A 72089-nucleotide genomic window follows, 5' to 3' on the forward strand; every position below is an offset into this window, starting at 1 on the left:
TGCAAGCAATACTAATTAAAAAAAATTCTCAAATGCCCCTTCCTATCAGCAATATACACATTAATTATGTACATGTAATAAAATATGTTTGAGCAGTACACGCACAAACCCCCCACAAACCCCTCACAACCCCCCCCCCCCCGTCACCCCAGATCATACCGTTGTTCACTGAACACAGAAACTAATAACCAACATAATTTAAATCTTCAACATAATATCTTATTGACAATAAAAAATTCCTCTTTAGTATAAGAAACATAGATTATGCCAACATGACAAATAATATTTAGAAAAAAGAACATAAGATTGAACTTAGTATTATGACTAACTAAAAATCATTTATATAATTATGTACGCCGTCATCCATGGGACCTTTACACATGATATAGTCACGGACTCGCATATTACATATTCTCATATGTACAAAAATTGATACATAATATTACATGACTTACGAAAATTTATATTCGCAGGAATTACATCAGTGTCATACATGCCCATTAACTTACATAAGATTATAAAAAATACCGAATCAATTTATTAAGCCTCGTCGCATCCCCATGCGACGAATGTAATTCATTCTCCCCCCCCCCCAACCATTACAACACTAAACCGCACAACCCTCTCACAGTCATACCTCTATACGATGCCGGAAAATCTATAGCCCATCTACCTCCATACACTACCTCATTTATACACTTTGTTTTATAGAAATGTCCTGCTAATGCCCTTGTTCGTTCCTCCCCTCCCACCTCCCTCATCACCCACGATATGTAGATATAATCTGCCACTAAATACATGACGGCCCTCCTCACACTATCTCCCACTCCCTCTATATCAAAACTCAGTGCCCTTAATACCACTAACCCACTCCCACCCACCATATCCAAGACTCTGCGAAACCATAGACGTGCCCTCTCGATATGCTCACAGAAATACATCACATGATAGGCTGTTTCCTCCCCCCACACAAAACACAACATTGAGACTGCAAAATTCCCATCTGATACAGTCGTACTTTAGTTGGCAAAATCCCATGTAAAAACCTATACATAGTTTCCCTCACCCTTGACTTCACCCGTAACTTACTGAATACTCCCCAGATTCGTGTCCAATTATATAATGGAAAAACAGTCTCCCCTTCCAACACCTCTTGACACCTTTCCAACCTCCCCAAAACACACACCGTTACATTTCCCGGATTTCTTACTAGTAATGAGTATCTCAACATACTCATACACTCCTCTAAGTACCTACCCCCCCCCCCCCACCACCGCCTCACATCTTCCATCACATCCCTCGCTCTGACACCACGTTCCCCACCCAATCTCAGAAAACAATGCTTCACATACATGCTCTTCAGTCTGCTACCCAAAGGAATTAAACCTAAACCCCCCTTTGCCAGCGGTGTCATTACAACCGTCTGCCTCAGCCAATGACAGCCATATTCCCATATAAAATTCAGTACTTTCCTTTGCACTTGCCGCACGTCTTTCGCCATCAAGGGGTACACCACAGCCACGTGCCACAATTTAGAATAAATGAGCGTGTTAACTACAATGACTCTCTGTTGTATAGTCAAACCACTCGTTCTTATTCCCCCTAACCTAAGCAAGACCCTTTCCACTACCCTCTTAGAATTTGCCTCTCTAGCCCCCTGCGCTTCCCCTCTGTACAATACTCCACAAATTTTTATCTGCTCTACTACCTGCCATCCATACTTATTTCTCAGTTCCCCTCCCACCCATGACCCAACCTCCAGTAATTTCGACTTTTCACTATTAACACTCAGACCTGTTGCTCCACTAAATATTTCAACAATTCTGCTTACATTCTTTAACCCATCCTTTCCCCCCACTAAGACCGTCGTGTCATCCACATAACCAACTATACCCGTAGCATTCCTAAGTCTTACCCCCTCCTCACTTACTCCTACATTTATCAACCTATATAATGGGTCTTGCAGACATGCAAATAGGATCTGAGACATGGGGCATCCCTGCCTCAGCCCCCTACCCATACTAACCATCTTCCCCACCCTTCCATTTATTTGCACTCGTATTTCTGCACCTCTATATAAAGTTTCCGCCCACTGCACAATTTCCTCACCGAAACCCATCCTCCTCATAATCATCCATAATGTCTCTCTCTCTACACAATCATAAGCCGCCTTCCAATCCAAAGCAAGAACACCTCTGCCGTCCATCCTACGCTCCTCTATATAACCCTTTATCCTCCCGTGCCCACTAAACATTGTTCGCCCTGGCACACCCATCTGTCCCATATCTATAACCATCCCAATTAATTTACGCAACCTATTACCTAAAACCTTGGCAAACAATTTATAATCCCCGCACATTAATGATAAACCTCAATAATCTAGGATGTTATTCTGTACTCCCCCCTTTCGAACCATAACTACTACACCTGTCCTTTTGTGTTAGACTCATGCTTCCTTTATCCTTCATCACATTCACCAGCTGCACCAAGAATTCCTTCATGACATCCCAGTTGCTGAAATAAAATTCATTTGGGATTCCATCTATCCCAGGTGCTTTCCTGACGCTCATTCTTTTTAAAGCCGTCCACACTTCCTCTTCATCTATAGGCCCCTCTATCATCTCTCTATCTGCTGGCTCTAGGTTTCTCCGTATCCCCCTCTAAAATCTTCAGATCTCCTATCTTCCTGTTTCCCCCTCTCATATATATATCAAACCACTTATCAGCATAACTACTCATACTTTTCGTAGTTACTAACCTCTGTCCCATCGTATACCCTCCCACATCCGTATGTACGTCCAACTTCATCATAGTCGTTATCCTGTGTCGTGTTTTTAATCGCCGCAACACACAGGCGGATGGCTTATCTCCCCATAAAACATCTTCCAATCCACCTCTCGATCTCTCACCATCAAATCTTGCATTCTGCATTTTCATCAGTTGCACTTTGATGCCCTCAATCTCTTGTACTGGATAAACCCCACTAAAACCTTCATAGCACTGTTTCAACTGCCCTTCCAAATATCTCTGTAAGCCATATTTCCATTGACTTACCTCCTTTCCTTTCCACATATAAAAATTTTTGATACCTGGTTTAGCATATTCCTCCCACCATCGTAGTACATCACCTCCTTTTCTCCCCTTGGTCCACTCATTTGTCCACCACTCAACAAAACTAACACGTCCTTCAGCTCATCTAACAATCTCACATTAAGTTTCCAATAACTCATGTAAGGCTTTGGTAAACCTCCCCATCCCACATCCACGACCACTCCTCTATAATCTGAAAACACAACGTTTATAGTTTCTGTATTAGCAACCTGTAACCCGGGAGAAGCATAAATACGATCTAGTCGTGCCGGATATCCTCTCCTCACATAAGTATGGTCCACGTTGCACCCCTTCCCCCTCACTACATCCGCTAAGCCTGCTCCCCCTAAAACATCCCGTAGGACCCCCAAAACACAGCCTGCACCCCTCGGCTCCACATCTTTTCTACGTATCACACTATTCCAATCCCCTCCAAATAATGAATAAACTGGTAACCCCCGCATATGATAAATTAGTGTCCCGTACAAAATCCTCTTTAACACTTCTATTACTGTCCGCCGGCATGTATACACTCGCAAAACACACACGTACCCCACCCCATGTCCCTGAGGATCTCAACATCTCCATACAAAGCAGGTGAAATCGCAGATCTAGAGAGTGTACAGAGATCCTTTACTGCACGTATAAGTTCTGTCAAGCACCTTAACTACTGGGAACGCTTGGAAGCACTTGACTTGTACTCGTTGGAACGCAGGAGGGAGAGATATATCATAATCTACACTTGGAAAATCTTGGAAGGAATGGTCCCAAATCTGCACACAGAAATTACTCCCACCGAAAGTAAAAGACTGGGCAGGCGATGCAAAATGCCGCCAATAAAAAGTAGGGGCGCCATTGGTACACTAAGAGAAAACACCATAAGTGTCCGGGGCCCAAAACTGTTCAACAGCCTCCCATCAAGCATTAGGGGAATTGCCAATAAACCCCTGGCTGCCTTCAAGAGAGAGCTGGACAAATACCTAAAGTCAGTGCCGGATCAGCCGGGCTGTGGCTCGTACGTCGGACTGCGTGCGGCCAGCAGTAACAGCCTAGTTGATCAGGCCCTGATCCATCGGGATCCACCCTCGCTACTCTCCCATCTCCCCCTTCTTCCCAATGTAACAATTGGAAAGGACTGGTCTCAGCTATTAAAACAGCAGCACCTCCCTTAAGTTTCCCAGTATACCCAGCATAAACTTTATATCCATCTACCAACAAATCCCTTCCATACCTAAAATTATGCTCTTGTAAAAATGTTACTTGTATTCCAAGTCTCTTTAAAAAATCACTGAAGATCTTACGCTTTACATCAGCCCTTAGGCCATTAACATTTAATGTTAGACTCTTAAAAATGCTATCGGGGGCTTACCAATCGACCGATATCCTTGCGTTTCCTTACGTTTTTGGACAACATAAGTTTCACAATGTCCTTTCTTTGCCTCACCTTTCCTCTGCCCCCCCCCCCCCCGTTACTTTTTTTGGCACATCCACTGAGTGTCTTACCAGATCGTTGCGCTGGTGTGAGGACATCATCACTATCAGAAGCACCTGCCTCTCTCTTGCATGATGCCTCTACTATGTGCATTCCCTCATCTTCACATTCCACATTGTGGACTTCAACCACAATCTCACTAATCCTCTGTGATTGCATATCCCCATCACCCACATTACCCACCTCTTGAATTCCACCCTCACCTATAAGTTTCCCATCCGACACCATGCTTAGTGTCCCGTCCTCATTCTGATCATCCAAGAATTCTTGTATAAGTGTCTATTGTAGCCATAACTTGACTACCCAATTCCACTCATCTCACCTCATCCTCCATACGCATATTCTCAATAACCTGAGAGACCTCTGGTAATGTTGCACATTCTTCTGGATTGTCCTTCACGATTTCACTCCATGTTCTATGATCTTGAAGATGCTCCCCTGTAAACTGGGTCATCACCTCTCTCTCCTTCCCCACTCCTTTCCCCTCTCCATGTTTCTCAGGTGTCGATCGACGAGGACACATTACTGCCATATGATCAAAAGCTCCACACAGTCTACAGGTTCGTCTCTGCCCCGCATATGTTACATATACCTGAGTTCTAAAGTCACTCAGTGTCACATATGATGGTAAAGATTTGCGCAAAGACATTTTGAGGGTAAAGGACCCCTCATGCAGTCCAGCATACATACCATCAGACCACCTTCCAACTGATGCCTGATGTATAACACCATACTCATTGAATGTTGCCTTTATATCTTCATCCGCTTCAAATGGGACATTCCGTAACTTTACCCAAGTATAATACTTGGATACGTCCCTCAGTCGTACTTCTAAACCAGGATTAACCTTCATACACACGTCTTGGTATTTTTCCACCATCTTGTCATATGTCGCAGCCATCACGAATTTCACAAAGATCCTTGTAGCTCCGTTTAAGGCAATACCATACAGATCGTCGTTGTTGATGCAGTAGGTATCTCGTAGTATGGCAGGCAGCGTAATAGAAGCATTGGTTTGATAAACCGTTCCTTTAAACACCTCAATACACAGTGTTGATTCTCCGCCTGATAGCCTGCGCCATTTTGTGAAAATCACTCGGTGCTACCAACAGGTGCTAGCTCAACCGCCAATGTCCGTCCTCCACCAAGGTTGAGTGACGAATGCAGGAGCAAGGCGTAGCACAACCTCACGGCCCTAGAGCGATGAGGTCAATGTAGCTTGTTATTAGCTTGTTATTAAGACGATCGTTTCCCTTGATACATTTCGGAACTTTCATGTAAATGTATTACTGTATAAGATTCATGTCATTGAGAATAAATATTGTACAGAAACATTTACAAGTAAGTCGTATGTCGACTGTTTTCCGTATTAAGTGTATCTTTATGTATTACACTGCAAGAGAGAGAAGAACTATGTATCATACACTAAGATTTTATATGAATTCTTTTGTATTAAGGATCATAAATTTTATTTAGTCGGATCAGTCTCCTAATTATAATTCCCAAATTAAAATGGCATCTCTGTCCAAGGACAACAAGACGAGAGCTTGATTCGACATCTTGTTACAGAAAAAGGCCAAAACAGGCTTAGAGACATGGCCCCTGACGTAACACAAGGTTTATGGAGACAATGTATGATTAACTGCTTAACATTTTAATACAAAGTACAGCGTCAATCTCGCTTATTCTATTACTGATACAAGTAATACCGAACTCCTTCCTCATATTAAGAACCTTGGTAGTTCATGACAGCCAAGAGTAATTCTGAGGGCTTCGTTTAGCATTCTCCAAGGGCTGGAGAACCTTGTTCCATATTGTTAATACAAATAGTTTTGTGATCTGGGTTTGAAGTAAGTTTTTTCCTTTCGTATTTAGCACTCGAGTGCTATGAATGTGACTAAGATCGACGGTTGTAAGTCTTGCAAAGTGATCAGATAGAAGATAAACTATCACAGTCATGCATCGTATTTGATACACTGAATCCTATACACAGATTTAATATGACGCAGATGTGACGCCTTAGATTATATTAAGGCAAGAGTGAAATTGATTATGTGATGACAACTGATGTAGGTTGATTAGCCACTGCATAAATATTGAAAATATTAATGGAGAAGTTGTTTAAATTTACTTAACACAGTGGTACTACATGTTTGTTCAGGGCTATGAGTGTATGCGTCAGGTTCTTTCTAACATTATATGAATCATACAACACTGTTGATTATTAGTAAGTAAATAATTACGTTTATTCAGGTATAAACAAATACGGTTACACAGATTATCATACATAACAGCATATGTGTAGAGGACCTGGGATAACCCAAAAAAGTCAGTGACTTATTTCCAATGGTGTCCTTGATCTTCAGTTATACGCTGTATATCCTGGTAACTTAGAGGAAGGTTCTCCACCTCGTAGTCATTCTTACAAATAAATGATATCGATATTTTTAGATGAATTAATGTGATTTACAATAAATTGAGCAGCCACATCCTAATGGAGGAAATGAACAAAAAAGTTAATCTATCTCTAATATTCCTTTATTTCAGTCTTTTGTTTATTAGATGGTAAAACTGTTATTTTGATTCGGCTGTGTGCAGACACTTATGAGCGGTCTGAGTCTGTACCTTCTTTACTTCATCAGTATGTCATAATAATCTCTCAGCACTGTCACAGCACTCCCCCAGCACTGTCCTAGCACTGTCCCAGCACAGGTCTAGGCAATGCTCCTTCCTTAAGTGGAAGTGACCTGACTAGGTGGTCATTGTTCTAGGCCGAGGGGGGTATGGACCTGCTTCGCATGGATCAGTAGGCCTGTTGCAGTGTTCCGTCTTTCTTATGTTCTTATGTTCAGTGTCAACAGATAATGTTTCACTTGCGCATTCATCGTTTTTTGGTCACAGTCTGACTACCTGGCAGTACATTTGTCACCATCTGCTCAAGATGGTCAATTTCGTATGTGTTACGACTTTGATATCGTAACTTGAAAGTTAAGACACATGTGCAACATCTGGATATCTTTATTGTAGACGTTTCGCCATCCAGTGGCTTTATCAATACAGATTCTAGGACATAATAGGAAGACAGTAGAACTATATACAAAAGATGAGGTAATCAGTCCCTCGGCCTTGGAGTTAGTGTTCACAGCATCGTGGTGGAGGAGAATCTGGAGCAAAGGCAAGAAGACTGGCGGTTATATAGGCGTCAGTGGATAGGGACGGGCAGCAGACGAGGGCAGTCACTGGTAGGCGGGATTCCCCAGTGGAAGTAGGTCCTTCCCAAAGAGATGGGTTAGTTGCAGCAGCCGTGAAGAAGGTCTTGTAGATGTCCTCTGAACCAACCAACCTAACTCCAAGGCCGAGGGACTGATTACCTCATCTTTTGTATATAGTTCTACTGTCTTCCTATTATGTCCTAGAATCTATATTGATAAAGCCACTGGATGGCGAAACGTCTACAATAAAGATATCCAGATGTTGCACATGTGTCTTAACTTTCATATTGTCGGTATTTTATACCTTTCTTGCACAACTTGTCAGACACTGCAACATCATGGAATCTTGGTTCAGAGGACATCTACAAGACCTTCCTCACGGCTGTTGCAACTTACCCATCTCTTTGGGAAGGACCTACTTCCACTGGGGAATCCCGCCTACCAGTGACTTTGCCCTCGTCTGCTGCCCGTCCCTATCCACTGACGCTTATATAACCGCCAGTCTTCTTGCCTTTGCTCCAGATTCTCCTCCACCACGATGCTGTCTTCCTATTATGTCCTAGAATCTGTATTGATAAAGCCACTGGATGGCGAAACGTCTACAATAAAGATATCCTGATGTTGCACATGTATCTTAACTTTCATATTGTCGGTATTTTATACCTTTCTTGTACATATCGTAACTTAAATAAAATGTTCCTGGCACCTGAAGGCTACTTGCACTGCTGTCTAGGGGCTATAAAATTACTCTGAAAACAGCAAAACTTGGGCCAGCATGTATACTCAAACAAATTAAGCAGGAGTGCAAATAATTAACGTTGTATAAGGACACAAAAACTCACCTATACAAAAATATATATAATAATAATAACTTACAACTTACAATCTACTCCAAAAAAAAAAAACACCACACTCCAGTTCACATTAACTCACTAGCACACTGATACTAATAAATTAAACAAAAATAAACATGAACAGGGAGGCTCCATGACACCCCCCTCCTCTTCACTTCTGCCTGGTAGATTAATTACCAGAAGTCAAAACACCATACAGTACTCACGCATAAACAGGCCTCTGCATACTAGGGCCTTACAAATAAACATGAGAGCACTAAAAAATACACAAAATAGAATACACTAAAAAAAATTACCAAAATTGCCTGCTCAAACTACAGCCAAAACATGATGACTTCACCCCGTGACCACCCGTCTGGTACTGAACTAAACACACCCTTCATCTGCTCCTGTCCTGGCCACTGCCTGACAGGAATAAAACGTGTTCACTTACAGGGAATAGTACACGTCCAGTATACTACACGAAAAATGACATGGTATATGGAGCTTTATTTTATATAAATGTTTTTTTTACAGTACTCCGTAATAGTATGCAAGCTTTTTGTAAGGTTTGGATGGCCAAGTGTCTCTCTCTCTCTCTCTCTCTCTCTCTCTCTCTCTCTCTCTCTCTCTCTCTCTCTCTCTCTCTCTCTCTCTCTCTCTCTCTCTGGTATTTCACCCGAGGAAGTATTAAGAAGAACTGGTAATCATATAATATCAATATACTCACGGGGAAGTATAACCCTTGCGGTTTAGCGCTTCTTTTGACTATAATAATCTGCTTAACTCCTGGGCCCCCACCCGCTGCAGCGTGTACCTTAGAAACTGCCGTAGCTGATGTACTCTTGATGGAATGCTTGATAATATCCTCATGGCCCTCCTGAAGTCTGTGAGCCATCATATGGCTAAGACCCGCATCAGGAAACACTTGTAATGTTTCCTGCCAAACCTTACCTAACCTGAAGTCTCCCAGCTCACACTGACACATTTCAACATCGTGTATAAGACCCATCCTGCGTGGTGGAACATGACACGGTCAGAGAGCTAGCTTGTGTTCCTTCTATGTAGTTATATAGCACAGTAGCAGCACACTGCTGATTTATTCAACTTTGTTAAATAAAATAAAATGCACCGTGTTCCATCACTCCTCCTCCGTGGGAATCAAGCCAATATTTTTATCCTCGAGAAAGTTTAAGTAGCGGAATGCAGCGGTGGACTGTGAGTCCAAACCTGGTACTGTTTCCAAACTCTGTGACTCGAGTGGCCTGGAAGTTCAAGACTTGACAAGTGAATTCCAGCACTTGAAAGTGGGGGCTGAGTCATCCCGACACCCGCACCGCAGACCTGACACAAGAATTCCAGACCTCCTGGAAAAAAAAACCATCATGGCGGAATGGTTATAGTGACGACCAAAGCCTCTTCTTAGTGGTTTTCCAGCCTCTCGTGTCATTTGCTGGATCCTGACGCAAACTTCCTGCCCAGGACGCAATTAAAGTCAAAATTTTCATGAGTTTTGTAAGAGTTACAGTTCTGACTTCAGCAGTAGTGGTAGGAATAGTCACCCCACCAGTGACTGTCCTGGGGTGAGTCACCCACACCAGTGTGACTGTCCTGGGATGAGTCACCCAACCAATGTTACTGTCTTCGGGTGAGTCATCCCACCACAGTGTGACTGTCCTGGGGTGAGTCACCCCACCAGTGTGACTGTCCTGGGGTGAGTCACCCCACCACAGTGTGACTGTCCTGGGGTGAGTCACCCCACCACAGTGTGACTGTCCTGGGGTGAGTCACCCCACCACAGTGTGACTTGTCCTGGAGTGAGTCACCCCACCACTGTGACTGTCCTGGGGTGAGTCAAGCCACCACAGTGTGACTGTCCTGGGGTGAGTCACCCCACCACAGTGTGACTGTCCTGGGGTGAGTCACCCCACCACAGTGTGACTGTCCTGGGTGAGTCACCCCACCACAGCGTGACTGTCTTGGGGTGAGTCACCCCACCACAGTGTGACTGTCCTGGGGTGAGTCACCCCCACCAGTGTGACTGTCCTGGGATGAGTCACCGTACCAATGTGACTGTCTTGGGGTTGAGTCACCCCACCACAGTGTGACTGTCTTGGGGTGAGTCAACCCACCATAGTGTGAGTGTCCTGGGGTGAGTCACCACACCACAGTGTTACTGTCCTGGGGTGAGTCACCCCACCACAGTGTGACTGTCTTGGGGTGAGTCATCCCACCACAGTGACTGTCCTGGGGTGAGTCACCCCACCACAGTGTGACTGTCCTGGGGTGAGTCAAGCCACCACAGTGTGACTGTTCTGGGGTGAGTCACCCCACCACAGTGTGACTGTCCTGGGGTGAGTCACCCCACCACAGTGTGACTGTCCTGGGTGAGTCACCCCACCACAGCGTGACTGTCTTGGGGTGAGTCACCCCACCACAGTGTGACTGTCCTGGGGTGAGTCACCCCCACCAGTGTGACTGTCCTGGGATGAGTCACCGAACCAATGTGACTGTCTTGGGGTGAGTCATCCCACCACAGTGACTGTCCTGGGGTGAGTCACCCCACCACAGTGTGACTGTCCTGGGGTGAGTCACCCCACCACAGTGTGACTGTCCTGGGGTGAGTCACCAAACCAGTGTGACTGTCCTGGGGTGAGTCACCATACAACAGTGTGACTGTCTTGGGGTGAGTCACCCCACCACAGTGTGACTGTCCTGGGTTGAGTCACCCCACCACAGTGTGACTGTCTTGGGGTGAGTCAACCCACCATAGTGTGAGTGTCCTGGGGTGAGTCACCACACCACAGTGTTACTGTCCTGGGGTGAGTCACCCCACCACAATGTGACTGTCCTGGGGTGAGTCACCACACCACAGTGTGACTGTCCTGGGGTGAGTCACCACACCACAGTGTGACTGTCTTGGGGTGAGTCACCCCACCAGTGTGACTGTCCTAGGGTGAGTCACCACACCACAGTGTGACTGTCCTGGGGTGAGTCACCACACCACAGTGTGACTGTCCTGGGGTGAGTCACCCCACCACAGTGTCACTGTCCTGGGGTGAGTCACCACACCACAGTGTGACTGTCCTGAGGTGAGTCACCCCACCACAGTGTGACTGTCCTGGGGTGAGTCACCACACCAGTGTGACTGTCCTGGGGTGAGTCACCAAACCAGTGTGACTGTCCTGGGGTGAGTCACCATACAACAGTGTGACTGTCTTGGGGTGAGTCACCCCATCACAGTGTGACTGTATTGGGTTGAGTCACCACACCACAGTGTGACTGTCCTGGGGTGAGTCACCCCACCACAATGTGACTGTCCTGGGGTGAGTCACCACACCACAGTGACTGTCCTGGGGTGAGTCACGCCAGTGTGACTGTCTTGGGGTGAGTCACCCCACCAGTGTGACTGTCCTAGGGTGAGTCACCACACCACAGTGTGACTGTCCTGGGGTGAGTCACCACACCACAGTGTGACTGTCCTGGGGTGAGTCACCACACCACAGTGTGACAGTCCTGGGGTGAGTCACCCCACCAGTGTGACTGGTGTGGGGTGAGTCACCCCACCACAGTGTGACTGTCTTGGGGTGAGTCACCCCACCACAGTGACTGTCTTGGGGTGAGTCACCCCACCAGTGTGACTGTCCTGGGGTGAGTCACTCCACCACAGTGTGGCTGTCTTGGGGTGAGTCACCCCACCACAGTGTGACTGTCTTGTGGTGAGTCACCCCACCACAGTGTGACTGTCCTGGGGTGAGTCACCCCACCACAGTGTGACTGTCCTGGGGTGAGCCACCCCACCACAGTGTGACTGTCCTGGGGTGAGTCACCCCATTCCTCCTATTCCAAAACTTGACCCGAAAAATTCCTTCCCTCCCCCACCCCTTACCCATCCCCACCACCCTCTTGTTTCTCCCTCACATTCCTCACCCTCCCACATCCTCCCTCTTGCCTTCCTCCCTCACCCTCCCCAGCATCCCTAACACTGCCACTTACTCAAGGAGTCATCAGGTCTTTGTTCTCATCTGATACATATAGTTTACCTGTAGTCGCTGCCCCCGCGGCTCGGTCCCAGACCTGGCCTCCTGGTTGCTGGACTGATCGATTAGGCTGTTAGTGCCCGCCGCCTGCTGTCCAAGGTAAGAATCACAGCCAGGCGTGATTTGAGGAATTTGTCGAGTTCATTCTTGAAGACAGCTGGGGAACGGACGGTGGAGTCTGCCTTGTGGTGGCAGAATGGGTTGCATATGTAGTCCCCGTGGTAACAGAATGGGTTGTATGGGCATCCCTCGTAGTTGCAGAATGGGTTGCATGAGTATCCTCCGTGGTTGAGAATGGGGTGAATCATGGGACTATGTACATCCTCCGTACTAACCCATGATCACCTTCACTAATAACACAACCCTGACAAACTCACAACCATTACCCCTTCTTACTTCCCTTATCCCCTCTTTTTTCCATTATCCCCTTCTTTCTTCCTTTATCCTCTTCTTTCTTTCCCTCTCCCATTCTTTCCTCCCTTAGTTCCTTACTCTTTCCCTTTCTAACCCATTCTGCTCTGTGACTAATTCTGAAGATCTTTTCTTCCACTCCCTTCACTCCTTCCATATTTTAACCCTTCCATTCCACTCCACCCACTCTCGTAATCCCATCTCACCCCTTTCACTATCAGCAGGAATATTCAGAGTAACCAGGAAGCAGTTTTCACCAACAAAATTAGACAAATGAAAGAGAGAATAACTGAGGAGGAGCCACACTTCATAGATCTCAGGGAGACAAAGCATGCAGGGGTAATAACAAATGCACTTTTCCGGGTGTGGTACCTCATAGTACGTAAATGAAAGCAAAACGGAAAATCCAAAAAAAAAAAAAGGAATAGCAATAACGATGAATAATCAATGTTGTTTAAATGAACTAAAAAAAAATCTAAATGAGAGGGAATTCAAAGAATATTGAGTGACACTAATGATGAAGCTACGGCAGCCATGACACACATTCCTTGTTAAACAACAGGAGGACAAGGAAGTAGTGGGAAATGATCGATGCGCAAAGGAGAAAATTACTGGAAACGAAACTGTAGAAATGGAAATTATAATGGAAAGAGAAACTTCCCAAGGAATGAACTGGGAAAGACAATGAGAAATAAATATATACAATTAAGGATGAGTCGTCTTAATACGGCTATCAATTAGGCGATAGGAATAATTATACCGAACATGAGGTGGATAATTGAAAAAGAAAAACAGGGAAAGGCCATGGGGGGTGTAGAAAGGGCAAAGTGGGGAATAAATAGACATAGAAGAAGAACAGAGATAATTGGACAGTACAAAGTTGAGAGATAAGCAGTAGAGTCAAAACTTATTATGCATAAGTAAGTGGAAGATAAGAGGCAATTTATTTTAGAATAATATAACATCAAAGGCCAAAATTGATCCGAAATTGCTCTACACTAACACGAATAATAATAATAATAATGTTTATTTCTACAAGTATATGATACAACTATTACAGACCTAGTTGACATCATTGACACACTATATAGGAAGTCCCTGGTTATGCAGAGCATTTCGTGCGTTATTATTATAATAAAAAAGAAGCGCTAAACCACAAGGGCTATACAGCAGCATTTCGTGCAACTTTGGTTAATCTTGTTCCTCAGGATGCGACCCACACCAGTCAATTCACACACGAAGATGACTGTATAGGGCTGAAGCAGAAAGGAGTGCAGGTGAAACTTTGCAGTCAGTCGTTCATCATGACTTTAAATCAGGTTCACAAACTCATATATGACCTTCAAGGATAAGAGAATTAGATATATCATGTGAGCTCTGGTGGTTTGGGCAGTGGTAGTGATCATACATCGTAGTACTGTACATCTACTGGCAGCCACAGTCAGGCAGAGGAGTTAGTGAGGTGGTAAGTCAATAAAGACAGAGGAGAATTTGGCTCCAGGCAAACTTTATCAACATAACATATACAGTAAGAATGTCAACTGCTCCTTATATACGCTCTACATAGGTGAGGTCACCTGCTGGTCGTCTGGTCAGGTGATCAGTTATGTGATCTGTACTACTACACTTGTTAGATCACCTGCTGGTCGTCTAGTCAGGTGAAGAGTAGGGTCACCAGGATTATGTGACCTATACTGCTGCATAGGTGAGGTCACCTGCTGGTCGTCTGGTCAGGTGAAAACTAGTGACCAGGATTGTTACCTGTGCTTCCACATAGATGAGGTCACTTGCTAGTACTGAAGAATGAAAGGTAATCAGGTTTAATAAAGTAAAGGCAGCTCCAATTAATTTGATTAAATGCCCTTCACCAGCACCAAGTAAACTCTAGAGTTTAGGGACGAAAAGAATGCATAGCCTCCATCTTCAACGCTGTCTGCAGACCAGCAACACATTCCTCCTCTTCTTATCCTACTCCCTATCTTCCTCGCGATAATCTCATTACTTCATTATCATTTATCCCCCCTTTCTCTACCATGCAGGGAGGCTCCATCAGATGTATGTGTGTTGCATCCTGGTGGAGAGCTGGAGCCGCCGACGCTGCTCATCATAACAATAACTCCGCCATCACACACAAGCCAGAACTCGCACAGGTAATCTAATCTCTCCTATCCTTTGTTTACACAATTTCTTTCTTGCTTTCTTTTCTGGAGAACCTTTTCTTCATCCTTTTTTTTTCTTATATTTTTTTTACCACTGGGAAAACGAGGTGGGATTGGCTCACTCCCAAAGTACTCTTGAGCTTGGTGATAAAACTCGACGCCTACAAGAAATTATGCGGGTGAGATAAGGAAGCAAAAATATTGGAACGGTGAGGCTGCTGCCAGCCGTTGGAGTATTGGAGGGGAGGAAGAGGAAATTATTGGAGGATGAGTAGAGGGAAGGATAGGAAAAGGAGGAAGGGAAAGACAAGTGGGTATAAAAAAACAGTGGCAGGCGTGGCAGACTCACTCCCGCCAGCTCAACTTTATGCATTAGTCCCGAGTGGAGCAAAACATGGCGGCAGGTTTGGCCGAGTTACCCAACTAAAAAGCCATATCATGGCTGCAGCCTAGACGGTGATTAGGCGAGTCTTCCACCTTCCCCTCCCACAATCCCCACCACCCTCCCCTCCTTCCCTTACCAACTACTCACCCAGTTTCCAAGTGATAGTAACTAGTGCTGCTGGAAGGAAACCTTCGAAGCTGCCGTAGCTGATGAACCTTTAATGGAATACTTGACGAACGAAGTCTCCCAGCTCAAGCTGACAATACCGAAGTCTCCCAGCTCAAGCTGACAATACCGAAGTCTCCCAGCTCAAGCTGACAATACCGAAGTCTCCCAGCTCAAGCTGACAATACCGAACAAGCTGACAATACCGAAGTCTCCCAGCTCAAGCTGACAATACCGAAGTCTCCCAGCTCAAGCTGATAATACCGAAGTCTCCCAGCTCAAGCTGACAATACCGAAGTCTCCCAGCTCAAGCTGACAATACCGAAGTCTCCCAGCTCAAGCTGACAATACCGAAGTCTCCCAGCTCAAGCTGACAATACCGAAGTCTCCCAGCTCAAGCTGACAATACCGAAGTCTCCCAGCTCAAGCTGACAATACCGAAGTCTCCCAGCTCAAGCTGACAATACCGAAGTCTCCCAGCTCAAGCTGACAATACCGAAGTCTCCCAGCTCAAGCTGACAATACCGAAATCTCCCAGCTCAAGCTGACAATACCGGTCTCCCAGCTCAAGCTGACAATACCGAAGTCTCCCAGCTCAAGCTGACAATACCGAAGTCTCCCAGCTCAAGCTGACAATACCGAAGTCTCCCAGCTCAAGCTGACAATACCGAAGTCTCCCAGCTCAAGCTGACAATACCGAAGTCTCCCAGCTCAAGCTGACAATACCGAAGTCTCCCAGCTCAAGCTGACAATACCGAAGTCTCCCAGCTCAAGCTGACAATACCGAAGTCTCCCAGCTCAAGCTGACAATACCGAAGTCTCCCAGCTCAAGCTGACAATACCGAAATCTCCCAGCTCAAGCTGACAATACCGGTCTCCCAGCTCAAGCTGACAATACCGAAGTCTCCCAGCTCAAGCTGACAATACCGAAGTCTCCCAGCTCAAGCTGACAATACCGGTCTCCCAGCTCAAGCTGACAATACCGAAGTCTCCCAGCTCAAGCTGACAATACCGAAGTCTCCCAGCTCAAGCTGACAATACCGAAGTCTCCCAGCTCAAGCTGACAATACCGAAGTCTCCCAGCTCAAGCTGACAATACCGAAGTCTCCCAGCTCAAGCTGACAATACCGAAGTCTCCCAGCTCAAGCTGACAATACCGAAGTCTCCCAGCTCAAGCTGACAATACCGAAGTCTCCCAGCTCAAGCTGACAATACCGAAGTCTCCCAGCTCAGATTGACACTACCGAAGTCTCCCAGCTCAGATTGACACTACTGAAGCCTCCCAGCTCAGATGACACAACCGAAATCTCCCAGCTCAGATGACACAACCGAAATCTCCCAGCTCAGGCGGACACTGCCGAAGTCTACGACCTCAAGCAAACACTACCGAAGTCTCCCAGGTCAGGCTGACGCTAATGAAATCTCCCAGCTCAAGCTAACACTACCGAAGTCTCCCAACTCAGATGACACAACCGAAGTCTCCCAGCTCAGGCTGACACTACCGAAGTCTCCCAGCTCAGACTGATACTACTGAAGTCTCCCAGCTCTGACACTGTATATCGACGGTTTTTGTTTTTGTAGGGCAGTTGTCAGGGCAGTCGTTGCAGTATTGACTCAAGTGGCAGCATGACCTCATAGTGCACGATGGGGAAGTTTGATATTTGGTGGCATTTTTGGTACTTGGTACCATGGTTGGTACTTGGTAGCATGGTTGGTACTGGTAGTATATTTGGTACTTGGTATACTTGGTAGCATGGCTGGTACTTGGTAGCATGGTCGGTACTTGGTAGCATGGTTGGTACTTGTTGGTAGCATGGCTGGTACTTGGTAGCATGGTTGGTACTGGTAGTATATTTGGTATTTGGTATACTTGGTAGCATGGCTGGTACTTGGTAGCATGGTCGGTACTTGGTAGCATGGTTGGTACTTGGTAGCATGGTCGGTACTTGGTAGCATGGTTGGTACTTGCTAGTATGATTGGTACTTGGTAGCATGGTTGGTACTTGGTAGCATGGTTGGTACTTGGTAGCATGGTTGGTACTTGGTAGTATGATTGGTACTTGGTAGCATGGTTGGTACTTGGTAGTATGATTGGTACTTGGTAGCATGGTTGGTACTTGGTAGCATGGTTGGTACTTGGTAGTATGATTGGTACTTGGTAGCATGGTTGGTACTTGGTAGCATGGTTGGTACTTGGTAGCATGGTTGGTACTTGGTAGCATGGTTGGTACTTGGTAGCATGGCTGGTACTTGGTAGCATGGTTGGTACTTGGTAGCATGGTTGGTACTTGGTAGCATGGTTGGTACTTGGTAGTATGATTGGTACTTGGTAGCATGGTTGGTACTTGGTAGTATGATTGGTACTTGGTAGCATGGTTGGTACTTGGTAGTATGATTGGTACTTGGTAGCATGGTTGGTACTTGGTAGCATGGTTGGTAGAATATTAGGCTTGGATGCGAGTCTTAGGTTTACTGGGTAAATGTTACACAGCAAGATGTGGGGATGTAGCCCCACACCAGGCCTGACACATTCTCAAGATATAACGCATGATCTGTCAAGCTCTGGAGACTAAAGCTGGCAGGATACGTTAGCCACTGCATTGCATGGCCAAGCTTGGTATATACTGCAACGTCATATCCTATCAAACTGGATGTGGCCATGACCTTGGCATCAGTCGCCCATACTCATCCAGTCTAGCTCCCTCCTTGGTCTATTGGGTTGCTGGGAATTTGTGGTCTATGGTGTCACAGGGGCGGTCAGGAAAGGTCGAGTGCTCAAGGTCATGAGGAATATCTGATGTTGATGTGGCATTGGGTAGATTTTGAGGTTGCTTGCGTGGTAGGTGTTAGGATCTTGACACGGGCTTCGCTGAGGGACTCAACAACAGCAATGGACCGGTCCAGTGAAGCTTCAGCTTGGATCCCATCCTGTGGATACGTCGACTGTTTTTGATGTAGACTATGGACCCCTGTTGTTTTAGTGGCGACGATCATAATTCTCCTTCTGAGGAGACTGCACTGGCGATGTTGCTGGAGACTGCGGAACAGAGGCCTTTACGAATGGTGTGAAGTGTCTGAAGAACATCAAGCCTGGCTGAGTCTGTAAGTGCTGTTGCATCATCCTCGTCGGCAGACTTCAGGTCAATGGGCAGCTTGGCAGTGCGGCCATACATCACTTCTACATACATACATCTACATACATCTATCCGTGCTTCGTTGAATCATGGATAGATGTATGATAAGCAAACGAAATGTCTGGAATGTACTAATCCCAATCATCGGCTTGGTCGTTGATGAGCCTACTCAGTGCAGCCTTGAGTGTCCAGTTGTCACGTTCCCTTTGGCCGTTTGACTGTGGTTGGTATGCCGAGGCTATACGGTAATCTGCCTGGAAACGGTCCATAAGCATGTCAGTAACTTTGTTTACGAACTCACGACTCTGGTCACTGATAAGGCTGTCCATGCAGCCTAGTCGACATACAACAGAGTAAAGGAACTGTGCCACTGACTTCGCGATCTTGTCCGGGATAGCTACGACCTCATAATACTTGGAGAAATGGTCTGTTATGGAGACGATATACTTGTTACCACTTGTAGTTTCTCCTATAAATATCTTTCTTAATGCCTATAAGATGCTTGATCTTACCCTTCATCCATTTTGGGTTATTATTTTTAGATCTGAATTGCTTTCTTGGAAAAACACAAGGATGTATAAAGTGGACAGCAGAGATATAGTCTGGTCTAGCCCACAATATATAAATTATGATGGAAAAAATATTCTGCACATTGAAATACAGACTTATTTATGAAAAACACAAGTGGGATATAATCTGGACTGGGGAGGTATATTCAGGGATAGCCTGTTTTATACTCCGGGGTACAAAACTGGACTAGCTCAGAATATAACCAGGGGTATATAACAGGGTAGTCCATTTTAACTCTGGGTATAGTTGGGAGGGGGGTTATTATGGGCTACTACACCAGTCAGGGTCCTCGACTGGAACAGTGTGGCAGGGCACCTGCGGCAGGATTGCTCATGTGGTGGCACGACCTGGTGATGTTGGCGAGCGGGGGTCATAGAGATGACGAGCGAGCGAACCAGAAGGACTACTAGGGCGAAGGTACCTTCGCTTTCAGTGATACCGGTAGATGTAGTCGTTGCCATGGAACATCACTGCGTGGGACAGTCGTAAGCTAGACGACTCAAGTGGTGTGTTGTCAGCAGAGTCGGCGAGCACATTGTCGCTCTGTACAATGGTGCTCAGTCAACTTGTGACTGACACCAAGACTGACTGTGTTGTACAAGTGGGTACCTTAGCGCGTGACCTGTAACCCTAATGGATGTGTTACACTGAACTAGGAACAGACTGCACTGCAGAACACATACAAAAATCTAGCACACCTGCAGCTAATCATGTGGAGACTTTACATGCTATATATGTGTGTGAAAACATTGAGCATTTTCTATGTACTTATCGTGGTTTCATAATGGTTTGTAGAGCAAAAAGATGTTTCTCGGTGCGATAATGGACAGTAAGGTACTTAAGAACAGTTTGACTTTTTTGGGGGTATCCTGAGTAATTTACACATGTGTTATTACGCAAGACAAATCACGGGGGATGGAAATTTTCAGGTCAAGTACTTTCACACGTCTCCATGCATCATCAGGAGCTAAGCAATGTCGCAGAAGTAGCAACAGAAGAAATGAAGGGAAGTTTTCTCAGAGTGAGGTGGAGTGGTAACACTAGCATCTAGCTGGCTTGCGAAACTACTTGAGCTGAAAATTTCCTTCCCCCGTGGCTGGTCTTGCATTGTTAAGATCGTTTGTCGGCCATTGGATTGCATTATATATTACTATGTGTGATAAATGTAATCGCCGAATTTTTTTTATTTATACTTAAGTGTACCTGTACTTATTCACTCACCTACGGTCATCCCGACCAAAGACACAAGATGGATAAAACTCCCTCGTAGGAGTACTGGACTGACATGGATGTTAGACATGAATAGTTAAAAACATACTGGCAATAAACCCAAAAAACTTCTTAATATGGGGGAAGAAAAATGAAAGGGGGTGTGGTAAAAATGGTGTGGGCCGACAGTGAGCCAGGGTGGGCAGAGCACCGGCAGTGAGCCAGGGTGGGCAGAACACCAGCAGTGAGCCAGGGTGGGCAGAACACCGGCAGTGAGCCAGGGTGGGCAGAACACCAGCAGTGAGCCAGGGTGGGCAGAACACCGGCAGTGAGCCAGGGTGGGCAGAACACCGGCAGTGAACCAGGGTGGGCAGAACACCGGCAGTGAGCCAGGGTAGGCAGAACACCGGCAGTGAGCCAGGGTGGGCAGAACACCGGCAGTGAGCCAGGGTGGGCAGAACACCGGCAGTGAGCCTGGGTGGGCAGAACAACGACAGTGAGCCAGGGTGGGCAGAACACCGGCAGTGAGCCAGGGTAGGCAGAGCACCGGCAGTGAGCCAGGGAAAGCAGAACACCGGCAGTGAGCCAGGGTGGGCAGAACACAGGGAGTGAGCCAGGGTGGGCAGAACACCGGCAGTGAGCCAGGGTGGGCAGAACACCAGCAGTGAGCCAGGGTGGGCAGAACACCGGCAGTGAGCCAGGGTGGGCAGAACACCGGCAGTGAGCCAGGGTGGGCAGAGCACCGGCAGTGAGCCAGGGTAAGCAGAACACCGGCAGTGAGCCAGGGTGGGCAGAACACAGGCAGTGAGCCAGGGTGGGCAGAACACCGGCAGTGAGCCAGGGTGGGCAGAACACCGGCAGTGAGCCAGGGTGGGCAGAACACCGGCAGTGAGCCAGGGTGGGCAGAACACCGGCAGTGAGCCAGGGTGGGCAGAACACCGGCAGTGAGCCAGGGTGGGCAGAACACCGGCAGTGAGCCAGGGTGGGCAGAGCACCGGCAGTGAGCCAGGGTGGGCAGAACACCGGCAGTGAGCCAGGGTGGGCAGAACACCGGCAGTGAGCCAGGGTGGGCAGAACACCGGCCGTGAGCCAGGGTGGGCAGAACACCGGCAGTGAGCCAGGGTGGGCAGAACACCGGCAGTGAGCCAGGGTGGGCAGAGCACCGGCAGTGAGCCAGGGTGGGCAGAGCACCGGCAGTGAACCAGGATGGGCAGAGCACCGGCAGTGAGCCAGGGTGGGCAGAGCACCGGCAGTGAGCCAGGGTGGGCAGAGCACCGGCAGTGAGCCAGGGTGGGCAGAGCACCGGCAGTGAGCCAGGGTGGGCAGAACACCGACAGTGAGCCAGGGTGGGCAGAGAACCGGCAGTGAGCCAGGGTGGGCAGAACACCGGCAGTGAGCCAGGGTGGGCAGAGCACCGGCAGTGAGCCAGGGTGGGCAGAACACCGGCAGTGAGCCAGGGTGGGCAGAACACCGGCAGTGAGCCAGGGTGGGCAGAGCACCGGCAGTGAGCCAGGGTGGGCAGAACACCGACAGTGAGCCAGGGTGGGCAGAACACCGACAGTGAGCCAGGGTAGGCAGAACACCGGCAGTGAGCCAGGGTGGGCAGAACACCGGCAGTGAGCCAGAATGGGCAGAGCACCGGCAGTGAGCCAGGGTAGGCAGAACACCGGCAGTGAGCCAGGGTGGGCAGAGCACCGGCAGTGAGCCAAGGTGGGCAGAGCACCGGCAGTGAGCCAGGGTGGGCAGAACACCGGCAGTGAGCCAGGGTGGGCAGAACACCGACAGTGAGCCAGGGTGGGCAGAGCACCGGCAGTGAGCCAGGGTGGGCAGAACACCGGCAGTGAGCCAGGGTGGGCAGAACACCGGCAGTGAGCCAGGGTGGGCAGAACACCGGCCGTGAGCCAGGGTGGGCAGAACACCGGCAGTGAGCCAGGGTGGGCAGAACACCGGCAGTGAGCCAGGGTGGGCAGAGCACCGGCAGTGAGCCAGGGTGGGCAGAGAACCGGCAGTGAGCCAGGGTGGGCAGAGCACCGGCAGTGAGCCAGGGTAGGCAGAACACCGGCAGTGAGCCAGGGTGGGCAGAGCACCGGCAGTGAGCCAGGGTGGGCAGAGCACCGGCAGTGAGCCAGGGTGGGCAGAACACCGACAGTGAGCCAGGGTGGGCAGAGAACCGGCAGTGAGCCAGGGTGGGCAGAACACCGGCAGTGAGCCAGGGTGGGCAGAGCACCGGCAGTGAGCCAGGGTGGGCAGAACACCGGCAGTGAGCCAGGGTGGGCAGAACACCGGCAGTGAGCCAGGGTGGGCAGAGCACCGGCAGTGAGCCAGGGTGGGCAGAACACCGACAGTGAGCCAGGGTGGGCAGAACACCGACAGTGAGTTAGGGTAGGCAGAACACCAGCAGTGAGCCAGGGTGGGCAGAACACCGGCAGTGAGCCAGGATGGGCAGAGCACCGGCAGTGAGCCAGGGTAGGCAGAACACCGGCAGTGAGCCAGGGTGGGCAGAGCACCGGCAGTGAGCCAAGGTGGGCAGAGCACCGGCAGTGAGCCAGGGTGGGCAGAACACCGGCAGTGAGCCAGGGTGGGCAGAACACCGGCAGTGAGCCAGGGTGGGCAGAACACCGGCAGTGAGCCAGGGTGGGCAGAACACCGGCAGTGAGCCAGGGTGGGCAGAACACCGGCAGTGAGCCAGGGTGGGCAGAGCACCGGCAGTGAGCCAGGGTGGGCAGAACACCGGCAGTGAGCCAGGGTGGGCAGAACACCGGCAGTGAGCCAGGGTGGGCAGAGCACCGGCAGTGAGCCAGGGTGGGCAGAACACCGGCATTGAGCCAGGGTGGGCAGAACACCGGCAGTGAGCCAGGGTGGGCAGAGCACCGGCAGTGAGCCAGGGTGGGCAGAGCACCGGCAGTGAGCCAGGGTGGGCAGAGCACCGGCAGTGAGCCAGGGTGGGCAGAACACCGGCAGTGAGCCAGGGAGGGCAGAACACCGGCAGTGAGCCAGGGTGGGCAGAGCACCGGCAGTGAGCCAGGGTGGGCAGAACACCGGCAGTGAGCCAGGGTAGGCAGAACACGGGCAGTGAGCCAGGGTGGGCAGAACACCGGCAGTGAGCCAGGGTGGGCAGAGCACCGGCAGTGAGCCAGGGTGGGCAGAACACCGACAGTGAGCCAGGGTGGGCAGAGCACCGGCAGTGAGCCAGGGTGGGCAGAGCCCCGGCAGTGAGCCAGGGTGGGCAGAACACCGGCAGTGAGCCAGGGTGGGCAGAACACCGGCAGTGAGCCAGGGTGGGCAGAGCACCGGCAGTGAGCCAGGGTGGGCAGAACACCGGCAGTGAGCCAGGGTAGGCAGAACACGGGCAGTGAGCCAGGGTGGGCAGAACACCGGCAGTGAGCCAGGGTGGGCAGAGCACCGGCAGTGAGCCAGGGTGGGCAGAACACCGACAGTGAGCCAGGGTGGGCAGAACACCGACAGTGAGCCAGGGTAGGCAGAACACCGGCAGTGAGCTAGGATGTGCAGAACACCGGCAGTGAGCCAGGATGGGCAGAGCACCGGCAGTGAGCCAGGGTAGGCAGAACACCGGCAGTGAGCCAGGGTGGGCAGAGCACCGGCAGTGAGCCAAGGTGGGCAGAGCACCGGCAGTGAGCCAGGGTGGGCAGAACACCGGCAGTGAGCCAGGGTGGGCAGAACACCGGCAGTGAGCCAGGGTGGGCAGAACCACGGCAGTGAGCCAGGGTGGGCAGAACACCGGCAGTGAGCCAGGGTGGGTAGAACACCGGCAGTGAGCCAGGGTGGGCAGAACACCGGCAGTGAGCCATGGTGGGCAGAGCACCGGCAGTGAGCCAGGGTGGGCAGAACACCGGCAGTGAGCCAGGGTGGGCAGAACACCGGCAGTGAGCCAGGGTGGGCAGAGCAACGGCAGTGGGCAAGGGTGGGCAGAACACCGGCAGTGAGCCAGGGTGGGCAGAACACCGGCAGTGAGCCAGGGTGGGCAGAACACCGGCAGTGAGCCAGGGTGGGCAGAACACCGGCAGTGAGCCAGGGTGGGTAGAACACCGGCAGTGAGCCAGGGTGGGCAGAGCAACGGCAGTGGGCAAGGGTGGGCAGAACACCGGCAGTGAGCCAGGGTGGGCAGAACACCGGCAGTGAGCCAGGATGGGCAGTACACCGGCAGTGAGCCAGGGTGGGCAGAACACCGGCAGTGAGCCAGGGTGGGCAGAACACCGGCAGTGAGCCAGGGTGGGCAGAGCACCGGCAGTGAGCCAGGGTGGGCAGAACACCGGCAGTGAGCCAGGGTGGGCAGAACACCGGCAGTGAGCCAGGGTGGGCAGAGCACCGGCAGTGAGCCAGGGTGGGCAGAACACCGGCATTGAGCCAGGGTGGGCAGAACACCGGCAGTGAGCCAGGGTGGGCAGAGCACCGGCAGTGAGCCAGGGTGGGCAGAGCACCGGCAGTGAGCCAGGGTGGGCAGAGCACCGGCAGTGAGCCAGGGTGGGCAGAACACCGGCAGTGAGCCAGGGTGGGCAGAACACCGGCAGTGAGCCAGGGTGGGCAGAGCACCGGCAGTGAGCCAGGGTGGGCAGAACACCGGCAGTGAGCCAGGGTAGGCAGAACACGGGCAGTGAGCCAGGGTGGGCAGAACACCGGCAGTGAGCCAGGGTAGGCAGAACACCGGCAGTGAGCCAGGGTGGGCAGAACACCGGCAGTGAGCCAGGGTGGGCAGAACACCGGCAGTGAGCCAGGGTGGGCAGAACACCGGCAGTGAGCCAGGGTGGGCAGAACACCGGCAGTGAGCCAGGGTGGGCAGAACACCGGCAGTGAGAGCCAGGCAGTGAGCCAGGGTAGGCAGAACACCGGCAGTGAGCCAGGGTGGGCAGAACACCGGCAGTGAGCCAGGGTGGGCAGAACACCGGCAGTGAGCACAGAACAGCAGTGAGCCAGGGTGGGCAGAACACCGGCAGTGAGCCAGGGTGGGCAGAACACCGGCAGTGAGCCAGGGTGGGCAGAGCACCGGACCACATAACATCCCAGCTAAGTTTAAAATTAAAATTAAAATTCTTTATTTCTCTGTTAATATTAGAATGTCGGGTTTACATATTATAAGATATTATTACATATTATAAAATACGTATTACAAAGAAAGTCACTAGTATGCCTAGGTATGCCTAGGTATGCCTAGGTATGCCTAGGTATGCCTAGGTATTTCGGGCAGACTAATATTAGTTCTTACTCTATATTGACACAGGTTATGAATCATACTGGTAATAAGGTTAGGTAATCGTAGTAATTAACTAGATTTACTAAACTGAGGTAGTTCAAAATATTTAAGAACTTAACAATTAGTTTATTTATTAATGGAAATGATCTCGTTTTGTCATGATACAGTTTCTATATTGAAGTGTCTTGGGCAAACTTATGTCTAACTTAAGAATTATGATGCAATAGCTGTATTCAGAATTTTATGTTTTACAGTCATGTGTAAATTAGGGAGAGTCACAGATATCAGTAAGTGTATTTTGCTTTGGATATGTACAAGATAAAGTAGCTTTCATATAGTTAGGTACCGGTGGTGTGTGTGAGGGAGATAAAATGTTTTTTATCAGTGCTTTTGATAATGGTGGTTGTCTGCAGTTCTAGAGTTTTCAGGTAGGGAGTTCCAGATTTTAGGTCCTTTTATGTACATTGAATTTTTGTGTAGATTTAGCTGGACACGGGGAATGTCAGAGAGATGTTTGTGTCTGGTATTATGTCACATCTATCAAGAAAGTATTTTAGTTCAGGGTTAATATTAAAATTTATGGTTCTGTAGATGTAGATTGCAGAGTAGTAAGTATGGATGTCCTGAACAGTGAGTTTAGGTCTCTGAAGAGTCGAGGGGATGAGGTGTTGCCTAGCATTGGATTGTGTGATAATTCTTACTGCGGCTTTTTGTTGGGTTATTATTGGTTTTAGGCGAGTAATTGCTGTTGATCCCCGGGCACAAATGGTATATGTGAGGTACGGATAGATGAGTGAATAGTACAATGTGATTAGGGCTGATTGTGGTACGTAGTAACGTATCTTAGAGAGGTTCCCAACAGTTTTGGATAGTTTTTTTTTTTATGTGTTGGATATGGGTGCTGAATTTCAGGTTGCTGTCGAGGTGTAGGTCCAGGAATTTGCCCTCGTTATGTTTAGCAATAAGTGTTGTCGATCTTAATATTTAATTATGCATCACCTGCTGTAACCAAACATACTATAGAAGGTTTTATCATTGTTGAGTGTAAGTTTATTGGCTGTCATCCATGTAGATATTTTTAGTAGTTCCTCGTTAACAATAGTGTTGAGCGTGGCAAAATTTGGGTGAGAGATGACATAAGTCGAGTCGTCAGCAAAGAGAATGGGTTTCAGGTGTTGTGATACATTGGGAAGATCATTGATATATAAGAGGAAGAGCAGGGGACCAAGGACACTTCCCTGTTGTACTCCAGTAAGAAGTGGTCGTATTGAAGAGGTTGTGTCTTTAATGGTGACGTACTGATACATATTAACAAGATAGGATTTGAAATATGCAGGTGCATGGCCTCTTGTACCATAATGGTCAAGTTTGTGGAGTAGGATGCCTGTGTCGAAAGCTTTCCTTACGGCAATAAAAAATCCTAATGGATATTCCTTATTTTTCAGTGCTGTATAAAGCAGGTCTATCATTCTTACAACTTCATCGTTAGTGCTTTTATTTTTTTCTGAAGCCAAATTGGCAAGGATTGAGTATACTTTGTGTTGTTATAAACGAGTATAATCTCTTGTGCACGAGTTTCTCGAAGATTTTGGTAAGTTTGATATTGGTCTATAGTTGTTTACATCTGTATGGTCACCACCTTTGTGTATTGGTGTAACTCTTGCTGTTTTGAGTAGTGTCGGGAAAGTGTTAGCTTCTAGTGATTTGTTAAAAGGTAATGAAATAACTCGCGTAAAGACATGAGCCGCTCGCTTCTATAATACTGGCGGGACTTGAGACACATTCCATGATTTATTTTTAAGTGACTTGATTATCATGGTGACTTTAGTGGGCTCAGTAGATGCAAGATAGAAGGAAATTGGGAAATTCCCATCTAACTAATCACTTGCTTGAGCGTTGGTATCTGAGATTTTACTGGTGAGATTTGATCCTATGGTTGAGAAGAAGTCATTTATCTTGTTAAATGTATCAATAAACTGTAGTAGTGTTTCGTTCGGTTTAGTTATGACAATATCCGTAATTTTTTTTTTTCAGTTTGTGGGTTCCCAGAATCTGAGAGAGTGTTCTCCAGGTCTTTTTTTTTTTTATATCTCATCTTGTTTCAGTGAATCGCTGGAGTAGTACAATTGTTAAGCTTTTTTTTATTAGTTTGGTGAGAACTGATGAATAGTGTTTAAGAATAGCTTTGTACTAAGCCCTGTCTACATTGCTTTTCATATTAATGTTTCTTGTTAATGGATCTTAGTAAGCTGTTAGTTAGCCATGGGCAACCTAGCCGTTTATTCGTAATCTTTTTCGTTTTTTTAGACAATGTTTGTTATATAGTCTAAGTAATTTATTAAGAAATATGTCTTTCCAATTATCGATACCATTGGCATTGGAAAATTCTGTAGGGCAGTCAGCCGTCTCTTGCTCTGCTGTGAAGTTAGTTATTGAGGCCTCGTCATGGAGTCTAAATTAAACTTTGTTGTATTCCAGTGGTGGTTTACTAATGTTTGTTAAGAGGAAGGTAGGGTAGTGGTCAGTGGTGCTGTCTGTGATTATCCCTGACTTAAGGGGGGCTAGTATACTGGTCCATATATGGTCAATTATGGTTGTACTTGTCTCAGTCAGCCTGGTTGGTTTAGTTATTGTTGGTATGAGAAGTGTGTTGTTCATATTGTTGATGAAATCAGTAACTGGCTGGTCATCTGGAAGGTCAAGGTTGATGTTGAAGTCTCCGGCTAAAAGAGGGTGGTGCTTGTTCATTTGGTTGTTTATTATTGTCTTTAGTTTATCGCTAAACTTTGGGATGTTTGTATGAGGCATCCGGTAAACGGCCCCGATTGTTGTAGGAGTCTTAAGGTTTTTCTACAGTAAAATTAGCAAAAATATATTCTCCATATTCATCACTATAGCAAGTGGTGTTATAACAAGATATTTCATTAGAGTAATAAACTGCAATACCACCCCCAACTTGGTATGGTCTGCAGTTGTGGATTGTTGTGTATCCTGGTAGCGAGCAGATATCTATTGTGTCCTGCTTAAGCCAGGTTTCAGTGAGAACAATACATGTGAAGGTTGTCTTTAGGGAATCAAGGAGTGCCAGGAGGTCATCGTAGTGTTTGCTTAAGGACCTGATATTATAGTTAAGAACTGTTATACTTTTAGCAGTATTTAGGACAGTGTTGGCTTGTGATGCTGCGTAACAGAGGCAATTACTTTCCAATAAATTTTGATTGAGTGTTAGATTTTATAGGTTTAGATCCGGGTCGACATGATCATCATCATTTAGGTTAAATTGTAATTCTCTATATCATGTATAGTGTGGTGAGTTCTAGTACTGATATCTGTAGTAGTGGGATGTTTGGACAAGTATATAGCTAATGAACATTGGTCAGATAGAATGTTGTAACTAATAAATATAATGAATTTCGTACTGACTATGTATTAAGCTAGAATGAAATAAAGTATAACTAGATATAAACTAATAAGATAAACTTACAAATTAAAGTAGCACCAGACTATCACTTGTAATTGCACTAAGGAATAGTTGCAAACAGGTTTATATAAAAGTATAATACAGGTTTGCACAAAAGTATAATGAAATAAAAAAGGGCAATGATTTGGTTGTAATTGATATGATAGTAAGATGGTACACAACAGATATTAAAAAAAGTAAATTGGAATATTTGTGACAGATTATAAAAAAGTACTATAGAATAAGATAGGGCAACGATATGGCAAATTACAAATATATATTAAAGTAGATAGAGATTTGTTGATATTAAAAATATTAGACTATGAGGTGGAGTTGTAGTTGAATATAAAAACTTGAATATTTGGCAATTTGTATAAAATAAAAAGGGCAATAATAAAAATTTTTAAATAAAATTGGGCAATAAAGCTTGGATACTTGGCAACAATAGGTTAAAAAAAAGTATAAAATAAAGTTGGGCAATAATAAAAGTTAAAAAAATTGGGCAATCAAGTATAAAATGAAATAGGGCAGTAACAGAGTAAAATAGGGCAATGATGTGGTAAGTTGCAAATATATGATAAAGTAGAAGTAATATTAATAAAGAGAGAGATTTTTTGTAACTATTAAATACAATTAAGACTATGAGGTAGAATGGTAGTTGAATACAAAAGTGAAATTCAAAGGTAGTATTGGGGTATTAAAATTTTAGGGAACAAACTTTTATAGGGTGATTCATAACACTATTCGTGGAGAGTGGGTGTAATCTGCACTTTATCCTCAGTCAGTTAACCCAGCATCATTCAGAAATATTTTTAATTCGTATTCCGTAGAGATGAAGTATCTCTTACCAGTGGACTGTTTCCTAACTGCGATTTTACCCTCACAAAGCACTGATGGATTATTTGAGTATTGCGTAATTAGTCGATAAAGGAGGTTTTGTCTTGTTTTGGTAAGGCAATCATTGACGTATACATCTGATTTCATAGATATGGATGTCTTTATTAGGTTATTTCTTTGTAAGCCAGTATTGAATTTTAATAGCACTGTTTTTCCCTGCTTGGTAGCCCATCAGTTTGCAATCTTTTAGTTCGTCACTACATATGTTTAAGCGAAGGTGGTCCTTGATAAGTTGTAGGGTGGCCTCCATGCATGGTTCTTGAGTGCCTGTAAGTGGGAGATGTTTGCTGCTGACTACAACAGCGCCAGATAGCTGTTGTTGGTCTTTATGGTCTTGGAAGTTGTTGATGACATCAGCAAGTTGTAGATCCACTCGTGATCTTCTATGATGTTGGTATTCAGTTGGGTGACTTGATCTTTTATTGTTGATGGTGTCCACAGACTGGGTGTGGGTGTTGCTTAGTTGTTCTAAAGTGTTTAGTTTACCTTCTAGAGTTGTGATCTTGCTGAGGTACTGTACGTAGGAGGTTTTAAGCTCCTGCATTTCCTGGGTTAGCTTGGTGATTGTTTGGTTCTGGATCATTAGGAGTTAGCTATTTCTGGGTCAGTAATCTTCTTAACATTAAATAAATGGAAGGAGTTATCTTGGACTGTGGTGGCGGCCATATTTGTTTTCGTCTATCGAGTGTTGTGGTGCAGGTGGTTGATGAGGGTTGTGCCCTGACTGGCAGTACAAGAAGTTTTCCTTGTAGTATTGCTGCTCTCACCTGTGATGTTAGGAGTCCTTGGCTGGTTACTGGATCTTCTTTTGTTGCCCTGACCCTTGACCATTAACAGTGGATTCAGATGAATTGTAGGCGACGGGTAATGGGTAAATGTTGTGGAGTATCACTTCAGTGGCAGCGGGGCAGGTGGTAGTAACACGAGTCCAATTAGTTGGTAATTTGCGTATTTATGGGTAATTTCTGTATCTGATTTGTATCATTCTGGGTATCTACATATGTTAATGTTATGTGGGTCTTGATTAGGCCATCACAGGGCTGCTGGGAACCTCAGATGGAAGTAAAAATAGAGTTCCTAAAAGATGGTGGCTCTGAATTGCCAATCCCCATTGCTCACGTAATAAATTTGCCCAACATCACTAATACCGTATCAGAGGGGTTCAAGGAGGCCAGAGTTACTCCTGTCTTCATGAAAAATAGTAGGTCTGATGTCAGCAACTATAGGCCTGTCAGTATACTCAGAGTGATATCCAAAATTCTAGAAAGGGAGGTGTACTGTCAAGTAGTTAAGTATCTTAATGACAACAACATTCTCCATAATTACCAATCAGGCTTTAGGAAATCTTACTCAACCGACACCTCCCTAAGTAATCTGATGAATAACATGAGAACTGAAATGACGATAGGGAACCTCATAGATTTGCAAAAGGCCTTCGATACTGTCAACCACAATATATTATGTAAGAAATTTCGAGCTATCGGCACAGGTTCCGAAGACTGGTTTAAATCCTACCTTACCAACAGGAAATAAATTGTCAAAATCAACGAAACAGAATCAGAACTCCTGCTGATAGCATGTGAGGTTCCCCAGGGTAGTATTCTGGGTCCCTTATTATTCTTAAGTTATGTAAAGGACATGCCCATCACTGTCAAATGCAAATTCCTGCTGTATGCAGATGACAGTTCTCTGTTAGTGTCAGGTAAAGACTCACAAGATATAATTAATGTAATAGCACTAGAACTGGAGTCCTGCAACAAATTGTTAGTAGACAACAAACTATCATTACTCCTCGGGAAAACGGAAGCCATACTCTTTGGCACGAAACAAACTGATGAGGGTAAATAATTTTAATGTCCGGTGAAATGGGGAACTCATCACTTCAGTTTCCTCAGTGAAATATCTGGGAATCCCTTTTGACCCATGCATGGGTCAAAAGGGTCATATGAACTATGCTTGCTCTTCAAGGTACTCTGCCTTGACAAAAAAAAAAGATAGACTACAAATCACCAAGAACAAAATAGTAAGATTCATTCTGGGGCTGGGACCAAGAGAACATGTAGGCCAGGATGAATTACAACAATTGGATATGCTGAATGTTGAAGACAGAGTAAAATAACTGAAGCTAAATCAAGTTTATAAAATTGCTCACAGACAGTGTCCAGAATATCTTGCTGTCAATTTTGTCAAGGCTGAGAACCAAAGCAATCATAGTACTAGGGGGAGAGAGCACAACTTTGTAGTAACCACAGTCAGTGACCAGGCTTCAAACACCTTTTATTGTCCAGAAATAAAGGAATGGAACAGACTGCCTGTACATGTTAAAGCCAGTCACAGTATGAGCCAGTTCAAGAAGAGAGCCAAAAGGTGTCTGATGAATGTAAAAACGGAAAGGGAGGAGAATGATATTTTATATTTTTAGCTAACACGTGTAAATATAAAAAACTCAATTTACCTTATTCCTAGTATACCTCCTTTATATTATAATAATATGGTAATAAAAGGCCCCCAATGGTAATAAGTCACTGACATTTTTGGGTAATCCCAGGTTCTCTACACATATGCTGTATGTATGATAGATAATCTATGTAACTGTATTTGTGTATACCTGAATAAACTTACTTGACACTAGCTGGAGGAAGTACGCCATGATAGAACTGGTCCATAGACTGTGCGACACGACGCGAGACGTGTCTGCAGCTGAGCGGCGTAGCCGGGCAGGGTCCTTGACTGGAACATTGTGGCAGGGTTGTCGTGGCTCTCTCATCTCATCCACACATTCCCACGACAATCTCACCCCAGCTACACCCCCCCACAACCCTCTCCACTCACCCCACACCACCTCCCCACTCAGTAGGGAAGTTACCACTCCCCTGTTCATGTCATTACCCAGCCCTTCCTCATGTCATTACTCAGCACTTCCTAGTGTCATTATTGGGCACTTCCTGATCATCTTACATAACAAACGTTAAAGTTTCCACCAGCTGGTTCAAGATTGTTGATTATGTACTTATGTACTCGGTATTGTATGTATACCATTATCATATTCACTATCTGGGGTATTTTTTCCCGTGTGATAACTTGAGAATGCAACTTCCGAGCGGCTTCCAAGTTAGTGCTGGTGTAATTTGTTCAAGGTTCCTTTGTTATTGGGCTGTGTAGGCCCTAATTTGCCATAATTATTAAAAAAATTGGGATGTATGTTTTTACCTATAACAAGCGAATGCTCTTTGAACTGACTTTAAACTTTCAGAGTTGGGAAATCTTCGTGGAAAGTTCGGATTGTTTTTGTGCTTTGTAGGTGCAGTTATTTTATTTTTTTATTAAAAAATTGTGAAATAACTTTTCATGTGATAAATTTTGAATGACTTCTTTGATAAGCTTCAAATCTTCAACGTTGATATTTATCTGCATTAAGAAACTTATGCCGCACTCTGTACTCTTCCTTTTGCTTACATTCAGGTGGAAAAGGCTGGGCTTATAGCATATGTGGGACACCTATCTCGGAGAGAGCAGCGACAGAAATTCATTCCTTTCTGTCTCTTTGCAGTCACTACATTCAATTAAGGTTATGTCATAATACTGTGTGAGAGAACTAGCTGCAACACAGTGTGTCGTGGTATATGCAACACCATCGTTAAAGTCAAATGATTATTAATATCACAAACATTTTCAGACAAACATTTGCTTCAACTCTAAAATTTCTTTCTCATATCTTCGAGTGCCGCTGAAGACTTATTGTGTCTCACAGCATATCTGCGTATATTTTGTTGAGTATAGTTACAGTGATGTGTGTGTGTGCACTGAGAGCAATACTGCATGTACAAGGAGAGGAGTATGTGTATCTTAGTATGTATATCTTAATATTTATACACTTCAGAATTTACTTTTGTTCCAGTACGCTCTTATTCAGGATTCAATCATTCTTGTGTGATATAAATGGTTTTGAAAACTGACAAGTTGAAGAATGAGACACTTGTGCGATATTTGGGAATCTTTACTGAGGAAACGTTTCGCCAGCCAGTGGCTTCTTCAGTCCAATACAGAGAAGAACAGTGGAAGATGTGGAGGACTTAGAGGTAATCAACATTCTTGAGTGGTGGTGAACTGGAGATATGCTGCCTTAATGACCCTCTTCTGGTCGATAGACTTGAAGCCCTTGTAACTAACCAATCATTCCATTGCTTTCCACACACCAGGAGGTATAAATCTCTCAGTATATACACACTGAAAGTTTATTTTAATCGATGTTTTATGGATTAGAAGTATTGTTGACTACTGATGAAGGAGTTACAAGCAGCCTTCATGACTCTCGTAGAGTCGATAGATCTAAAACCCAATTAATCAGCCATTCATTCTGTTGTTGTCCCCAACAGTCTCTTCCTCTTATTGTGAGTTTCTTTTTGCCTTTCTTTAGTCTCATTTATCATTAGACAAAAACACTTCAGTAAACAGCCACAATACAAACAAATACCGTGGCTGTGAAAACGGTATTGCACAGGGAAAGAAGCAGAGTACTCCTGCAGGACCATTTTATCGAAAACGAAATACAGTGCATAAAACATTGATTATTATCAAAATGAACTTCTTCATAAAATGTCTATAACGACACAATATACCGAAGCCTGAGACTATCTTTATCAAAATCGTTTACGTGAGTACTGTAGTCACTGATACTGGCGCTGCTCTGGGAGCAGACTGCAGTGGAGGGAACATAAGAATGGACGGCAGCGTTGTATGACCCTTTTGGCTTTAGCGTTTAAGTATAATTTTAATAAGAAGAAGAATGGAGGAACACTGCAACAGGCTTACTGGCCCATGTAAGGCAGGTTCTTATCAAAACCACCCATCCACATCCATGTATTTAACATAAGAACTATGACGGTAGGAAACATTCTCTTGAGACTAAACTCACTGGAGAAAAGAATGAAGGGCAAAATAGCCCAGAATATGAAGATACAAGTGAGACGTTTCGCCCGTTTCAACTGAATACAGAAGTCATTAGTACATTGAAAACAGTTGAAAAAGTGCACGGTTCGAGATGTTCAGTTCCTCAGCCTAGAAAGACACAGTTGATGAAGTGGAGATTGAGAAGTGTTGAGTCTCTCAAGAACTCATCTTGAAATGTTCAGTCTCACAGCCTCAATGGAGGATAGATTTTGCTACCGAAGTGGCTAATTTATTGTGCACCTCATATCTATCCTGTGGAGGATAACGCAAGAGCATGTGGATACACAAGAAGTCTAGGAACAAGGCCCCAAAAGGGTTAACAGGCGTACATCTGGATGTATATCTACATTTCACGTATCTGTTACAAGTAAATGTGGGAAATTTGCTTAATGTATCTAGTATTTATTTTCATTAATAAGATATCTTAACATGTCACATAAGTTATTATGCTATCTCTATATTCCTCAATGAGTGGATAGTCAAGTACATAGTGTCCAAGATAGTGATCATAGGGCTGGTCACATACTTTGCATTTGGTTTGATCATCATCTGTGTGTCTCCCAAACTGTTAGAAGTACTTATACCTAACAACCTGTCGGTATTTCATACCATTTTAATGTTTACTTATAACCAATCCTAAGCCTGGCCACTACAACATCAGTCAGTCTGTTCATATTATAAGTTGCTCCATAACGTACTTATCTATGGTCATGTTATCATAGTGGGTTGTAGATCTACTCAGGCTTCTAATTGCATTCCTACAACATTCATTTTCATTATTTATTTTTCTCCTAATACTATTCCTAATGCTAGACACAGATACACCGATGTTATATTCTACATTATCCTTTGGGTACTTTTCTTCATGATGGAATAATCCAGTGTGTGATGGGATCCATAGCAATTGCACATTAAATCCCTTTTCCCGGATTTTTGAGTATCTATACCTGGCTTCTCCAGTGAACATGTTAGAGTCATTATGTGAATCAAGAGCCTTCAGTGATGACGGAATCAGTAACGATGATAGTCAAACTCACTGTGAAAAGTTAGCTTTAGCTTCATTAGTGTGGAGAAATTTTCTCCAAGGAAGGGGGTAACGGCCTTCCTTCAGTCCCCTTCAGCCCTTTCAGCCCTGAGGGGCTCAGCCCTCTCAGAAATGGCAATGGCGTCTTACTTCTGCAACAACACTTTAATTGGAAGCATATAACTAGAGTGTGTCATGATCATGCCACGTCTTTGCAAGAGACCAGTGTTGCAACCATAGTGTGGGTTAATGAGAGAAAATTAGTCTCTTACAAATAGGAGGAATAATAAGGGAACCCTGCACCCACTCTGTGCAACGAAGATAACACACACTGACGTCTATGCCCAGATAGCGGGAATCAAACATTCTGCATTGCTTCATGGTGGAAGTTTGGCAAAGAAGGAAAAAAAACACTGACTTGCCCTCATATAAAGGATTCGCTGGTTTCAGCGAATCCTTTATATGAGGGCAAGTCAGGCCAGCGAGGGGCGCTGCCGGGTAGATTCCTTTTAGGCTTCGTCGAGACAACTCGTGCGTCACACTGTAATAACAAAAACTTTAGTGATCACACGTTTTGTTAATAAAAGAATTCCCAAGTATTATTCTTCGCTTGCCTAACCCTAGGGCACGACCTATTTTCACATTGGACAAATGTGACACCACCTACGACTGCTGCACCTCTCCTGCCATACAGTTTAGAAGCTGCTTCTCCGCTCATATGCCGCATTCTATTCAAGATTGATGGACTGACCACATCGACTCAAGGTTGAGGGACTGATTACCTCATTCTCCTCCTGTTCTTTAAGTTTATCCTTTGTATGGACTGATGAAGCCACTGTGTGGCGAAACGTTTCCTCAGTAAAGATACCCAAGAGTTGCACATGTGTCTAATTTAACAATGTGTCGGTTCTATGAACCATTCATCTACAATTGAACCGGCCATCCAGTGTTACACTAGAAGAAGAGTCCAATGACAAACTATCTTTTCTATACGTCCTCATTCACAAAGTAGATAACAATCTAAGATTTCAAGTTTATCGGAAACCTACCAACAAAAATAATCTCACCCACTTCTATTCCAGTCAAGATACTAAGACCAAAAAAGGCATCATCATCGGATTTTGTCCTAAGAACATACCGAATTTGTAGTCCTGAGTTTCTTGACGAGGAATATACTTACATACACCAAACCTTCAAAGATCTACATTTTCTTTCCTTTTCCATCAAAGACTGCAAGAAAGAGCTCTTCAGATCATGAATTCACATGCACCAACACCACTCCTAACATAGTTATAATCCTTCCCAACTACCAGGTTGCGTTGAACGTTACCAAGGTACTCTCACAACCTATCACTAGAGTCACCATTCAGCACTTCCATAAGGGCTCTAACCAGGATAAAATCGAACCACCACAAACCAGTCAATGCAGGAGTTTACACCATACCTTGTGGAGGCTGTGACAAGATATATGTAGGTGAAACAGTAAGGAACCTCGAAACACGCCTCAATGAACACATTAACGCATGTAGGTATGATAACTTGAACAACGCCTGTGTACAACATCGGAATTCCACCAATCACCTCATGAAATTCAACGACGCCCGACTAGTGATCAGAGAACCTAATTTCCGCAGACGTAAATGCCTTGAATCATCATTAATCGCTGTTTTTAACACAATCAAGCAAAATAAAGGCAGCTTCATCATCTCTGAAGTATTAGCAAAAATCCTCCTCGAAACAGTAAACCCTGCCATCACATAGTCTCTGCTACACAAGAACATAAGAGAGGAGGAACACTGAAAGATCTCAAATCCAACCACTAACAGAAATATTTGTCTAACCTATTTTTATGCTACCCAAGTAATAGCTTCTATAACCTTTAACTCATGTGCAAATTGATTATTCTGCCATATTGTATTACTACTACTACTACAACTAATATTTCTACTGCTACTACTACTACTACCACCACTAGTATTACACCTCACTCTAAGCCTATATATACCCTCTGTGTCCAGGTATCATTTGTAACGGTTTGATAAAGCTCCTGGAGAGCGAAACATTGCCACAACAAAATGTCACATTAGTTGCACTTGTGTCCTTTTACTTAACATTATTTTTATAGTCTTATCTATATAGGTGGCAACAAGAGCAGATGCAGCCCATCAGTATATATAACACTGGTCTGCATTTGGAATGCTTTTAATTTTTATTTTTGTTCATGGTTGCGATCTTACATATTCCTGGGCTGCTGATTGTAAATATCTAAACCATTTTGCTCTATCACGTAAGGATTTTGAATAAAATACAAATTAATAACAAAAAATGTGAATTTTTAATAAATTGTTAATTTATTAAAATTAGGCAGGTAATCATGGAAAGCACATTTTGTTAGTTTTAAGAACATATGAATTCCAAATCAACATGAATCAAATCAAATGATTTTATTAAAAAAATATGATCCTAATGGTTAGCCTACATATTGAATCAAAGGAAGGAGGACCGCTTTGATTTTCGCTTGTGCTATGCATCGAGACCATTACGTTTCAATGACCAGCAGTAATCCGCCATCATGCTGACATACCATATCCCCTTCTATCGAGTTTCCATGGTGCAAATATCCTGTTGGAACCGCTTTCCTTGTTCCTCACTGTAGTCTCCACAATTGTTGGGAGAATAGTCAAGATGTCAGTGCAAATAAATGCATCTTCACAGTCATTCTAGACCCAAGTTGTTGGAAACTTGAAATCAGGCCTTGAATCATTTTTTCATATTCGGGGGAGCGCCTGTTTCCCAGGAAGTTGTGGACAATCTGCTTAAATGAAAACCAAACATTCACCTCGACACCTGGTAATGCTTCATCAGAATTCTTGTCCTTCATCAATTCCCGAATCTGAGGGCCAACAAAAATTCCTGCCTTTAGCTTACCTTCACTTATACGAGGAAACTTTGACTCCAGGTACTTGAAAACAATTCCTATCTTGTTCAAGGCCTTCACAAAATTTTTCACAAACCTTAATTTGGTGTGGAGTGGTGGCAGCAGAATTTTCTTGGGGTCAACTAGTGGCACAGTTTTCACATTGTGATTTCCGGATAAGAAGCTGGTTATTGGTGGCCAGTCTTTTGTTCATAGTACTGGCTGTCTGCCCTACTATCCCGAAGACACAGAAAACAGGGATACTTGGTGGACCCACCTTGAAGAACTAGTAGGAGAACAATAACTTTTAAATCACCACAAATGAGAAAATTGTGATTGTGGTACTTGATTGCAGATATTAGCGTCTTCATATTCGCGTAAGTTTCTGACATTTTGACACTATTGCCAATTGGCACAGATGCAGCTGTGTTGCCATTGTAGAGAAGTACAGCCTTTAAACTTCTTTTTAGAAGAATCAATGAAGAGTCTCCATTCATCTGCTTTGTATGACATCTCTATGTGTTCAATAAGGCCAGAAATATTTGAACAGAAAACTAAAGATTCCTCTTCGTCGAAGAACTGAGTGAATTCCGCTTCACGATGACGGTACCAAGCGAATGTTGTTCCAGGAGCTAGAAGCCTGTGTTCCTTCAGTCTAGAGACAAGTAACTGTGCACTTTCTTTTGGAAGGTTAAGGTCTCTCACCAAGTCATTGAGGTCAACTTGGTTGAAGGGTTTGTGATCGTCATTTGTTGGTGGTTCATAGTCTTCTTCCATCTCCTTAGAATCACTGGTATCAGAATCTGATGAAATTTGCCATGTCTCAGGTGGCACAGGTACAGAATGTCTTCAGTGTGTGGAATAGGCCTTTTTGCTGAAGGAATATTTGGGTATATTATGCGATCTTTAGTCTTGTTGAATCCAGCTACTTTAGTCATACGAAAACTAGCAGTAATCATGGTGGTTCATCTGCTCCCACCATACCATTGTAGCAGTCATCATGGTGGTTCATCTGCTCCCACCATACCATTGTAGCAGTCATCATGGTGGTTCATCTGCTCCAGCCATACCATTGTAGCAGTCGTCATGGTGGTTCATCTGCTTCCGCCATACCATTGTAGCAGTCATCATGGTGGTTCATCTGCTCCCACCATACCATTGTAGCAGTCATCATGGTGGTTCATCTGCTCCAGCCATACCATTGTAGCAGTCGTCATGGTGGTTCATCTGCTTCCGCCATACCATTGTAGTAGTCATCATGGTGGTTCATCTGCTCCCGCCATACCATTGTAGCTGTCATCATGGTGGTTCATCTGCTCCCGCCATACCATTGTAGTAGTCATCATGGTGGTTCACCTGCTCCCACCATACCATTGTAGCAGTCGTCATGGTGGTTCATCTGCTCCCGCCATACCATTGTAACAGTCATCATGGTGGTTCATCTGCTCCCGCCATACCATTGTAGCAGTCATCATGGTGGTTCATCTGCTCCTACCATACCATTGTAGCAGTCATCATGGTGGTTCATCTGCTCCCGCCATACCATTGTAGCAGTCATCATGGTGGTTCATCTGCTCCCGCCATACCATTGTAGCAGTCATCATGGTGGTTCATCTGCTCTCACCATACCATTGTAGCAGTCGTCATGGTGGTTCATCTGCTCCCGCCATACCATTGTAGCAGTCATCATGGTGGTTCATCTGCTCCCACCATACCATTGTAGCAGTCATCATGGTGGTTCATCTGCTCACGCCATACCATTGTAGCAGTCGTCATGGTGGTTCATCTGCTCCCACCATACCATTGTAGCAGTCATCATGGTGGTTCATCTGCTCCCGCCATACCATTGTAGCAGTCATCATGGTGGTTCATCTGCTCCCACCATACCATTGTAGCAGTCATCATGGTGGTTCATCTGCTCCCACCATACCATTGTAGCAGTCATCATGGTGGTTCATCTGCTCACGCCATACCATTGTAGCAGTCATCATGGTGGTTCATCTGCTCACGCCATACCATTGTAGCAGTCGTCATGGTGGTTCGTCTGCTCCCACCATACCATTGTAGCAGTCATCATGGTGGTTCATCTGCTCCCGCCATACCATTGTAGCAGTCATCATGGTGGTTCATCTGCTCCCACCATACCATTGTAGCAGTCATCATGGTGGTTCATCTGCTCCCACCATACCATTGTAGCAGTCATCATGGTGGTTCATCTGCTCACGCCATACCATTGTAGCAGTCGTCATGGTGGTTCATCTGCTCCCACCATACCATTGTAGCAGTCGTCATGGTGGTTCATCTGCTCCCGCCATACCATTGTAGCAGTCATCATGGTGGTTCATCTGCTCCCGCCATACCATTGTAGCAGTCATCATGGTGGTTCATCTGCTCCCGCCATACCATTGTAGCAGTCATCATGGTGGTTCATCTGCTCCCGCCATACCAGTGTAGCAGTCATCATGGTGGTTCATCTGTTCCCACCATACCATTGTAGCAGTCATCATGGTGGTTCATCTGCTCCCGCCATACCATTGTAGCAGTCATCATGGTGGTTCATCTGCTCCAGCTATACCATTGTAGCAGTCATCATGGTGGTTCATCTGCTCCAGCCATACCATTGTGGTCAGTTTTCCAACTGACCACATTTGGCACTTACTGATGCAACTCTTGCAAGCTTTGTGTGGTGCAAATAGTTTGTCCTGGTCTCCAAGTTTGCAGCCAAAATAAGCAAAGTAACAGCGCTTCAATAAAGGAGTAATGTTACTCCAGGAATCTGAAGGGTGAATCGCGCGCTGACATACCAAAATATGTCTGCTGAAATTATACAGCGTCTAGACATATTAATTATCTGAAAATAAAGAAAAATATATTTGATACTAACATTTAAGTCAATATAAGGTAAGCATTTTAATTGGTAATATACCACTTTCTCATTTACTTATGTTAAACGAAAAGAGAAAAGTAACGTTTCCGTATAACTTGACAACCTGATGTGACAGAGATGAATAAAAAACACAGTGAATCACTATTTTCCATATATATACCGAAAAAAGATACCATCGAGTCAATAAAAAAAATCGTGCAGACCAGTGTAATCTGTGACATGTTGTTACTACCAGCTAGGCGAGAAATTTCTTCTTGAACAGTTGCTTTTACAGGTAATTTAAGGAAGGATTACTAGTAATGAGCTTCTTGGGAGGGACTTGCAGGTATGTGATACTTACTGAACACATCTTCCATGGAGGGGTTAAAAGTTCTTGTTGTTTCCAGTGATACAGTTCATGCAAGTTATGAAACTTAATGTAATTGCATGTTTTCACAACCCATTTAGATCTGTGTGTATTTATTTCTAGACATTTAGTAAAATTCATAGTGACAGTGTCAGGTTTATTTCTTAACATTTTAATACCGAGAACAGTGTTAATCACAATAATACTATCACTGATACTAGAGACACCAAGCTCCTTCCTCATATTAAGAACCTTGGTAGATTTAGGACAGCCAAGATTAATTCTGAGAGGTTCATTTTGCATTAACTCCAAGGGTTGGAGAGGACTTTCCTTAGTTAACATCAGCACTGGATCATCATAATCAACTAGAAGCCTAACATAGGCTATGTACATCATTCTCACTATTCTCACATTAACACTATAGTTGGGGTTGTAGCCAACAGCATTAGCACTAGAGTTGGGGTTGTAACCAACAGCATTAGCACTAGAGTTGGGGTTGTAACCAACAGCATTAGCACTAGAGTTGGGGTTGTAGCCAACAACATTAGCACTAGAGTTGGGGTTGTAGCCAACAACATTAGCACTATAGTTGGGGTTGTAGCCAACAACATTAGCACTATAGTTGGGGTTGTAGCCAACAACATTAGCACTATAGTTGGGGTTGTAGCCAACAACATTAGCACTAGAGTTGGGGTTGTAGCCAACAACATTAGCACTATAGTTGGGGTTGTAGCCAACAACATTAGCACTATAGTTGGGGTTGTAGCCAACAACATTAGCACTATAGTTGGGGTTGTAGCCAACAACATTAGCACTATAGTTGGGGTTGTAGCCAACAACATTAGCACTATAGTTGGGGTTGTAGCCAACAACATTAGCACTATAGTTGGGGTTGTAACCAACAACATTAGCACTATAGTTGGGGTTGTAGCCAACAACATTAGCACTATAGTTGGGGTTGTAGCCAACAACATTAGCACTAGAGTTGGGGTTGTAGCCAACAACATTAGCACTATAGTTGGGGTTGTAGCCAACAACATTAGCACTATAGTTGGGGTTGTAACCAACAACATTAGCACTATAGTTGGGGTTGTAGCCAACAACATTAGCACTATAGTTGGGGTTGTAGCCAACAACATTAGCACTAGAGTTGGGGTTGTAGCCAACAACATTAGCACTATAGTTGGGGTTGTAGCCAACAACATTAGCACTATAGTTGGGGTTGTAGCCAACAACATTAGCACTATAGTTGGGGTTGTAGCCAACAACATTAGCACTATAGTTGGGGTTGTAGCCAACAACATTAGCACTATAGTTGGGGTTGTAGCCAACAACATTAGCACTATAGTTGGGGTTGTAACCAACAACATTAGCACTATAGTTGGGGTTGTAACCAACAACATTAGCACAATAGTTGGGGTTGTAACCAACAACATTAGCACAATAGTTGGGGTTGTAACCAACAACAGCTTTGAGAGCATTTAGAGTATCTTTGCATTTCTTATTGAGTTCTGGTATGGTGGATTTATAGAAGAGTTTGTCTACATCAAGTTATCTGTAAGATTTAACCTGACTGATGTTTTCACCCTGAAAACAGATGGTTGGGGGATGTCGTTTGCTTGTTAATATCTTTATTAAAGGAAGGAGCTCAGGAGAGAGTGGAAGAACCAGTCAGAGTGCGGGAGCTCAGGAGAGAGTGGAAGAACCAGTCAGAGTGCGGGAGCTCAGGAGAGAGTGGAAGAACCAGTCAGAGTGCGGGAGCTCAGGAGAGAGTGGAAGAACCAGTCAGAGTGCGGGAGCTCAGGAGAGAGTGGAAGAACCAGTCAGAGTGCGGGAGCTCAGGAGAGAGTGGAAGAACCAGTCAGAGTGCGGGAGCTCAGGAGAGAGTGGAAGAACCAGTCAGAGTGCGGGAGCTCAGGAGAGAGTGGAAGAACCAGTTAGAGTGCGGGAGTTCAGGAGAGAGTGGAAGAACCAGTTAGAGTGCAGGAGAGTGGAAGAGGGAAAACACAGAACGTAGAATAAATATAGAGAACAGAATAAAAAGAGAAGCAAGCATAAGAGGAGGGGTTTGAAGGGGTGACCAGATAAAGGGAGGGAATTGAAGGGGTGACCAGATAAAGGGAGGGGGTTGAAGGGGTGACCAGACAAAGAGAAGGAATTGAAGGGGTGACCAGACAAAATGAGGGGGTTTGAAGGGGTAACCAGACAAAGGAAGAGGGTTGAAGGGGTGACCAGATAAAAGAAGGGGGTTTGAAAGAGTGACCACACAAAGAGATGACTAGACAAAGGGATTGGGTTGAAAGGATGACCACACAAAGGGAGGGGGCTGAAAGGGGTGACCAGATAAAGGGAGGGGGTTTGAAGGGGCGACCACACAAAGGGAGGGGATTTGAAGGGATGAGCAGACAAAGAGATGGGTTGAAGGGGTGGCTAGACAAAGGGAAGGGGTTGAAGGGGTAACTAGACAAAGGAAAGGGGTTGAAGAGTGACCAGACATAGGGAGGGATCGAAGGGGTGACCAGACAAAGAGAGGAGTTAACGGGGTGACCAGACGAAGGGCGGGGATTGAAGGGGTGACCAGACAAAGGGAGGGATTGAAGGGATGACCAGACAAAGAGAGAGGTTGACGGGGTGACCAGGCAAAGGGCGGGGATTGAAAGGCTGACCAGACAAAGGGAGGGATTGAAGGGGTGACCAGACAAAGAGAGGGGTTGAAGGGGTGACCAGACAAAGGGAGGGGGTTGAAGGGGTGACCAGACAAAGAGAGGGGTTGAAGGGGTGACCAGACAATGAGAGGGGTTGAAGGGGAGACCAGACAAAGGGAGGGGGTTGAAGGGGTGACCAGACAAAAGGAGGGGTTGAAGGGGTAACGAAACAAAGGGAGGGAATTGAAGGGGTGACCAAACAAAGGGAGGGGTTGGAGGGGTGACCAAACGAAGAGAGGGGTTGAAAGGGTGACTAAACAAAGGGAGGGGGTTGAAGGGGTGACCAGACAAAGGGAGGGGGTTGAAAGGGTGACCAGACGAAGGTAGGAGTTTAAAGGGTGAACAGACAGACAAAGAGAAGGGTTGAAGGGGTGACGAGAGAAAGGGAGACCAGACAATGGGAGAGGGGTTGAAAGGGTGACTAGACAATGGGAGAGGGGTTGAAAGGGTGACCAGACAATGGGAGAGGGGTTGAAAGGGTGACCAGACTAAGGGAAGGGGGGTTGAAGGGAAAGGGAGGACAGTGACAAATAAATATCCCCCTCCTCTTTCTTCCCCACCTCTTTCCTCTCCCACTTCTGTTTTTTCTCCAACCTATCTCCCCTCCCCCCCCACCCTACCTCCCCTCCCCCACATTATCTCCCCTCACCCCCACCCAATCTCCCCTCACCCTCAACCTATCTCCCCTCACCCCCAACCTATCTCCCCTCACCCCCACCCTATCTCCCCTCACCCCCACCCAATCTCCCCTCACCCTCAACCTATCTCCACTCACCCCCACCCTATCTCCCCTCACCCCCACCCTATCTCCCCTCACCTCACCCTATCTCCCATCACCCTCACCCTATCTCCCCTAACCCCCACCCTATCTCCCCTCACCTTCAACCTATCTCCCCTCCTGGAGGTTACATGGAGGTTATTCCGGGGATCAACGCCCCCGCGGCCCGGTCCGTGACCAGGCCTCCCGATGGATCAGGGCCTGATCAACTAGGCTGTTACTGCTGGCCGCACGCAGTCCGACGTACGAGCCACAGCCCGGCTGATCCGGCACCGACTTTAGGTATCTGTCCAGCTCTCTCTTGAAGGCAGCCAGGGGTTTATTGGCAATTCCCCTAATGCTTGACGGGAGGCTGTTGAACAGTTTTGGGCCCCGGACACTTATGGTGTTTTCTCTTAGTGTACCAATGGCGCCCCTACTTTTTATTGGCGGCATTTTGCATCGCCTGCCCAGTCTTTTACTTTCGTAGGGAGTGATTTCTGTGTGCAGATTTGGGACCATTCCTTCCAAGATTTTCCAAGTGTAGATTATGATATATCTCTCCCTCCTGCGTTCCAACGAGTACAAGTCAAGTGCTTCCAAGCGTTCCCAGTAGTTAAGGTGCTTGACAGAACTTATACGTGCAGTAAAGGATCTCTGTACACTCTCTAGATCTGCAATTTCACCTGCTTTGTATGGAGATGTTAATGTACAGCAGTATTCCAGCCTAGAGAGAACAAGTGATTTGAAAAGGATCATCATGGGCTTGGCATCTCTCGTTTTGAAAGTTCTCATTATCCATCCTATCATTTTCTTTGTACGTGCGATCGTGGCACTGTTGTGATCCTTGAAAGTGAGATCCTCAGACATTACTACTCCCAGGTCCCTTACATTATTTTTCCGTTCTATTGTATGGCCGGAGTCAGTAGTATACTCTGTTTTAGTTATTATCTCCTCCAGTTTTCCATAACGGAGTAGTTGGAATTTGTCCTCATTGAACATCATATTGTTTACCGTTGCCCACTGGAAAACTTTGTTAATATCTTCTTGGAGGTTAACCGCGTCCTCAACAGATGACAGCCTCATGCAGATCCTAGTATCATCCGCAAAGGATGATACGGTGCTGTGGTGTATATCTCTGTTTATGTCTGATATGAGGATAAGGAATAAGATGGGGGCGAGTACTGTGCCTTGTGGAACAGAGCTCTTCACTATGGCAGCCTCCGATTTAACTCTGTTGACCACTACTCTCACCCCACCTTATCTCCCCTTACCCCAACCTATCTCCCCTCACCCCAACCTATCTCCCCTCACCTCCAACCTATCTCCCCTCACCCCCACCCTATCTCCCCTCACCCCCAACCTGTCTCCCCTCACCCCCACCCTATCTCCCCTCATCCCCAACCTATCTCCCCTCACCTGCAACCTATCTCTCCTCAACCCACCCTATCTCCTCTCACCCCCACCCTATCTCCCCTCACCCCAACCCATCTCCCCTCACCCCACCCTATCTCCCCTCACCCCACCCAATCTCCCCTCACCCCCAACCTATCTCCCCTCACCCCCACCCTATCTCTCCTCATCCCCACCCTATCTCACCTCCAACCTATCTCCCCTCACCGCAACCTATCTCCCCTCACCCCCACCCTATCTCCCCTCACCTCCAACCTATCTCCCCTCACCCCACCCTATCTCCCCTCACCCCCACCCCATCCCCCACTTTTTAATCACCCCACCACCACCACAATCTGTATTGCTGCTGTCCTCCGATCCTCGTCGTTTATATTCATTCATCGAGACAAATCTCCCGTCTCCTCCTCCCCTTCCCCTCCCCTCCCCTCCCCTCCCACTCCATCCCCTCCGGTCCCCTCCTCCTCCTCTCTCTCACTCCCCTCCCCGTCTCTATCCTCCTCACTCCACTTCCTTTCTTTCCCTTTCCCACCCACACGGAATTTACCCAGACTGAGGAGAGCTTGTCACCAACAACCACTCCTCCTCCTCCTCCTCCTCCTCCTCCTCCTCCTCCTCCTCCTCCTCCTCCTCCTCCTCCTCCTCCTCCTCCTCTCCCTCCTCCTCCTCCTCCTCCTCCTCCTCCTCCTCCTCCTTCTCCACCCCCTCCTCCTTCTCCTCCTCTTCCTCCTCTATCGCCACCTCCTCCTTCTCCACCTCCTCCTTCTCCACCTCCTCCTCTTCCTCCTCCTCTTCTTCCTACTCCTCTTTCTCCTCCTCCTCTTCCTCCTCCACCTCCTCCTCCTTTTCCTCCTTCTCTTCTTCCTTTTCCTTTTCCCCTTCCTCCTCCTCTTCTCTTCTTTCCCCTCCTTTTTTTCCTCTTCCTCCTCTTCCTTTTCTTCCTTCTCCTCATCTTTATCCTCCTGTTCCTCCTCCTGTTCCTCCTTCTTCTCCTCTCGCCCCTCCTCCTCCTCCTCCTCCCACCTCTCCCCTCCACTTCGAGGGGAAACTGTGGAAACATTGGCAATTGGTCAGATCGCTGCTTTGTTTGCAGATTCCAAGAGTGGAATCCCGAGGGCTGGGGTGTGAGGGCTGGGGTGTGAGGGCTGGGGTGTGAGAGATGTGGGAGGGGGTGGCGGTCTGGAGGGAGGAGGCTGAAGGACTCGAGTGCGAGGATACCAATAAGTTATTGTTAGTTGGGAGATTAATATGTGTATGTGTGTGTGTGTGTGTGTGTGTGTGTGTGTGTGTGTGTGTGTGTGTGTGTGTGTGTGTGTGTGTGTGTGTGTATGTGTGTGTGTGTGTGTGTATATATGTGTGTGTGTGTGTGTGTGTGTGTGTGTGTATGTGTGTATGTGTGTATGTGTGTATGTGTGTGTGTGTGTATATGTGTGTGCGTGTGTTGTTTATGAGCTTCTGAAGAATTCTTCGTTCAAGTGCCTGAATGCCATTCCGAGGTTTGCTGGTCTTGCATACTGTGTTGCTGTCATTCTCTGTTTATAAGTATTTCTGGTGATATGCTCGGTGTTAGGTTCACCCCAGGTTCTTCTAACTCGCTGATGTGTCCAGTTTCTCTCCACCCATGCTGTGTAAAGTTTCTCTCTACCCATGCTGTATACTGTGTAAAGTTTCTCCTTACCCATGCTGTGTCCAGCTTCTCCCTACCCATGCTGTGTCCAGTTTCTCTCCACCCATGTTGTACACCACTACTGTGTCTAGTTTCTCTTCAACTAGCTGTGAGAGTTGCCAGGTGTTCCAGGAGTTGTAAATGACGACCATCAGGAAAATTTGTGTAGTCTGCAGGATGAGTAACAGACAAAGTTACACTTGGATTGCATGCGATCTCTATGGTAAATGGTCCCATGGGTCATGCAGGAACTTTGAACTAGCAACCACTATTAATATAAAATCAGGAAAATGTCTTTGGGTCTGCCCGAGCGAGATACACCCGTGGGAAAAAATTACATCTATATTAAAAGACTAGAACACCACCAAAATTTCTTTCATAGAAAACATGACAGCCTTGTATAACAGCTGGGAAAATAAAATTGGTGGGTCAGATGGGGCTGACTTGGTGGGCAGTGCACCAGAGGGAGCTGGTGTTGTCGTGGAGGACAGTGCACGAAATGGAGACAGTGGCCCTGGTGATGAAACAGGTAAGACAATGTTACACAATTTCCAGAGGTACAAAGTAGCGATACTGCTGGAGATGGATAGAAAAGGGATGATGCCTCAGGGAATAGTGTTGACACATTACCAGTAAAAACTGGTGGAAGCACTGATGTCTGCACAGGGAAAGTAGGTAGTGGGAAAACAGAAAAAATACACCAGTAGGGAACACAGCCACAAAAAATCCTGACAAACAAAAATTCAATCTATGCCTTGGATATCTGCAGGCATGGCATATCTTGAAAAACAGGTGGGACATGCACTTTTGACCATACCAAAAAATGCCACAGCCACATGACAACAGGAGGGTGCCGCTCTTCTTCTTGTAACTTATTTCACCCCGAAATGTGTCACTTGTCAGTCCATGAAATACAGTGCTACAACATATACTCTCAGGCCCATCAACTAAAGGGGACAGAAAGATACAGATCACCCAGACCATAAGAAACAAAAGAGGGAAGCCAAAACCTCTCCAGAGAAGGTTTTTAGTGCCAGGAAGGAAAAAAGACTGGCAAGAAATGACAGAAATCCTATACTAACTGAAACTACTTCTGGAGTGGAGGGACAATCATTGGTCTCCACTCGAGAACAGCAGATATTAATGCCAACAAACAAAGCACCCCTAAATTCTATCAATATAATGACATTTATCTTTGCAAACATACAGGGTCTAAAACCACCAGCAAACAACAAAATACCTTGCATCAAGAGACTGCTCATGGAGTCAAATGCATTGTAAACTGGGAAAATATCCTAATCAACACGGATCCGGACCTTTGCCTAGAAAAAATTAACTCTGTGGCACTTGCGGTCTGCTCAAGGCATATTCCATTAAGAAAAAAAAGGAGAAGATGTAAACTAGAAAAAGACAGACCCTCCCTATATAGGCGAAGAATTACAGAGCTGCTGAAAGGGGCCAGTATATCTGAAATATGAAGGGAGGCACTGGTCAGAGAAATAGTAAATATCAAACTTAAGCTTAATGAATCTTACAGGAGACAAGATTCTCAGGAAGAACTTAAAGCCATAAATGAAATTGAAAGAAGCCCAAAATACTTCTTCTCTTATGCCAAATCTAAGGTAAAAACGACATCCAGTACTGGCCCCCCTGCATAGGCGAGATGGGACCTACACAGATGACAGCAAAGAAATGAGTGAGATACTAAAGTCCCAATATGACTCAGTGTTCAGTGAGCCGTTAACCAGACTCAGGGTCGACACTAAATTAATTTTATATGACCGAGACTCAAAATTTGGTGGACCCATGAAGGACCCTAACACCACAAGACTTCGAAAATGCAATTGATGACATGCTCATTCACTCTGCCCGAGACCCAGTTTCATGGAACTCGGTATTCATCAAGACTGCAAGAATCCCCTGTCATGGAGAGGGAGCATGGATACAGGAGTCATCCCACAGTCACTAAAAAAACAGACATGACCCCACTGCACAAAGGTGGCAGTAAAGCAATTGCAAAGAACTACAGAACGATAACGGTAACATCCCATATCATAAAAATCTTTGAAAGGGTTCTGAGATGCAAGATCATTTACACAACCCAGGGCAACACAGGTTTAGAGCAGGTCGCTCCTGCCTGTCCCAGCTACTTGACCACTATGACTAGGTTCTTGATGCTATAGAGGATAAACAAAATGTAGATGTAATATACAGAGACTTTGCAAAAGCCTTTGACAGGTTCGATCATGGTGTAATAGCGCACAAAATGCCTGACAAATGAATAACAGGAAAAGTTGGTAGATGGATCTATAACTTCCTAACAAATAGAACACAAAAAGTAAAGGTAAACAGAGTAAAGTCTGAGGTGGCTACAGTGAAAAGCTCTGTTCCACAAGGCACAGTACTCGCTCCCATCCTGTTCCTCATCTTCATATCTGACATAGACAGAGATGTAAGCCATAGCTCCGTGTCTTCCTTTGCGGATGATACCCAAATTGCCATGACAGTGTCCTCCATTGATGACACTGCAAGACTCCAAGCGGACATCAACCAAATCTTTACATGGGCCACAGAAAACAATGTGAAGTTCAATGAAGAGAAATTTCAACTACTCGGATATACTCAGATATGGAAAACATGAGGAAATTAAAACTTTATCAGGGTATAAAACAAATTCTAACCACACAATAGAGCGAAAAACTAATGTGAAGGACCTGGGAGTGATAATGTCAGAGGATCTCACCCTCAAAGACCACAACAATGTATCTACCCGGATAATGAGAACCTTCAAAACTAGGGACGCCAAGCCCACGATGATTCTCTTTAAATTACTTGCTCTCTCTAGGCTGGAATACTACTGTACACTAACTGCCCCCTTCAAGGCAGACGAAATTGCTGACCTGAAGAATGTGCAGAGAACTTTCATGTCATACATAACGATAAAGTACCTAAATTACTGGGAACGGTTGAAATCCCTTGATCTGTATTCCCTGGAACGGAGGCGAGGAAGATACACTTGGAAAATCTTAGAGGGATTAGTACCAAAACCACACACGAAAATCACTCCCAGTGAAAAGTAGAGGCGCCACGAGTATACTAAGAAACAACACAATAAGTGTCAAGAACCCAAGACTGTTCAGCTGCCTCCCAGCATACATAAGGGGGATTACCAATAGACCCCTGGCTGTCTTCAAGAAGGCGCTGATCAGTGCCTGATCAGCCGGGCTGTGGTTCGTACGTCGGTTTACGTGCGGCCAGCAGTAACAGCCTGATTGATCAGGCCGTGATCCACCACAAGGCCTGGTCTCAGACTGGGCCACGGGGGCATTGGCCCCCGAAACCCTCTCCAGGTAAAACCCATGCTGTATACTGTGTCCAGTTTCTCTCCACATACGCTATTCACTTTTTCCAATCTACACTCCTCGAACTCGCTTGACCTAGCATTCGTTCGGTTTGAATTGAAGATGTCATTTGTTTGACGACATCTCCAACTTGTTGAGGTCTTCCTGAAGTGTCTCCATTTCTTATTCTTCTCATTAGCTTTACATAATCTTAAAATGGTGTTAGATAAGACTCAGTCTTTCTGGCAGGTCGTTCCCGTGTAAAATCCACGGTATTAGACCTAACACTCTTTGCTCACTCCCATTCTGATGTCTCATCCCTTACTGTTACTCTCTGCCTTCTTCAACTCGGTACGCCATGACACAACCAATCTATCTTTGAATTCTGCCTGTTCCTCCAGGTTCAGGGTTAATCTATACTGTGGTATTGTAACAAATGCTTTCCTACACTCTACGAAGATGCAGTCCTCCCAGCCTTGTCTTTCTTGTTTTATCTTTGTGAGTCTGTAATATCATTCCAGCAAACTTGTAGGATAGGATTTTTCATCCCTACATCTATGCTGGTTTTCTGTTATGAATTTTCTCCTTTCCAGGTGTTCTGATATTCGTTTCCTTCACATATTAGTGTACACATATAAGAGATTCCGGCCTGCAGTTCAGTGCCTCTTGTCTGTCCCCCTTTTTATATATGGGGACCACATGAGTCTTTTTGTAATTTTCTAGGACTAGCTGAATACCTTCGCTGTTGGGTGTCACCATGGTTCAGTTTTCTCTCTCAGCTCCCATGGACAAGTGCTATCAGTTACCACAGTTTTTATTACATCAAGCTCACTAAGCAGTTATTATTATTATTAATATAATCATGCTGGAGCGCTAACCCGTAGGGATTATACAGCGCCTGTAGGGGTGTGGATGGAAGGTATTCAGGCTCAATTCAGGGAACTAGAGCACAGATCCAATACCCTAGATCAAGAGCCCCTCACCATCGTCAAAGGACCTCCCTTGAGGAGTCACTAAGTAGTCTTATCATTTCTTGTGTTGTACTAATGATTTGTGGAGCCTGTTCATCTGGTCTTACTACAATGTCTTCTCGTAACTTTACACGTTCTTCTATCATTCGCCGTCTGTATCCCATTCTCCTTCAGCAACATCGTCTTTTTTTCTTATGTGGATGTGGAGTAACTTTGGATGTGTTGTGGCCTTTAACACTGTATCTTTTTCAAATTTTCTTTCAGCTTCCCATCTTATTCTTGGGTATTTGTTTCCACCTCTTCTTGTTTCTAGAATTTCTGTAGTTGGATTTCCTCTATATTTCTTCCAAGTATTCTTGGCTTCCCTGTGTTCCTGAGTGAGCCATGGGATTCGTTTTTTATTTCCTTTTCTTTATGCTCGGAACAAACCTTTCTTTTTCTTCTCGGCACTTGAACTCTATTACCGCCATCCTTTCTTGTACAGTTTTGTCTTTCCCAATGACTCTCTCTCTCTCTCTCTCTCTCTCTCTCTCTCTCTCTCTCTCTCTCTCTCTCTCTCTCTCTCTACAGCTGGCACCTAATGGATGGCCATTAGTAATTTAAGTTATGTCACAATTATTTTGTATAAAACCCATGTGAAGTCTTGCTGGCTCATTTCGTCTTCTCTCTCATAGTGTTTCCTTCACGAACTGTCTCAAAACATTTCATCAATGCTGCCATAAGTTTTTCTTCTCCGCATATCTACAACTCCACAGGCGGGGAAGGGGGTCCAGTTTTTCTATTAGCAGGATTGTAACTTTGCTTCTTATTGTTTGCCACTGTTTCACGTATGTAAATAATTATTCTGATCATACTCCTCCCCTGATCTTCTAATGTTTGGCGGTGAATTATATATCACTGCCATTATAACCTTTCTCACCGGATGTTAGATACCTTCTATATAATTCCTCAAATGCCCTGTTTCCAGGTTTTCTAGCTCCTCAGATTTCCATTGGTTTCTTCCTCCTTTGTTTTCCCTTTCTTTTCTTAACATTTAGTAGCCCGTTAGCAATTTTACATTTGTTGTTGTTCCTGAGTCTCGTCTTTGTAATGGCTATAATAACAAAATTTTCCTCCTTTTTCTTTACTTATTTCACATTTGTTGGTGAATCCATCCATATTGGAGTACCACGCTCTCATTCTAGCTCTTTCTATTTTATATTGGAGTACCATGCTCTCATTCTAGCTGTTACTGTTCTCTGGACAAGATACTCTCATGCTTTACGTCTGGAGATACTGGACAAGGATTTTCCGTGGCATGTTAGTGCATTTCCTGAACTCTTCCCCTCTGTTGATCCTGCCCTTCTGAGGTAGATGGCCTGTTCCGTTTTCTCCTTTCTAGTGTCTCCCTTACTGCCTCTCTTTCCTTTTCTGTTCTGTCTTCCTTCACAAAGACAATGTTGATTTTGCGTGATCACCTCTGATTCAGTTTTCTTCTCATAACGAACTCGAAATAAAAAAAATCACATGTTTCGTTAGTGTGAGGGAAAAGTTCAATAGATAGGAGTAGCGAGGGAGTATATATTAACAATAGTTTCATTGCCGGCTACTTGTTAAGGTAGGGTAAGTCAAGCTCCCGCTATTCCCGCCTTTTTCTCCCCCTTCCCGAAAGTGATAGTTTGACTGCCGGCTGCTTGTTAAGGTAGGGTCAGTCTAGCTCACACTATCCCTTCCCCTCCTTCTCCCCCCCCCCGAAAGGTGACGTGCGGGGCTCTGGTCAAACAGTAAATCACTCGACTCACAGCTCCCAACACTACTGTAAGTACATGCCTGCCTTGTATTCTAGTGGATTTATTGGTTGAAAGCTTCACTTTTGACCAATAATAAACTTAGTCCTTTCAGTCTTGCTCTAAGTTGACTGTTGTAATAATCACCACATCTTTTAGGTATTGTACTTATCATAGAGAGTGATTTCTTAAGCAGCGGGTAACCTGTCTATCTTTTCAGCTTGGATGACAGAGAGGGTCACCTGTCAATCAACGAGAAGAACGAATGGAGATGGACTAACGTCCTTAGACGTCCCCTTTTTGGATTTAATTACCTGTGCACCTGTATGAAATTGCAGGACGTAACCCCACATCATTGCAGTGGTAAAGAATCTGCTTTCCTGTCATCGGGATAGAATACCCAAGGCTCTATCTACTGTGAAGAACTAGCCAGTTGGTCGTAACCAACACCTGCGACCCCCATCCCCCATCATCAGCAACGGCTACGATTTCAACAACACAGTGTCACGAACACCAGACACCCCTATATATATTAGCGTTGAATTAAGTTATCATTTATATTTTTCATTTTTCATTTTCTTTAATGTAGGATTAATATTTCATATTTAAGTGTTTTATATTATATATTTTCTATATAATAAAGTGTTTATGTTTGTCTGTTATTATTTCTTTTTCTATTCTTTAATTTTCCTGAGGAGGAGCCAGCCTGAGTAATACTGACTGAAGTTGTTACAGGGCTGAGTAAGCCTTCACAAGTGGCGACCTTGCCAGGATCAACTCCACTGAATCAAGATTCAACTCCATCTCGAATCTACCACTGGAACTTCAACGCTGCATACCACAGACGGTTACCACCAGCCATGAGTTATCATTCTCTATGATAGGACTATGGTACAGGTATTTAAAAGATTTGGCGATTGTTATAGTCTCAATTTATTGTAAGTCAAGTCAGGCAGGATATAATATTTAATTCTGCCACCTTTTGGAGCTTGAAACACTTTGGAGGATTAGACTCTAGGGACCCGAGATTTTCAAGTGACAATTTGTTTCACTGAGCTCTTTATTATATCAAGGGAACTGTCACAGGACACTCTTGATTTGTTGGTGAGAAGATTGGATGGCCAAGTGACCCCATTATACTTACTGTTTGCTCGGAGCCGGCATAGAACCCTTCGTTTTCATTAATACATGTTGTTTAATTGAAGCAGGGATCGAGCCCTCTGGTTTATTTACAGTTTGAGCGGAGCAGGAATTGAACCCTCCGTTTTCTTTAATACCCGTTTCATTTCCCCTGATAGTTGAAGTTATTCTTGCAAGCATGAAGGAATACCAGTTTTGGATGAATGCTGGAAGTAAGTTAGGAATAACAGGGAAAAATTTAGAATCTTTCATTAGTGCTAAGATCCAGGAAAGACTTGAAAGAGAGAGAATTGAGAGAGAAGAGAGACAGAAAGGGAAAGAGAAGAAGTAAAGGAGAGAGAGAGAATCGAAAGAGAAGAGAACAAGGAGAAAGAGAACCTTGAAAGACTGGAGAAAAGAGAGAGAGAGAGAATTGAAAGAGAAAGCCAAGAAAGACAGTTAGAAAGAGAGCACGAAGACAAAAAAGAGCATGATAGACTTGATCGTGAGGAAAGAGCTAGAGAACGTGAGGAAAGAGCTAGAGAGCATGAGTTAATAGAGAGAGAAAAGGATCGCGAGCTCGAAAAATCTCGCCTTGAATTAGAGAATAAAAAGTTAACTTTTACACAACAACAATTAGAGGAAGGAGTACTTGAACATCATGCAGCTAGTGCACATATTCCAACACCTAATTTACCTCCCTTCACAGAAGGTGAAGACATTACTTCATACATTATCAGGTTTGAAAATACCGCTAGCCTCTGTGAATGGCCTGCTGACACCTGGGCTACCAGGTTAGGAATGTTATTTTCCGGTACAGCTTTGAATATCTATGCAACTTTGTCGCAGGATATTATATGTAATTATAACCTACTGAAGAAGGCAATCCTTAAAGCATACCAAAAAACCACTAATTCTTACAGGAAAGATTTCAGGTATGCCACCTTACAGCCTGGCCAGAACTTTCAGCAGTTACAGGTAACACTCTTTCGTTTGTTAGACTTTTGGATAGAGAGTTCAGGAACTGATCGCAGTTATGAATCTCTTAGAGACTTCATGGTTGCTGACCAGTTCCTGACAGCTCTTCCCCATCAGATACTAACATTCATCAGAGAACATAACCTGATTAAAGCTGAGGAAGTTGCTGAGGCTGCTGACCTGTATGCTGAGGCTCACAATTCCTATAAAGACCTAAAGGGATCGAACCCTAAGGGCAAGGGTTCATCAGACCTTAAGAAATCAAAGCCTCTAGTAGAAAGTAAAATGACTTCTTTTATTCCTGTTTGTCATTTGTGTGGTGTTAAGGGACATAAACGTCCAGATTGTCCTTCTAAGAAGGTCCAAAAAGTTGGAAGATGTTTTAAAGACTGTAATGACCAAGCACCCTTCTGTTCAGGAACAGTTAATGGACTTAATGTATCTACCATTTTACGAGACACTGGATGCACATGTATAGTCATTTCTGATAAGCTGTTCCCTAACCTTAAAGAAACTCATTCCTCTGCTATACTTTCAGACTACTTGGGCCGTACGGACACTTTTCCTACCATCCGTTGTTACATTAGGTCTAAATGGTTCACAGGTTGGTCAGAAGCCGTACTAGCTCCCATCACTTCTTGCTCCGTACTAATAGGTAATGTAAAAGGTGCCATTCTTCCTTCTGAGATTGACCTTTCATCACCAAAGATGGACATAGGTGTTTCAGATCCTCTTTCTGTAGAGTCAGAGAAGTCCCTCGAAAGTTCAGATGAGACAATGTCTCGTGAGATTCATGTGGGATTAAAAACCAGTGATGATGCTCTCGAAAGCGAGGTAGTAGGATCACCGGTTCACTTGTAAGATGAAAGTGAAGATATCACCTCCGATACCATAAATGTCTTGACTAGGGCTCAGACCAAAGCCCAGGCTTCTCCTACTGTTCATCCTTTGATTTTCCCTGACTTTAAGCCTTTAGATATATCGAAGGACTTCTTTGTCAATTTACAACGTAATTGCCCTTCTCTTCAGAATTTCCATAATGCCGCTGAACAAAATCAAGTTATCCAAAGGAAAAACTTTTCATATAAATTTGAATATATAAAAGATATCTTGTACAAGTCAGTATTCAAATTAAATTCAGATGAGATAGACTATTCCATCTTAGTTGTTCCAAGTCAATGCAGAGAGACTGTTCTTAAAATGGCTCATGACCTGCCAGTGGCCGGACATTTCTCGCATCGTAAAACCTTAAATAAAATTAGGGAAACCTATTTTTGGCCAAAAATGTCCTCAGATGTCACTACCTATTGTAGATCGTGTAAAGTTTGCCAATTGTCATCCTCCCGAGGTACCAGGCGAGTACCTATGGTCAAAATGCCTGTCTTTACGGTACCGTTTGAAAGAGTAGCTATTGACATCGTTGGTCCTTTATCTCCACTGTCATCTGGGGGACATAGATATATATTAACATTAGTTGATTATGCTTCGAGTTTCCCTGAAGCCGTACCCTTAAAGACCATAACTACTACAGAGGTGGCTGAAGCCCTTTTGTCCATCTTCTCCAGAGTGGGCATCCCTAGAGAAATTTTGTCTGACCGTGGGACACAATTCACATCTGACTTAATGCAACATCTATACCAACTTCTGGGAGTGAAGCCTCTCTTCACCACACCCTATCATCCCAGCTGTAATGGGAGGATTGAGCGCCAGCATTCGATTCTCAAGTCCATTTTAAGGAAACTTTGCTCCCTTAAACCTAAGGAGTGGCATCGTTACCTACCCTGTGCTTTGTTTGCCATGAGGGAAGTTCCCAGTGACTCTTTGGGGTTTTCACCTTTTGAACTTCTCTATGGTAGACAGGCCAGAGGTCCACTGTCCATCCTTCATGACTTATGGACTAATGAGGAGGTAAATGCTGAGGTTCAGTCTTCTTACCAGTTTCTCCTTGACCTTAGATCCAAACTTGAGGAGACCTCTGACATAGTTTCGAAAAACCTAAGCTTGTCAATGGACCAGTACAAAACCTATTTTGATTCCAAAAGTCAGAGGAGAAGTTTTAAAGTAGGAGATGAAGTTCTTGTACTTTTGCCTATCAAGTCAAATAAATTATTAGTAGCATGGAAAGGTCCATATAAAGTGTTAAAAATTTGTGGGAAAGTTGACTACCTCATAGAAGTCAAGGGGAAACCTAAGCTTTATCATATCAACATCCTTAAGAAATATTACCGAAGAAATTCGGTTAACTGCCTTAATAACTTTGACTTAGTTTTTCCACACGAACTTGATACGACAACTGAAGAATGTAAGGTGTGCGTAATTGACACCTCTAACTTAGACTATGATGAAGAACTACATGACTTGGTGACTCTTGACCACTCGGATGCTACCAACATTAATATTAATGAATCTTTGGATGACCATAAGAGACATGAACTACTTCAATGTGTAACTTTTCAGACATCTTTACTGATATTCCAGGTGTTACCTCCACGGTAGTCCATAAGATTGACTTAGTTACTGACAATCCTATCAAAAGGAAATTATACCCAGTTCCAGTTCACCTTAGGGATGCATTTGACCGAGAGGTAGACAAATTATTAAAACTGAAGATCAATGAACTTTCAGTATCTGCATATTGCTCACCAGTAGTCATGGTTAAGAAGGAGGATAATTCATATAGACTTGCTACTGACTTCAGAGGCCTTAATGCTATAACTCGGTGGGATGCTGAACCTATGCCCTTAATAGATAGCGATCTACACAAATTTTATGATGCTTCCTTCTTTTCAGAGATTGATATTGCGCAGGCATATCATCAAGTAATGTTAGATCCTTCTTCTAAGCAGTACACCGCTTTTCCTACACACCAAGGACTGATGCAATATAGAACTATGCCCTTCGGTTTGGTAACTGCCTGTGCTACCTACGTGAGACTGATGAGAAAGGTCTTGGGTAATATGCCAAATGTTTCAGTTCATTTTGATAACATTTACGTAATGACATCCACGTGGAGCGAACATATCCAAACATTAACATCAGTTTTGCGTAGGTTGCGCTCACATGGCCTCACTGCCAAGCCGAAGAAATGCTTCCTTGGGTATAACAAGATTAGATATCTTGGACTGATACTTTCTAATAACTCTCTGCAGCCTCTCCCCAGTAAGATCAAAGCTTTACTAGAATTTAAATTCCCCAAAACAAAGAAGCTCGTGCATAGCTTTCTTGGTTCTGTAAATTTTTATGCGCGGTTTATCCCAAACCTTACTGATCTTACAGGCATCTTATCCGACTTCCTTAAAAAGTTTGTGAAGGAACCTCTTGAACTTTCTGACATAGCTCGGGAAAAGTTTAATGAGATTAAAAGTATCTTTTCGAAAAACCCTATACTTAAGATTCCAGATATTAATAAAACATTTTTTTTAAGAACTGATGCCTCCAATACTGGCTTAGGTGCGGTGTTACTACAATACCATGATGGTACTCCCTTCCCTGTATGCTTCCTAAGCCGGAAACTCCTTCCCGCAGAAACGAGATACTCCACCATAGAAAAGGAATGTTTAGCCCTTGTGTGGGGTATCTCCAAACTTAAATTTTATTTGCTGGGAAAAGAATTCATTTTAGAAACGGACCACAAACCTTTGATATACCTAGAAACTTTTAAGGGAACCAACAGTCGCCTCTTGAGGTGGACATTGGCACTCCAGGCTTTTAAGTTCCATATTGTGTATATCAATGGTTCATCCAATTATTTCTCTGACTGGTTAAGTCGTGACAGTCAGTAGAAGATTTCTTGCCTTACACGACTTCTATATGTTAGAACTTTTTCCTCGCCTATTCTTCTTATACTCCTTGACTATAAGTCTTGGTATGGGGGAGTGTGAGGGAAAAGTTCAATAGATAGGAGTACCGAGGGAGTATATATTAACAATAGTTTCATTGCCGGCTACTTGTTAAGGTAGGGTAAGTCAAGCTCCCGCTATTCCCGCCTTTTTCTCCCCCTCCCCGAACATGATTTTTTGACTGCCGGCTGCTTGTTAAGGTAGGGTCAGTCTAGCTCCCGCTATCCCTTCCCCTCCTTCTCCCCCCCCCCTCGTAAGGTGACGTGTGGGGCTCTGGTCAAACAGTAAATCACCCGACTCACAGATCCCAACACTACTGTAAGTACATGCCTGCCTTTTATTCTAGTGGATTTATTGGTTTAAAGCTTCACTTTTGACCAATAATAAACTTAGTCCTTTCAGTCTTGCTCTAAGTTGACTGTTGTAATAATCACATCTTTTAGGTATTGTACTTATCATAGAGAGTGATTTCTTAAGCAGCAGGTAACCTGTCTATCTTTTCAGCTTGGATGACAGAGAGGGTCACCTGTCAATCAACGAGAAGAACGAATGGAGATGGACTAACGTCCTGAGACGTCCCCTTTTTGGATTTAATTACCTGTGCACCTGTATGAAATTGCAGGACGTAACCCCACATCATTGCAGCGGTAAAGAACCTGCTTTCCTGTCATCGGGATAGAATACTCAAGGCTCTATCTACTGTGAAGAACTAGCCAGTGGGTCGTAACCAACACCTGCGACCCCCATCCCCCATCATCAGCAACGGCTACGATTTCAACAACACAGTGTCACCAACACCAGACACCCCTATTGAATTAAGTTGAATTAAGTTATCATTTATATTTTTCATTTTTCATTTTCTTTAATGTAGGATTAATATTTCATATTTAAGTGTTTTATATTTTATATTTTCTATATAATAAAGTGTTTATGTTTGTCTGTTATTATTTCTTTTTCTATTCTTTAATTTTCCTGAGGAGGAGCCAGCCTGAGTAATACTGACTGAAGTTGTTACAGGGCTGAGTAAGCCTTCACAGTTAGTCTCACTTATTTCCCATTTTCCCACCAGGCCTTCAATTTTTTTTATTTCTCCTTCTGTCTTCGCATTTTCTCTTGGGTCCTTTCCACTCTGAGAATCTGTGTGTCTCATAACCTACTCCTTAAGTCTCGTCAAAGGTTCCCTTTTCAGTTATAATTCCTCAGGATTATTAACCATTTTTACTTTGTTCTTCCTTCTCATGTGCTCAACATGTTAGTTGATCACATTTTTGCTTTCTCAGTTTGTCTTTCTCTGTCTCCACCTCACTGACTGCTAAGTCTTCTTACTTTCTGCCCGTGTAGTTTTTACTTAATTTCCAAGATTTTTCACTCTCTTACATTTTCCCTGTTTTCTTCAATTTCTGTGTGTTCTAACCTAATTATGTGTGTGTGTATGTGTGTGTATGTATGTGTGTGTGTGTGTGTGTGTGTGTGTATGTGTATGTGTGTGTGTGTGTGTGTCCGTATGTGTATGTGTGTGTATATATGTGTGTGTGTGTGTATATATGTGTGTATGTGTGAGTGTATGTGTATGTGTGTGTGTGTGTGTGTATGTGTATGTGTGTGTATATGTGTGTGTGTGAGTGTGTGTATGTGTATGTGTGTGTGTGTGTGTGTGTGTGTGCGTGTGTATGTGTGTGTGTGTATGTGTATGTGTGTACTCACCTAGTTGTACTCACCTAGTTGAGGTTGCGGGGGTCGAGTCCGAGCTCCTGGCCCCGCCTCTTCACTGATCGCTACTAGGTCACTCTCCCTGAGCCGTGAGCTTTATCATACCTCTGCTTAAAGCTATGTATGGATCCTGCCTCCACTACATCACTTCCCAAACTACTCCACTTACTGACTATGTGGCTGAAGAAATACTTCCTAACATCCCTGTGATTCATCTGTGTCTTCAGCTTCCAACTGTGTCCCCTTGTTACTGTGTCCAATCTCTGGAACATCCTGTCTTTGTCCACCTTGTCAATTCCTCTCAGTATTTTGTATGTCGTTATCATGTCCCCCCTATCTCTCCTGTCCTCCAGTGTCGTCAGGTTGATTTCCCTTAACCTCTCCTCGTAGGACATACCTCTTAGCTCTGGGACTAGTCTTGCTGCAAACCTTTGCACTTTCTCTAGTTTCTTTACGTGCTTGGCTAGGTGTGGGTTCCAAACTGGTGCCGCATACTCCAATATGGGCCTAACGTACACGGTGTACAGGGTCCTGAATGATTCCTTATTAAGATGTCGGAATGCTGTTCTGAGGTTTGCTAGGCGCCCATATGCTGCAGCAGTTATTTGGTTGATGTGCGCTTCAGGAGATGTGCCTGGTGTTATACTCACCCCAAGATCTTTTTCCTTGAGTGAGGTTTGTAGTCTCTGGCCCCCTAGACTGTACTCCGTCTGCAGTCTTCTTTGCCCTTCCCCAATCTTCATGACTTTGCACTTGGTGGGATTGAACTCCAGGAGCCAATTGCTGGACCAGGTCTGCAGCCTGTCCAGATCCCTTTGTAGTTCTGCCTGGTCTTCGATCGAGTGAATTCTTCTCATCAACTTCACGTCATCTGCAAACAGGGACACCTCAGAGTCTATTCCTTCCGTCATGTCGTTCACAAATACCAGAAACAGCACTGGTCCTAGGACTGACCCCTGTGGGACCCCGCTGGTCACAGGTGCCCACTCTGACACCTCGCCACGTACCATGACTCGCTGCTGTCTTCCTGACAAGTATTCCCTGATCCATTGTAGTGCCTTCCCTGTTATCCCTGCTTGGTCCTCCAGTTTTTGCACCAATCTCTTGTGTGGAACTGTGTCAAACGCCTTCTTGCAGTCCAAGAAAATGCAATTCACCCACCCCTCTCTCTCTTGTCTTACTGCTGTCACCATGTCATAGAACTCCAGTTGGTTTGTGACACAGGATTTCCCGTCCCTGAAACCATGTTGGCTGCTGTTGATGAGATCGTTCCTTTCTAGGTGTTCCACCACTCTTCTCCTGATAATCTTCTCCATGATTTTGCATACTATACATGTCAGTGACACGGGTCTGTAGTTTAATGCTTCATGTCTGTCTCCTTTTTTAAAGATTGGGACTACATTTACTGTCTTCCATGCCTCAGGCAATCTCCTTGTTTCGATAGATGTATTGAATACTGTTGTTAGGGGTACACATAGCGCCTCTGCTCCCTCTCTCAATACCCATGGGGAGATGTTATCTGGCCCCATTGCCTTTGAGGTATCTAGCTCACTCAGAAGCCTCTTCACTTCTTCCTCGGTTGTGTGCACTGTGTGCAGCACATGGTGGTGTGCCCCACCTCTCCGTCTTTCTGGAGCCCCTTCTGTCTCCTCTGTGAACACTTCTTTGAATCTCTTGTTGAGTTCCTCACATACTTCACGGTCATTTCTTGTTGTCTCTCCTCCTTCCTTCCTTAGCCTGATTACCTGGTCCTTGACTGTTGTTTTCCTCCTGATGTGGCTGTACAACAGTTTCGGGTCAGATTTGGCTTTCGCTGCTATGTCATTTTCATATTGTCTTTGGGCCTCCCTTCTTATCTGTGCATATTCGTTTCTGGCTCTACGACTGCTCTCCTTATTCTCCTGGGTCCTTTGCCTTCTATATTTCTTCCATTCCCTAGCACACTTGGTTTTTGCCTCCCTGCACCTTTGGGTAAACCATGGGCTCATCCTAGCTTTTTCATTATTCCTGTTACCCTTGGGTACAAACCTCTCCTCAGCCTCCTTGCATTTTGTTGCTACATATTCCATCATCTCATTAACTGGCTTCCCTGCCAGTTCTCTGTCCCACTGAACCCCGTTCAGGAAGTTCCTCATTCCTATGTAGTCCCCTTTCTTGTAGTTTGGCTTCATTCGTCCTGGCCTTCCTGCTTCTCCCTCCACTTGTAGCTCTTCTGTGTATTCGAAGCTTAAATCCACATGGTCACTGGCCCCAAGGGGTCTTTCATATGTGATGTCCTCGATATCTGCACTACTCAAGGTGAATACTAAGTCCAGCCTTGCTGGTTCATCCTCTCCTCTCTCTCTTGTAGTGTCCCTTACGTGTTGGCACATGAAGTTTTCCAGTGTGTGTGTGTGTGTGTGTGTGTGTGTGTGTGTGTGTGTGTACTAACCTATGTATACTCACCTATATGTGGTTGCAGAGGTCGAGTCACAGTTCCTGGCCCCACCTCTTTGCTGGTTGCTATTAGGTTCACTCTATCGTACCTCTTCTTAAAGTTATGCATAGATCCTGTCTCTACCACTCCAGTATCCAGGTCATTCCACTTTCTGACCACTCTGAGGCTGAATAAATATTTCTTAAAATCTCTGACTCATCTGTGTTTTTAATTCGCAGCTGTTCCTTTGTATTATTATTTCCCGTCTCCTGAGCAATGTGCTCCTGTCCATTCTTTTAGTTCTTCTTAGTATTTAATAGTTGCTATCATATTACCCTAGTACCTCTTTCCTATAATGTCATCAGATTTAGATTTGGTTTCATTAATATCTCTTTAAAGGACATAATCCTTTAGCTCAGGGACTAATCTCCATTTTCTTAACATGCTTGGCCAGGTGTGGGTTCCATACTGGTCCTTCATATTCCAATATGGGCAAGACGTACACGGTGTACAATGTGGTGAATGACTCCAGACGCACACTCCAGACGCACACTTTCTGCTACAGTTATTTGGTTGATGTGCGCCTCAGGTGATATGCTTGGTGCAATATTCTCCCTAAAATCATTCTCCTTGAGTAAGGTTTGCAGTCTTTACCCCCAAGCCTGCACTCCGTCTGCGGTCAACTATGCCCTTCCCCAATCTTCATATCTTTGCACTTGCTGGGGTTAAATTCTAGTATTCACCTACCAGACCTGCAGCGTATCCAGGTCCATTGTAGCATTTCCTGGTCCTCGTCTGTTTGTATTCTCCTCATTAGTTTCACTCATCTGCGAAGAGAGACTGACGCTATCCCTTCCGTCATGTGTGTGAGAGAGAGAGAGAGAGAAAGAGAGAGAGAGAGAGAGAGAGAGAGAGAGAGAGAGAGAGAGAGAGAGAGAGAGAGAGAGAGAGAGAGAAAGAAAGAGGAGGGGATGATAGGCAGGGCCATGTAGAAGGAGCAAGAGTTGTACTAAACGGATTGCTGTTACTTTGTAGAAGACAAATTTGTCCACTCCTTGGCAGTGGAGTACATAGTTGTATGTAACTGAGGTAGTGGAGTACATAGTAGTACATCACTAAGGTAGTGGGGTACAAAATAGAACATCACTGAAGTAGTGGAATACATAGTACATCACGGAAGTAATGGAATACATAGTGGTACATCTCTGAGGTAGCTATGAAGTGACATATCTTACACCTGGCAGGGCTGAACAGTTGTGGCTGACCAACGGCTCTGGTTGACGTAGCGTTCACATTTCATGCAAATGTTTTATGTGATCTTAATTTAGAGAATTGTTCTCATACGTGTCGGAAATATAAAAAATTATAATTGACTATAATTGAAAGTCTGAGTAATTATAAATAGAACACTGTGCAGACACTCATTCATTGCTTATATTTACATGTTAATGTGAATGTGAGAGGTTCACTTAGTGGTTAGAATGGCAATGTTGATTTATGTTAAGTCGACGATTGATGTCAGGCGTCGTCTGAGATGTTGCAGTGTTGAGTGCTCCTTCAAGGTGGTCATCAATCATCGCAAATGGAAACGCATAGTCGTGATACCTTCGAAGCAACACTCAAGTGTTTTCCTGTGAAAGCAAGAGTCACATTGCATGTCAGTAAGCTAGAGTTGGAAGAAATAAGACACGAGACCAAATATTGGTCATTTTGATCAATTGGAAATTCTAGTCAGTCTTCTTCCAAACTATTCACCTCCTCCTCATTTCCCCAGAGAAGAAAGTTAAAATAAGAGGAATGAAAATAAAAAGGGGTAAGAAGTAGTCGTTATTGACAAAAATTCGCTTCAAATCTTTGAAGAAATGATAAAGAATTACGCAAGCACCTTTTAAAAATACGCATTAGCTTACAACAAAAATGGCAACGAACATTTTTTTAAAGAGTTTGACCACGAAAGCTGCCAGAAAGATTTCGACACGGGTGACCTCCTTCTTGCCTACCTGAAGAGATAAAATAATTTCTCTCAACATATCTGGAGTCTGCCACACCAGTCATGTGTAAGGGACCCCCTTCCCTTGCAGTGCTGAATTCAGTAGTTCGCTGTGGCTGCGGCTGCGGCTGCGGCTGCGGCTGCGGCTGCGGCTGCGGCTGCGGCTGCGGCTGCGGCTGTGGCACATGTTATCACCACTGCATGCACAACCAGCTGTGTGAGATCCATCTCTAGTGGTCACAACACCTTGAACAAACCAGCTTCTCTTCCTCTCTGTTGAGACGCTCTTACAAGAGCTGTGCAAAGTGTCATCATGCTGTAGTATGATGAAGAACATCACTGTATTTCGGTCATCATACAGTATTACTGTTCCTCAGTCATCATATAGTATAAAAAAACATCACAGTGCCTCAATCATTATACAGTAGAATGATGAACTGTGCCTCAGTCATCATGCAGCAGTATAATGAACATCACTGTGTCTCGGTCATCATACAGTAGTATAATGAACATCACTGTGTCTCAGTCATCATGCAGCAGTATAATGAACATCACTGTGTCTCAGTCATCATGCAGCAGTATAATGAACATCACTGTGTCTCGGTCATCATACAGTAGTATAATGAGCATCACTGTGCCTCAGTCATCATGCAGCAGTATAATGAACATCACTGTGCCTCAGTCATCATGCAGCAGTATAATGAACATCACTGTGTCTCGGTCATCATACAGTAGTATAATGAGCATCACTGTACCTCAGTCATTATACAGCAGTATAATGAACATCACTGTGTCTCAGTCATCATACAGCAGTATAATGAACATCACTGTGTCTCGGTCATCATACAGTAGTATAATGAGCATCACTGTGCCTCAGTCATCATGCAGCAGTATAATGAACATCACTGTGTCTCGGTCATCATACAGTAGTATAATGAGCATCACTGTACCTCAGTCATTATACAGCAGTATAATGAACATCACTGTGTCTCGGTCATCATACAGTAGTATAATGAGCATCACTGTGCCTCAGTCATCATACAGCAGTATAATGAGCATCACTGTGCCTCAGTCATCATACAGCAGTATAATGAGCATCACTGTGCCTCAGTCATCATACAGTAGTATAATGAGCATCACTGTGCCTCAGTCATCATACAGCAGTATAATAAACATCACTGTGCCTCAGTCATCATACAGCAGTATAATAAACATCACTGTGCCTCAGTCATCATACAGCAGTATAATAAACATCACTGTGCCTCAGTCATCATACAGCAGTATAATGAGCATCACTGTGCCTCAGTCATCATACAGCAGTATAATAAACATCACTGTGCCTCAGTCATCATACAGTAGTATAATGAGCATCACTGTGCCTCAGTCATCATACAGCAGTATAATAAACATCACTGTGCCTCAGTCATCATACAGCAGTATAATAAACATCACTGTGCCTCAGTCATCATACAGCAGTATAATAAACATCACTGTGCCTCAGTCATCATACAGCAGTATAATAAACATCACTGTGCCTCAGTCATCATACAGTAGTATAATGAGCATCACTGTGCCTCAGTCATCATACAGCAGTATAATGAGCATCACTGTGCCTCAGTCATCATACAGTAGTATAATGAGCATCACTGTGCCTCAGTCATCATACAGCAGTATAATGAGCATCACTGTGCCTCAGTCATCATACAGCAGTATAATAAACATCACTGTGCCTCAGTCATCATACAGTAGTATAATGAGCATCACTGTGCCTCAGTCATCATACAGCAGTATAATAAACATCACTGTGCCTCAGTCATCATACAACAGTATAATGAGCATCACTGTGCCTCAGTCATCATACAGTAGTATAATGAGCATCACTGTGCCTCAGTCATCATACAGCAGTATAATAAACATCACTGTGCCTCAGTCATCATACAGCAGTATAATAAACATCACTGTGCCTCAGTCATCATACAACAGTATAATAAACATCACTGTGCCTCAGTCATCATACAGTAGTATAATGAGCATCACTTTGCCTCAGTCATCATACAGCAGTATAATGAGCATCACTGTGCCTCAGTCATCATACAGCAGTATAATGAGCATCACTGTGCCTCAGTCATCATACAGCAGTATAATAAACATCACTGTGCCTCAGTCATCATACAGTAGTATAATGAGCATCACTGTGCCTCAGTCATCATACAGCAGTATAATGAGCATCACTGTGCCTCAGTCATCATACAGTAGTATAATGAGCATCACTGTGCCTCAGTCATCATACAGCAGTATAATAAACATCACTGTGCCTCAGTCATCATACAGCAGTATAATGAGCATCACTGTGCCTCAGTCATCATACAGCAGTATAATAAATATCACTGTGCCTCAGTCATCATACAGTAGTATAATGAGCATCACTGTGCCTCAGTCATCATACAGCAGTATAATAAACATCACTGTGCCTCAGTCATCATACAGCAGTATAATAAACATCACTGTGCCTCAGTCATCATACAGTAGTATAATGAGCATCACTGTGTCTCGGTCATCATACAGTAGTATAATGAACATCACTGTGCCTCAGTCATCATACAGTAGTATAATGAACATCACTGTATCTCGCCTTCACTCTCCTCAGACACGGTTATAATGTTCACCTTAGACAAGACTTGGCTTCCAAATGAGGATAACAATTCACGGAACATGTGGGGATCGAACCCAGGGCAGACGCGCCCTAAAACTAGCAGGCCAGTGCGCTAACCACTGGACCAGCTGGTTCTAATAAAATACATCCAAATAGGTATATTTCTTTACAGCCGTTCCCTGATTGGTTCTCATTCGTGCTCTTACGATTTCGTGAGTCAGTTCTCAGCTTCTTAATTCACCTGTGCCCAAAAAAAATGTTCTTGTGGTTTAATATTCTTGATAATTAATACTGTGCACGAAAGAATGTTAAATTTCCCATTAGTGAATTTAATGTTTAATTCGTTTTTAGTAATTCGTAATAATTCGTGTCGGATTTGGTCTTGAGTGGTTGCCACATTTTAAGATATTCTTATTTCTTGAATCCAGGTCGTTCTGTATTTATTATATTGTTTGCATTTCTGTCCACTCAATATTTTTACTTCTGTCAACTAAAAATTTCCACTTCTGTAAGTTTCAAATATCCAGTTCTCTGAGCTCAAAATTTTCAATTCTCTGAGCTCAAAATTTTCAATTCTCTGAGCTCAAAATTTGTATGGAAAGGAGAAGCTGGTTAGTGACTTTCAGTCAGAAATTATTTAAAATTGCTTCTGCTTGAACAAGAAACACAAGTCGCTTAGTGGCATCACAAGTCACTTAGTGGCATCACAAGTCGCTTAGTGGCATCACAAGTCGCTTAGTGGCATCACAAGTCGCTTAGTGGCATCACAAGTCGCTTAGGGGCATCACAAGTCGCTTAGCGGCATCACAAGTCACTTAGTGGCATCACAAGTCGCTTAGGGGCATCACAAGTCGCTTAGTGGCATCACAAGTCGCTTAGTGGCATCACAAGTCACTTAGCGGCAACACAAGTCGCTTAGGGGCATCACAAGTCGCTTAGTGGCATCACAAGTCACTTAGTGGCATCACAAGTCGCTTAGTGGCATCACAAGTCGCTTAGTGGCATCACAAGTCGCTTAGTGGCATCACAAGTCGCTTAGTGGCATCACAAGTCGCTTAGTGGCATCACAAGTCGCTTAGGGGCATCACAAGTCGCTTAGTGGCATCACAAGTCGCTTAGGGGCATCACAAGTCGCTTAGTGGCATCACAAGTCGCTTAGTGGCATCACAAGTCGCTTAATGGCATCACAAGTCACTTAGCGGCAACACAAGTCGCTTAGTGGCATCACAAGTCGCTTAGTGGCATCACAAGTCGCTTAGTGGCATCACAAGTCGCTTAGGGGCATCACAAGTCGCTTAGGGGCATCACAAGTCGCTTAGCGGCATCACAAGTCGCTTAGTGGCATCACAAGTCGCTTAGTGGCATCACAAGTCGCTTAATGGCATCACAAGTCACTTAGCGGCAACACAAGTCGCTTAGTGGCATCACAAGTCGCTTAGCGGCATCACAAGTCGCTTAGCGGCATCACAAGTCGCTTAGCGGCATCACAAGTCGCTTAGCGGCATCACAAGTCGCTTAGCGGCATCACAAGTCGCTTAGCGGCATCACAAGTCGCTTAGCGGCATCACAAGTCACTTAGCGACATCCACGTCTTCTGACAACAGTTTAGATTAGATACGATTTGTTGAGATTTTTTACCCAGGATAGGGAAGATCAGCCAGCCGAGATAACCGCAGAAAGTCAGTGCGTCATCGAGGACTGTCTGTCTTGTTTCCATTGTGGTCCTTTAATCTTGTCCCGTAGGACAGGGACAGTCGCGCGCGGTTGTGCTCCGTCAAGAACTGCGTGTCTTGATTAGTAAGTAAGTAAGTAAGTAAATTTATTCAGGTATACACAATACAGTTACATAGAATTATCATACATAGCAGCATATGTGTAGAGAACCTAGGATAACCCAAAAAAGTCAGACAGAGTGACTTATTTCCATTGGGGTCCTTTTACCTTATTATTATAATATAAAGCAGAGGGAACAGAATGCGGGAAATAAGCGTGTGCAACCATAAAGTGCATATACTCCTTTGAACAAACAAAAAAGGAATATCAGTGAACATTAAATAGGAAAATATGGATTATAGTGTCACATGGAGAGTGCCGGTGGAGGAACGGTTACTGTGGGAAATAGACGTGACCAGCACTAGTGAATTACTGCCGGATGTCGACACAAGTGGAAATAAACAAATATTGATCTATCTATAAGTAATATAGTGAGTGACAAGGATATATATGTGCAGTGGCATAGTGAACTAAATTGTAGATATGAGTAATCTTAATATCCCCCAGTATAGCGTACAATAAATATATAGTGTAGATAGGGGAATATCTTACAAGCGACTGGCACTAGCGAACTATTGCCAGAGGTCCAGTGAAGTGTTAATAAC

Source organism: Cherax quadricarinatus, chromosome 29, assembly GCF_038502225.1.
Source record: "Cherax quadricarinatus isolate ZL_2023a chromosome 29, ASM3850222v1, whole genome shotgun sequence".
Classification (NCBI taxonomy): Eukaryota; Metazoa; Arthropoda; class Malacostraca; order Decapoda; family Parastacidae; genus Cherax; species Cherax quadricarinatus.